This window comes from Pristis pectinata, chromosome 5, assembly GCF_009764475.1.
Source record: "Pristis pectinata isolate sPriPec2 chromosome 5, sPriPec2.1.pri, whole genome shotgun sequence".
NCBI classification, from domain to species: domain Eukaryota; kingdom Metazoa; phylum Chordata; class Chondrichthyes; order Rhinopristiformes; family Pristidae; genus Pristis; species Pristis pectinata.
In genome coordinates this window covers 85,853,220-85,918,436 of record NC_067409.1, presented here as the reverse complement: position 1 = coordinate 85,918,436, position 65,217 = coordinate 85,853,220, and the positions used below count along the sequence as shown (strand labels likewise).

At 39.2% G+C, this 65,217-nt stretch overlaps 1 protein-coding gene across 1 annotated transcript; it reads left to right on the top strand.

Moving 5' to 3' along the window:
- The first annotated feature begins 12,336 nt into the window (after positions 1-12,336).
- Positions 12,337-49,706, top strand: si:dkey-118j18.2 (uncharacterized). The gene is made up of 5 exons (XM_052016449.1): positions 12,337-12,563; positions 35,861-35,930; positions 40,595-40,754; positions 46,670-46,808; positions 47,635-49,706. The coding sequence occupies exons 2-5, from the start codon at positions 35,911-35,913 to the stop codon at positions 47,856-47,858; spliced, it is 543 nt and encodes a 180-aa protein (XP_051872409.1). The 5' UTR covers positions 12,337-12,563; positions 35,861-35,910; the 3' UTR covers positions 47,859-49,706.
- Positions 49,707-65,217: the final 15,511 nt, after the last annotated feature.

Genomic DNA, 65,217 nt, shown 5'->3' with positions numbered 1-65,217 from the left:
ATTGCAGTTTCAATAACACAAAGGAGTTTCGGTCAGCTAAAGGTAGAGATGTGAGTTCACCGGGCAGAGCTACAGTGACAGTAAAGGTGGCATCAGCCAAGTCTTCTCTATTGCGGCCAAGTCATGTTTAGGGCAGTTTCAACAGGAAACCAGCTAACCACAGGAACCTGAGAAGCAGGAAAGCATTAGGTCACATAACTGTAAAAGGCAGGAGGCCTTGTAACCAATTTCTGGGAAGCCATATTGCTTCTACCTACTCATTTAAAACAGCCTGCTCTTATTATTGTAATAAAATTAGTGTTTTGGCATCAGTTTGCAGAAGCTAGCTGAATGTGGCTGATACAGAAAATTAGATTCCACAGTTTTCTCAGAAGGAAAGAAATACGTCTACTAAATGTACCTAGAGAGGTGCTTTGAATACTATTGAAGTTAATGACGTCGTTGACCAGTAGCCAGACCATAGATTGTGACATGACTGGGCAGTATTTGGGTTCAAAAATACCTAAAATACAAAATGAATGTGAGCCTGTATTACTGATGGCCAGAGTGTAATATTTTGCTACAGCTGAACAAAACTCTGGTTACACTGCAACTGGTTGTATGGTTTCAAGTCTCTACACCTTTGAAAGGATATATCACATTTAGAAGGAGTAAACAACACTCCAAGATGTTACTAGGCCTTCTTGCATTAGATTACGAGAAGAGAGTAAAATTAGGTTTGTATTCCCATGAAAAAAGAGGATTAAGAAATGATGTGATGTGGTTTTTAGGATTTTATAGGGAACCAGGAATTGAGGGGTAAATAGTGAGAACCTCCTCATGCAGGAAGGGCAATCTGGTATAAGGAGCTGCAACACTGGATCAGAGCCTGACCAGTCATCATGTAGTTAGGAAACATTTCTTCATGTAAAGAATGGAACTTCCATATAACCCAGCAAATGCTTAATAATAATTAATAATTTTGAATCCACAATTGATAGATTTTTGCTAACTGTGTGCCCTAAGAGTGGGGGTTCATATAATTATCACCTGTTGAAAATTATGTGGAGGAAGTGATCTTGCCTGTATATTGGCAACAGCTTAAACTGTGTCCTCATTCATAAAAACTTGCTTTTGCCATGGAAAGAATGATGATCAAGGCTCCTTTCAAGCAGTTTTGCCTTCCTCAGCCAGGGTAAGGGCACTTAATAGTATCCAATTCAATGCGCAATAGTTACAGTAATCTATCACAAATCAATTTCTGTGTCTCTGTTTCTGTATTTGCCTTCATGGTCATTAATTACTCTTTTTTTTTCATTATAGAATGATGAAAGGAAAAGAATCCCATTGTAATTGGTCTTCTTTAAATCAAGTTTCATTAGAGAGCTTCTACTATTATCAATGCTGTAATAGCCCCATCTGCATAGTTTTCTCCAGATCTCCAGCAAGAGAGGTGCTAAGGATTATAAGCAAACTCCATATAAATGTGGATGACCATAATCTCAGGTGCCAGATTATTATCAAATACAAAAATGTTAATAGGTTTGCTGCTTCTTCACCTCATGGTACTCCTGGAACCATTAGATCACAGGAAGGAAGTGATACCAGAACTATTTGATCATGATCATCTCTGTACCGACTTTAATAATCTGCAAAAAAAAAACAAAAATACTGTGGCAACTTCTTGGTTTGCTTTATTTAATGGTGATTTACCAACAAACTAAAGAATTGTTGTGGCGGGTACAATAACAACATTTAAAAGAATGGATAGGAAAGATTCAGCAGGATATGGGTTAAACATGGGCAAATGGGACCAGCTTAGATGGGCATCTTGGTAAGCATAGACGAGTTGGGCTGAGAGTCTGTGTCCGTGCTGTATGACTATAATTGAAAAGAAAAAGTTGATTATTTGTTCTTTATGAATGTAAAAAAATAAGAAATATATAATTAAATGAGATCAGTTAAAATCAGGTCAAACTGATTAATAGACTGCTCGAGATCTTCAGACCATTCAGCAAAAGTGGAGAGAGCAGAGCAAATGTTGACGTTTCAGGCAGGAATGTTTCATCTGAATTGGTGCATTCATAACCGCCCATATCTCTAATAAAAGTAAATTAATAATATAAAATTGCAAAGCACGTTAATTTAAAGGTTGCTTATTATTGTCACTATTTATAAGAGCTTTCTAGTGGAAAATAAGAAAGACTTTTTTTCTTTTAAATGAATTTACAGTTTTCCATAATTCATTGGTTTTCAAAATGTGGAGTGAGGTCCTTTGGGATGCAATAATATTCGGAGAGTGAAATTAGCAATTTAACTAATGTTTTATCAAATAGCATGGAGAACAGACAAAGGTGGGCTCAGGAAGAACAAATTGCTCTGAGGTGGACAGAGACTGCAAATGAGTGAAGTTCAGAAGGATCCAGGTGTTCTGGTGCATGAATCACAAAAAGTTAGCAGGCAGATCCAACAAGTAGTTTAGGAGGCAAACAGCATTTTGGCTTTCATTGCAAAGAGGTTGAAGTTTAAAAACAGGGAGATTTTGTTGAAGTTTTACATGGTGTTGGTGAGGCCACAACTGGAACAGTGCGCACAGTTTAGGTCCCCTAAACTAAAAAAGGAAATGGTAGCATTGGAGGCAGTCCAAAGGAGATTTACCAGTCTAAGTCCTGGGATGAGAGGGTTGTCCTGTCAAGGGAGGCTAGACAGTTTGTATTTGTATTCCTTGGAGTATAGAAGAATGTGGAGTGAGTTTATTCAAACATGTAAGATTCTAAGGGGACTTGACAGGGTAGATGCTGAGACATCTTCACTAGTGGAAAAGTCAAGAACAAGGGGACATAGGTATAACATAAGGAGTCAGCCATTTAAAACTGAGGTGCGTAGAAATATCTCAGGGGGGAGTGAATCTCTGGAATTCTCTGTGTCAGAGGGTGGTGGAGGCCAGGTCATGAGAAGTACTTGAGGTGGAGATAGATAAATATTTGAAAGATTGAGGAATTGAGGGCTATGGAGAACTGGCACAGAAGAAACGTTGAGGCCAACATATTATCAACCATGATCATGTTGAATGGTGGGGCAGGCTTGAGGGGCCTGGTGGCATACTTTACTTGTATTTTCTTGTGTTCTTGTGGAGCTTAGCAAATAACTTTGAGAACCATTATTCTCAACACCATGTGGCCATGACCTTCTATGATTGTAATGCTTCTTTGCCTTATCTACATTTCTAGTTGGCAAAATGAAATTCACACTTCAGCCTGGAAGGAATTGTATATTAGTGGCAGGCAAATTCACAATGACCCTACACACCACATCATTTGTTTCTGTAGAAGGAAAAATATGACACCCCTACCTGGAGTTTTAATTTAGTTATATTAAATCCTGTTTCAAAAGATGCTCCTTGTTGAAGTTCAATACATTATCAGTTCCCATTAACTCTCTCCTTTCACTGCAAGATTGTTAGAGTAGGACAGTTTTTGATTAATTATGTAAAATATCTTCACTTACCCCACACAAGCTTGAAAATTAAAAGAAAAGTGAGGTAAATAAGGCTGATGTATGGTTCAGTTTTCTATTTTGCTGAATCACCGTATGATTTCAGGCCTTAATATTCCTGACTTTTTTTAAAGCATCATTAGATCTACGTAGTAGTTATATTCAAAAGTTACTACATGGATCGGATAAATCTTTTGAATTTGTATTATTTGAAGGATATGTAGTTTAATTTTATTGACATGTAATTCAACATTTAAGGTTGATTATGAGTTTATAGCCTAAACTTTATCATGTCAGGGTGGTGTTTGCCATCAGTTCAGAGAAAACGGAAAGATACTGTGGGAAGCTATTCTATTTCTAATGCGTATTCTCGCCTTATTAAGGTTCATTATTCACACTGGCGTGTTATCTCAGACTTAAGATCATACTGACGGTTATAGGAAGTGAGATTTTTATCAAGGACAGTTGAACTTTTACATTGTGCATGCGTGGTAATAAATATTTTCTGCCACTTACAACAAAATTGTTAGAATTTTCAATGTAAATTGTACATTCATTTTTATTTAAATAATGCTATTTTTATCTTTTCCAATTAGAGAATTTATTACAAATTTCATTGAAATCTACCAAATTGAATTTTCCTTGAAAATTAAAATATAACAACATATTGAGAGAAGTGAATGGAATGATATTAAACATTAGTTCCATTAGAGGGCAATCAACCCCCAATCTTTATTTGTTTTTTTTAAATTTAGTTTTGTTTTTCTTAATCTTTTCTTTGTTGATAATCGTAAGAATACATTGTCATTATATTTGATAACCTATTGCAGAAAAAAAGTAAAGCGTGCAGCAATTGCAAAGACTAGATCTCTGAAAAAAGAAGAAAAAATGCTGGGAACAGTCAACAGGACAAACTGTACTTGTAGAAAGAGTATATACTCAGTGCTACTTCATGTGTAATCCCTTCTTAGAATTGGAAAAATTAAGTAGAAATGCATAGAATCAGAACAAAAGGAAGAATAGAGAAAATGTCCAGTTTCCAGCTAACAAGTACAGAGGATGATTAAATAACTATTTATTTGTCACATGGATTGGAATAAATCAACAAGATATTCTGAGAAATAACGTCAAGACATTAAAATAGAAGTCTTAACTTAGCTAAATTATGGTATTTTCAGATACTTAATGGAGCTCAGATATGTCAATTTCAAAATAATATTCAGACCATTGTGATGTGATGCATGGGAGAATTTGAATTTCGCTATGCACATGAAATTAAGATTCTTTAATCTTAGATCCGCGCATGAGGTTGGGGTCAATCCTCCTTATTTTGTTCAGATTCAATCCAGCAATGTTCATTTCCCCTGATTTAAGTATAAACCTATTGGTTTAATTCTTGCTCTCAGATGAGATCTTTGAAACGAAGTATTGTTTTATTCCATCTTTTCTTACCCCCCCCCCCCCCACCCCACCCCGGATTCCAAAATAGAGAAGTATCATTAGGTACAGTATCCATCCAGGATGGCTTATGGCCAACAATGTAAGCCCCTGTTTGTTGCCCTCCCAGTCTAGTGTCTATGAAGAACACAAAGGGAAGGGAAAAATAGGAAACAACAATCTGCTGGAAGATCTCAGCATCTGTGGGAGGAAAGGAATTGTCGCTGCCTTGGGTTGAAACCCTGCATCGGGACTGAGAGTGGAGAAGTAAGATGGCCAGTATAGAGAAGAGAAGGGGAGTGGTGAGAAAGATTCCGAGACAATTGGTGGACTGAGGAAGAGTGACAGGCAGATAGTGCCAGGTAGAGGAGGTGAGCAAGGTGGAGTTGGAAGACAGCGGCAGGTGAATGATAGATGGAGGCAGACAGAGACGGAGGAAAAAGGGGAAAAAAACAGATGGAGCAAGATGGGGGGAGGGGAGTGTGAAGATAGGAGACAGGAATCTGGTGATTTTCAGCTGTTGCTCTCCAATTTGAACTTGCTAATTTCCTGGAAGATATAGATTCACAAATTGAGTTTTGAAGTCAGGACTTCAAGATGTTTGGGAAAATTTGGTGAGCAATCTACATTTATACCCAAATATTTGGGCAATATTTGTGGCAAATATTTACATCACAAGGACCTGTCTCTCTTATGGTCCAGGTGGAATACTAAAACAACATGTGTTGCTAGGTTTGGACTGAGGCATCATTACTGGAAATATTTACACATAATGTTCTAATAATCTAACAGCTATATCCATTCCTTTAGAGTCCACCAATGTGATAGCCTCCTGGCTTTTGGCCAACTAAACTTCACTGATGGACGGTTAGCATTATAGCTTAGATCAAAAATTCTCCTTAGCTGGACTTTTTGTCCCCCCCCTTGTGTGATGAGGATAACAAGTTGACTAAATGTGAAAAGCCAACATGCAAAGATGGAATCCCTGTCAAATGTTCTGCATAAACTTTGCACAGAAGGTTGCCAATGGCTAACAGAACTTTACACTGATATTAATTGACTGAAATTATATATGTAGAGGATCATAGGAAGTCATCAAACATTAAATGTGGAGGTAAATCCCTCATTGCTTTTAAAAGGTACCTGGAAAACACCTGAAGAATGTAATCTACAAAGCTATGGGCCAAAAGCTGGGAAGTGAGTATAACCTAAATAGCTCCATTTTTGGCTAACATTGTTATGATGAGCAGAATGGCCTCCTTTTCTGCCCTAGATTTCAGTGAGTGTAAGATTCCGTAACAGCATAAAACAGACACAGAAACTATTAATAATTAAAAGGTGAGCATGAATCAGGGATTTATGCCTGAAATTAAAATGGATACTTGGCAAAGCAGGATCAGATCAGACATCTGAGACGAAATGTCAGCAAGTACCAAGTATGGTATTCCAATGGCCAACAGCTCCCACCACTAAACACTAGCAAATGCATTCTGAGTTACAGATAGTGATGACTTTACATCAATGTTATAAAAGTTAACATCAAGGCAGAAGGTTGCACAGTCTCTAAAAGAAAATCGCAATCATTCCTTTTAAATTATTTAAGGTGCTTTTATACAGTATTTCTGAAGCTGAATCATGAATATAATTTTTAATAATCTGCCAATTCCATATTTGAATATGTTGCTGCTTGTCTTTTGAATTGCTGATAGAGTAACAATTGTAAGCAATCTATTGTTCCTGAACAGAGGGTATGTACCTCCATAATGTTACTATTACATTTATGTCAAAGGCATAGTGTTGTTATGTGGTTGATAATCTAACTAGGATTGCTGGAGTCACATTCTTCAGAATTCTTAACAAGCCATTCATTTATTAAGTGACAACAGTGATCATGTCCTGCTTAGATCCCAATTAGAGCATTACAACTTTTACAGGTAGATCAAAACTCTTGAAGTCAGAGATTATGTATTTATTCTGGATTATGGTCTCATTCCATAATTCCTTCCAAACTGCTGCGCTGTCATACACCACAGGGGTTTGGGATTGTGACCTCAAGTGACCAAATGATGAGCTGGGAGATTTGTTAAAGACTGATTTGTTATTCACATGGATGACTTCTCTATGCAGTTTTATCACATTGGCCAGCACTGGTAATCATTGAATTGGCGTAGATTATGGTGATGGCATATATTGCAGAATTTAACTAGATATCCATGCATTCGGAATGAGTGTTAGCAGCCCACAAAGGTGCACAGTTCTCAGCTGTTGAAAAGATTACCACCATGGTCAAGGTGCAGGACAATAACAATTTAGCACTCATCATCATTATGACAAGTTTTCACACTTTGTTCATCCAATCTTAACAACAATTCTTCAGCGTTGATAACAGAAGGTCCAAGTGCAGTCAAGTGTCACACCTAGGTGAGTAGGGGTTGGATCACATTTACTTTCTCACCACAAAAAGTGAGATGACTTTGTGCTTGTGGTGTTTGAGGTTAAATGATGAGACGACAGACTTCATTGGACTTGGATACAATCTCTAGTTATAGAAATATTCCTGACAGGGCAGGAGTTACTGTGTGGAAAGCTTTGCCCTTGTGGTTACTGCCAGGTCATAGGTATATCCAATTTTCTATGAGGAAGGCAGGCATATTGCTTATGTAAATGATGAAGGTGTTTAGAGTAAGTGCACTTCCCTGAGGGCGATCATTATTTAGGATCTTTAGTTTACCTATTGAGGGTTCCATTCTGACCATAGCCCAATCTGACTGCAGATGCTGGTGGTGTTGTGCATCTGGGGGGTGAAATTTAAGATGCAACCCAGAAATTTCTGCCCGTAGGCCACAACATCCAAAAAAACTAAAGTTACATTGCTGCATAATGAAACAACCATGAGGTTTCACCCATGAGCCATTGCAGAATATGGCATCATTCCTGTACCTATCTCATTCTATGGGGCAGAAGCAATTCGGGTCATGGGTAAAAACATATTTTAAAAAAAAATTTCGTAGTAATTCTCTGTTCCTGTTGTGAAAATATCCCGTCTCATTAAATCAAATTTATGCTGAATTGATGGGAGTTGGAAGCGGAGGGATACTCTCAGATAGATTTGAACCCCATACTCCTGGTAAATACCAAGTGGTTGAGCGGTTAAAATGCCCCATGTAACTTATATGGTGGATTCCTCCATTTTCTTTTGTAACAGGTGGTATCTGACAGATGCTTAAGCAACCCATCCAAACCCAGTGGGATCAGAATCTGCTTATGCCAGTTGGTCTCTGATATTTCCATATTGCAAGGTGAAATACATGTTCAATGTGCATTAATTCTAAAGGCGACAGAGTAACAGACTAACCAAAAGGAAAATATTTCTCAAATTTTTCAGTAAATTTTCATAAAGGGAAATGGATCTTCCACAGACCCGTATATCTGATAGGTTGATTTTCTGATCACTGGAGAATTTGACCTCACTGCAATTGCCTGAGCAACTGTACATCCCCTTCAATGCACCCAGTTAGGTAGAGGTAGATTGGTCCATACTTCCATTCCCATCAACCATACCCCTTCTTATGGCATTTTACCTTGCAACCTCAGGCAATGCAATGCTTGTCCTTTCACCCCTTCCCTTCCCACCATCCAGGAACCCAAGCAGTCTTTCCAGGTCTTTCTTTGACTTTTTCCAATCTAGTGTACTGTATTCAGTGTTCACAATGTGGTCTGCTTTACATTGGAGAAACCAAACAGGGATTGGGTGATCGCTTTGCGGAAAACCTGCGTTAGTCCGCAGGGGCAGCCCTGAGCTTCCTGTTCCCCACCACTTTAATTATGCATCCTACTTCCCATCTGACCTGTCTGTCTGTGGCCTCCTGTACCACTACAATGAGGCCCAATGCAAGCTTGAGGGACAGGATCTCATCTTCTGTCGGGGCACACTGCAGCCTTCTGGACTTAAAATTGAATTCTACAATTTCAGTTAGCTTGATTTCTGTCTGTATCAGTTGTCCATCTGTGATATTGGCTCAGCATATTTGTTTCTCCCCCACCACCACCCACCCCCCACTTTTCTCTTTTCTCTTTCTTCCTCTGGGAGTGGAGGGCATGCTCATTCCAACCTGCTGAATATGGATTTCCTGGTCTACATTTGCAACTCCTACATTCTTTCGTTTATGTCCTTTTGACTATATTTGCACTCTCCAGTTGCTCCCATTCACTCATTGTCCAAATAACCTTGTTTACAGCTTACCTCCATGGTCACCCCAGTTTTACCCTATCAGAGTCTCCACCCCTCCTACAGCTTAAAAAGCTTCTTTTGTCTCCCTCCCAGCTCAGGTGGTTTTCCACCTATAACGGCAGCCCTGTTTCTCTTCCCATAGATGCAGCCTGACCTGCTGTGTATTTCCAGAATTTATTTCAGATTTCCAGCATTTACAGTTTTGCTGATATTCAGAAATAGATTGTGCTTTGATGCCAGCAGGTTAAAAGCAACGCATGTTCCATGACTATCCCTTCCACTTACTCGGCTAGTTCTCCACAGGCCACTCAACTAAAAACAAAGGAAGATAGGAGATGCAGTTAGGAGCAGATCATTCGGCTGCTTATATCTGCACCGCCTTTCAATAAAATCATGACCCACAGATGGTTTGCCTAACTGATTCTTTTGCTTTACCTGCACATTACAATTATTTATGTACAAGGACACACAGGTCCCTTTCAATAGCAACATCTTTCAATCTCTCACGGTTTAAAAAATACATTGCTTTCTAGTTTTTTTCCTACAAAAGTGGATGATCTCACATTTTCCACATTATATTCCACCTGCCATGTCCTTACTTAGCCTGTTTATATTGCTTTCTGCATGCTCTCCATAACACACATTGCCCCTTAGTTTTGTATCATCAGTGAACTTGGATGAGGGTTAAAGTGTAATATATCCAACTCATTGGTATACATTGTGGACATCTGGGGGTCCAGCACTGATCCCTGTGGCACTCTATTAGTCCCAGCCTTCCACCCAAAAAGGACACATTTGTTGCTACTCTGTTTATTTGTATGCTGATCAGTCCTCAATCCAAGTTAGTATAATGCCCCCAGTCCCACGTGTTCCAATTCTACTTAATAACTTCTTGTGTGGCATCTTATAGAAGGCATAATGAAAGTGCAAGTATGCCATATCCCCTTTATCTTTATTACAAACATGGTTTCCCTCTTAAACTCCACGTTGACTCAACTCAGCCCTGTTATTTTCTGTGCCTTGTTACTACCTCCTTAGTAACTAAGTTTCCATAAACTCAGTTTATAGTTCCTTGTTTTTGCTTTTCATCCTTTTGTAAATAGTGGGGTTACTTTTGCAAATAGTGGGGTTACTTTTGCCACCTTTCAATTTGTGGGAATCATTCAAGAATCTATGGAATTTTGAAAGCACATTTGCGACAAGCACATGTGCCATTGCCATTCTGACCTCCCCCAAAATTCTGGAATGCAGGCCACCAGGGTCTGAACTCCTCTTTTCAGGCCAGTTGTTAACAAATATTCAAATGGAATAGTCCTTAATGAGACTTTCTAGCTGCTAATTGCATGTCTGACTGGAAGCAACTTGTGCCTCTCAAAGCAGCTGGGCAAAGAATAAAGTGGGATGATGTAGGTCAGAGAACGATGTTTTAATATTTTCGCTACATTATGTACTTGTGAATTTATTCACATTTGGCACTTGTGGTATGTTTAGTGACCAACCAGTCTACCTGCTTCATGTGCATTTAAGGATTATAAAAGGATTATATCCTTTTTTGAAAGAAAACAATACAATAGGATGAAATAATTACATAGTGTTAGCAGTGAAAGTGCTGCTAAGACAACGTAAATTATTATTTTACTTATTGAAACATAAACTGCAGTAAGGCCAGGAAAATGGAGACTGATTGTTCAAGGGACAGTCAGAGGATATAGTGCTGGGAAGAAAGGAGCATATCTGTATGCAGCATGTGCATTGGTGGTGACAGCATTGTACACTAATAGTATCTGCAAAGCATCTCTGTTCAGAGTGCAAGAGTGACCCTGAGATTGAATTCCCTATCCCACTCTGACCTCTCCGTCTTTGGCCTCCTACATTGTCCCAACAAAGCCGAACTCAATCTTGAGGAACGACACCTCACCTTCCATCTAGGCCTCGGGACCCAATATTGAATTAATTGATTACAGAACACCAGCCTTTCCAGTTTATGCCAAAATTGCCCAGCTCTGATATAAAGTCATCCACATGAAATATTAACTCAGTGTTTCTCTCTCCACAGATGCCATCTAACCTGCTGTATATTTCCAGAATTCTCTTTTATTTGAGATTTCCAGCAATTACAGGCTTCTGTATCTCTCAATTACAGCATTGCTTTTTTTTCTTCCCTCATACATCTCCCTATATTTAAACCTCCTCCAAACAGCATCTGTGTCATCTAGAATTCTCTTGGTCTATACCCTTTCACAGCCATTCCATTTGTTCTCCCCATCCCTCTTCCTTCTCTGTAATTTAAAAGATACTTGTCACTTTTCCCAGTTCTGATGAAAAGTTGTCAGTCTGAAACTTTGATTCCATTTCTTTCTCCATAGATGCTGCCTGACTTGCTGAGTATCTCTAATATTTCATTTTTATTTCTGATTTCCAACTTCTGCAGTTTTTTGCTTTAAAATTCTTAAATTACATTTAGAGAGAATTGTTGTCTTAGCATTTGCTTTCTTTTAGGACTTGCATGAAATAAAATATTTGTTATGTGAAGAAGAATAAACGAGCATGGTTATTTTTAAGCTAACCTGAAAAATGTAACACTTCTCTATTTTTATACACCAAATATATCAGAAATCGTGCTCCTCAATGTATTTTGTCTCTCTGGAAGAAGCTGGGTGAACAAGCCTGCAATTGAAATACAGTAGCATTGAAGGAATTATAACGGCAAGAGGCAGTAGTGAGGTTAAGCAAATGAGGATAAGCAAATCGTGAGGCCCAAAGAAAGTTCTTTCAGAACAAACAGAGGCTATCCTATTGGTAGGTTTGAACTGCTAATATAAGAAAAATAATTTAAGACTTGTCGTGTTGAAGGTCTTGTATCTATTTCTAATGGAGAATGGAGGTGACCTTTAAAAAAACTAAGAAGTTTGGTAGGTTGTAGATGTATGACTTGCTTTGTGTTCATTTTAATAATGTCAATTACATTTTTATAATACATAATTTTAATTATTAATTACTTAATAGATGAATGTGCAGAAGAATCAATGTTTTCAGGCGATGCACAGTGCAACAGATGCAGTCGATGGAGTTGCAGTTCGGCTGCGCCAGTCCAGGTGCGGCAGCACGGATAGGAGGTTTAGGTATTCTCCGCCAGCTCTTCGACGCGTTTTCAATCGCTCCTCCCCTCGCACTGCTCAATTTCGGATTTATGAAGCACTTCGTACATAAGACGTAGCTATGAGGAGAGGTGGCAACGCAGTGTAAGGGGGTCGGGCTAGAAAATGTCGTCAAATTTCTTCTGAACAATACTGCATTAGCTTTTTGATTTTCCATCAGGAGGAGGCAAGACAAAGAAAGCTGGCAAATAAGATTGGTTCGTCAACACTACTAATGTGATCGGGGAGAAAAGTCACATAGGAGAGACGGAATCGACTTTAATGTAAGTGAAAGAGGGGAAAATGGGATCCCCGTGTTTCCTTTGCAACATATGATTCTTTCCTTTGTTATCTCTATGGGGAAAGAGAGGGAGGACCGTAGCCCATTGTCCTCCGGGAGAAGGCTATTCTATTGTAAAACCTAGAGATTGGGCTAGTTTCTAGTTGTGGTGTGCATTCATAATTCCACATAAATGAAAGTATTGCTAGTAAATGTATCTCGATTTCCTCCCTGAAATGGCAGGAAATTTTGGAGGAAAGTCAGTTGACCAGTCTGCCTCTTTATTCTTAAAGCTATGTAAATAGTTGCATTTTCCCTGACTTGAAACTGTATTGCTTACAAAATAGTAACGTTACATTTTTTTCATATTTCATTCGAAGTATTTTAAATTTCTAGCAATGTATTCGTTTCAACAAAACGTCAAACATATTGTGTGATTTAGTTTGAAGAGAATAATAATTGTGATTTGCGTGTTAATGCTTTAGGTAATGAGAAATAAAACACTCTAGAGTCAAACAGACCAAGAATGAACCACGTATATTGCATTACGATAGTTCTGACTTCGAATAACGTCTGAAAAACTAAAGCAAAAGTGTTTTTTGTCCGCATCAGATTGAAATTGCATTGTAAAGTGGGCTGTGCCTGGAATACACAAGAAAGTGTTATTTCCATTTTAAATAATTGCAGCTAAAAGGGAATGTACCTAAAACCCCAATGAAAGCATTGGGCTATTTATGCTTTTCTTGTTCTAGTTTAATTAGATCCACTGACCATGGGCTTTCCTACGCTGGGGTTTCCATCCAACAGTTACTTATTTGGTCATTTCCTGTTTGACATGGGTCACAGTATTTAGGGTCTTTCTGAATGTGCGCGTGGATAAATTAGTAATTAAATCTGCAAGGCTGAAATTTAAATTGGAAAAATAGGAGGTTTAGGATCATAAAGCACAGAAGTTATTTGGTATATTGTTCTTTCTGTGGCAACTCTTTGGAATAGCAATCCTATTACTTGTATCATTATCTGTCTCAAAGCATAGGAGGCTATTTGTACCATCAAGTTGATGTCAGCTCTTGGAGCGTTTCCATTAGTCTTTATTCTCCTTCATTCTTCTACTTATTTCCCTGTAACCGACTAGCTTTCTCTTTCACTCTTATGCCCATTAATTTCCTCCCTGATTTCTTTTTTTACTGCAATCCATCTACACCAGGGGCAAGTTATAGTCACCAATTAACTCCACAACCAACATGTGTTTGGAATGTGGGAGGAAACTAAAGCATCAGGATGAAACCCATACAGTCACGGAGAACATTTTAAACCACAGACAGCATCGGAGGTCAGGTTCACTGGAGCCAACAGTCACTGCTGCACCATTGTCTTTCTTCCACCTCCTCTTTCCTTTGTCCCTCTGGCCCCCCCCCCCCAACTTTCCATATGGTAATTCCCTCTCCTTCCCTGTGTGATGTGGCTTTAAAATTGGAGATGAGAAATTCCAGTTTATCATTGTGATGAAGTAGCCTGCTGAATAGCTATCTGCAGCAGATTCACATTTTAAGCTAATTTTCCAGAGTATGGGGCCATGTGGAGATTGGTAGCTATTCATAGAGTGGGTGGTCATCGCAGTTTGGAGGAGTGAGAGATGATCAGTCTGAGAGAAGTGAGTATTCTAAAGGACAATAGAGTACTTTTTGGTTTTTCCTCTAATGCATATAAGATGTAATAGATGGTCAGGCATGAACCTTCCTACATGATGACTTTTCATCGTCCTACTTGATGACTTTTTGTCGTCATTTTTTGTGTGGTTTCCACATGCCCATTACCTTTGAAAATGTACGAAATATAAATAGAATCATCTTTACCACACATCAAGATGTTAGTCACCAACTAATGTGGTAGGAGAGAGTTAGTGTTTATTTCTAGTTGAGCGTGGAGGTGACCTTTCAAACAAAACCCATAACACTTGATAGCTTGTGGATACGTAATTTTCTATATTTGATTCTGATATAAGGAACTTCTCAAAAAAATCACTAAATTAAATTTCTAGAGTTGTCTGATCATGCAAATAGTGGCTGCCTAAAGCACTTAATACTAAGGAACGTAATACTGAGAATTTTATTTTTGAGCATGTGTATCATTTTCTGCCTCGTATTGTAATGAGATGATGGCATTTTCCGTGAGCTTCCCCATTCGGAGGCATTTGGTCAATAAAGCTGAGAAGTAGGTTAGCCCCTCCAGTTTCCAAAATCTTGTTTAAAATCTTTATTTGACATGTGTTATATAGTAGAGATTTAGTGCCTCAAACCTCATGTTTGATTCTTGATTTAACAGGTTGTTAACTGAGTGATGAAAACCAACACTGGTTCAATTTTAGAACTCTCATCCAGGATTTCAAATCCCACCATAGTTTCACCTCCTCCTCCTTCATAATCTACTGTTGCCCTATAACTCAGACACGCACACAGACTGTTACTTCCAATTCTAGAGCTGAACATCCCTGAACTTATTGCTCCAAGGCCGGCAGTCTTAATTTCAGCTACTTGGGCCAAAAATCTACACTGATACGTTTTTGAATGTTCTTTTTGTTAGGATTTTATTAATGAGATGGAAAGTGCCACAAATCCTTGCACTATGTCCTTTCCAATCATGAGAACTGCGTGACTGGAAAAATACATGCTACGTTCTCTGTCAGGAGTGCTGCAATAACATTCATTTATATTCCACTTTTAAATTATAAAAGCACCTCCAGGTACTTAACAGGCATTATTGAACAAAATACATTGTTTAGCCCTATCAGAACAGATAATGGAAGGTTTGATCAAAGAGTTGGAGAGATTTAGAAGGGAATACCAGAGTTTATGGCCTGAGTAGTTAAAATTAAGACTGCCAGCACTGGAGCAGTAAGATCAGGAATAGGCAAAATAATGGTGGGATTTGAAATCCTGGATAAGAGTTATAAAATTGAAACATCGGTTAACTAGGAGCCAGTGTTTGTCTATAAGCATGAATGGCAGGGGTTGGGACTTGGTTCTGGATATTCAGGCAACTCGTATAAAACTCGTTAGCAGGCCAGAAAGTGATATCTTCCATGCTGGATGTGACTGACAAGCCCTATGTTGTGCACCATGGGTGTAAATAATGCACAGAAGTCTCTGATATTATCATTGAAGCCCATAGTCTTCTGACTGGGATGAGACTGCTACTTATTGAGTTGGGACTGATGCATAAAAGTCTTGCTGCAAGAAGTTTGTAAAATGATGAATAAAACAAAAGTAAAATATACATCTTTTGATTTAAATGTCTTTCTAATTTTATATCAAAGTAACAATGATGTATCAATAGACTTAATTAGCAAAAACTGTGGCAAATGATTTAATAAGTGAGTGTATAATCCTCTGTATAATCTAAACAGTGAAAAGCTAGGAACAGTAAAAGTATGAAATAACATGATTATAAATCATTAGAATTCCATGGATGGGTTGAAGAAGGCTAATGAAATGCTGGACTTGTGACCAGAGGACTAAACTTGGAAAAGGATAGATAGTGGTTCAGTAAGACGTATTTAATCCTTTTAGCTTTAGAATAATACTGAAGCTAAAAGAGTTAAATTGTGCAGGTTGGTTGTTTGGATTGGGCTTCTGGTTTGTTTTGATCAAAATATTTTCTAACTGTCAAAGGAGCTGATGGAAGAAAACTATTTCTGCTGGCCGAGGACTTCAAAACCAGTGATTTAAAACCTAAGTATTAGCACGAGATCTTTCAAAAGTGAAAGTAGGAAACTATTTTGTATGCAAAATTTCAGATTAGTTTATTGGCATATACACCAGGGTGCAATGAAATTCCTTGCTCACATGAAACTCAGAATAAACAGTATTCATGGTAATAATAAATGCAGCAAGCGCAGAACAACAAAATGGTGCAAGGATAGTAGTGGAAAAAGTAAGCTAGAGTGACAATAATGGAATAACCAAGAAAGGAAGATTTAAGAGTCGGAATGTGGCAACATTCCCAGAATGGCTATGTGAGAGAGTTCAGAAGTCTGATAGTAGTAGGGAAGAAGCTATTCTTGAGTCTGGTCATCTGGGCTTTCAAGCTTCTTTCCAGAAGGTAGAAGAGAGGAAAGGGAATGGCCAGAGTGACAGACATTCTTAATGATATGATTAGCCACCTTGAGGCAATGCACCATGAAGATGGAAGGAATTGATGAGCCTGTGATGGATTGGGCAGTGTTTATCACTCTGCAGATAGAAATTTATACTCAGTCAGTTACTAATTTTAACTTTGAGATTTGATCAACAGATCAATCTCAGATTTTATCAAATGGTAGAAAAAAAACTCAAAGGATTAAATGGCCTACTCCCATTCCTGTGTTTGAACAACAGCAGTTCCTTTGCGTGGTATTTAGCCCATTTGATTGGGAAAGCTATTTTACACACTACAAGGTGTGTACTGAAGAGACCAGCAATATGTCTTAAAAGTTCAGTGTTTCTGGTGTACTGTGTGCTTAATTGAGGGGGAGAAAAAGTGTACAAGAATAGAATGTAAGCATGACGGGGTAGATGTCAGTGTTTCCAGTACTGAGTGAATCTTGAATGAGGAGACATGGTTTCAAGATTAGGTGGCAGTTCTTTAAAACTGAGGAGTGTAGGAATTTTTTTTCTCATGGGGTGGAGAAACTCTGGCATTCACTACCTTGGAAAGTTGTGGAGGCTAGATCATGATGGTATCTTAAAAAGTAGATGAGGGAATTGGGGGCAGTGGGAATCTGGCACAGAAGAGGAATTGAAGCCTGGGGCAGATAACCATAATTGTATTGGATAGTGGGGCAGGTCTGAGGGGCTGAGTGGTCTACCCCAGCTCCTATTTCCTTATAATCTTGTAACTAAGTGGCTGATGACTAGATATTAAAATAACATTGCTATTATCCTTAAATAACTCAGTTACTGAAACATTGAGATGTGAGCTAGTCCTTTTTCCTCTGGGAACACAGAGGAAACCATACAAAACCTCTTAAACCTGATAGTTGGGGAGGTAGGGTGGCAACAAAATCCCATATAAAATAGGAGAATGCATTTATATTTGCAGTTTGCAGAAAGAACTTATTGCAAAAAATTTCCACAACATTGCGGAGCAACACAAAATGCTGGAGGATCAGGCAGCATCTATGGAGGGAAATGGATGGTCGATGTTTCAGGTCGAGATCCTTCATTGACAGATAGATCCACAACATTGTAATAGATTGTAAGAGTTGGAAATAACATAAATGGAAAAGTGGATGCACATGTAATATTTTAACTTATTCATTCATTTATTCTTAAGAATAGCATCTGATTGAATGCAATGGAGCTCTTGTGGGTGAAAGAACAAAGCTGGAACTTTGCTTTAGTGAGGGTTATTGGGGATAAATTCACTAGTTATTAAATTATAGACCCATTGTGAGATTTAAAAAAAACTGCACAGCAAAGCGTAAGGTGTCTCCATAAAATGAGCATTTCCTTTCTTTTGAAGTGTCTGTGCCCTAAGATCAAACTGAGAATAGAATTCTTCCTAGAAGCAGAGGGAGATTTCAGCTGATGAAATTGACTTGCTGAAAGTGGTATCCAGTGGGGGGGTGGGGAGGAGGAGAGGAATTCAGTAACAAAACTGTAAAGAAGAGCATTCTCCTTTCTGTTTCAATCTTTCCATTAATTTCAGATTAGTACAAAATAACATATATAACATTAGTAATGATACATGGTGCAAAGAGATCAGGGTAAGAATCATAACAGTTAATATATATAATCACAAGGAGTAGAAGAAAGTAATCTAGACCTCCCGCTTTCTTAAGTGAACATAATATAAAAGGAAAGATTGAAAAGAGATTTAATTATATGAGAAAAGAACCCCCAAATCAAAAAAAAAAATTGATAATGAACCAAAAGAAACCAAAAACTTCGGTGGGGGGGGGAAGTGGAAACTGGACTGATATTTCTTCAATTTAAAAAAAACATTTATGCTGTCAACTCCACTCCTCTGTATTCAAGGGTTATTGAGAGGGATCTAGAAGAGCATTTTCTAAGGGAGCTGTCCAGAATCTTCATGCAAAGCACATGTTAGGACAATATCTGAAAAGAGGAGATTTTTATCTGGTGATTTTGATGAACTTCATTTTCCCATTGGTTACTGCATCCTTATTTTTTTTGATCTGGGTCTTTACAATCTTTTACCAGATCAAAGTTCAAAATATCTGGTCTCCCAAATGCAATTTTCTTTGCATCTGAATGCTGACTTCAATCTTCATCTGTCGTTTCTTGTCGAATCTTTGTTTCCTATCAAACATGCAGTTTTTCTGATGCTCTGGGATTTGTATTGAGCTTAATACCACTTGTTTCAGTTTTACTTATATCATTGTTGCCAGTGTATCCTTTATAATGGCTTCTTATTCCACCCTGGATCCATCTACAGCAACATCACTTTCATCTGCACACTCTTCTTGGAGGAGGTGGTGAATCACCTGGAATTTTCTACTCTGCTGGGTTGAGAAGGCTGGATCACTGGAAGTGTTTACGGATAAGTTATTTTAGATGGATCATGTAAGTGAGAGCGATGGGGAACTGGCACAGAAGAAGGGTTGAGGCCTGGGAAGATAATCCATGATTGTATTGATTGGCAGGGTAGGTTTGATGGACCAGGTGACCTACTTCTGCTCCTTTCTTCATATGTTGTTTCTGATGTTTATTACCTGTGTCATTTGTTATGCTGTGGTCAGGTTCCATACATGTGCTAAAACCCAGCTGCACTGAATGTCAACATTCTTGGTTCCTCCACGGTCTCTTGTGTGCTTGTCTGACATGTTATCTGAGCTGTACTTCTCTCCAAGGACCAACTGGAAAGATCAGACCCACTATTCAAACTCTGTATTCCAGCCATCTAATCTGTCACCCTCCCTTGCTAAACAAGACTTCTCACAACATTACCATCCTCTTCGCCCCCAAACTGAGTTCCTGCCCCCACTGGGCAAACATATCTGCTTCTGCCCCTGTAATCTGGCTTTCTGATCTCTTTCCTTATTCCATCTGCAGTTAAAGCCCCTATTCATACCTTGATTTATCTTGAGATTCAGTTGGTCCAGCACTCTCCATAACAGTCTCGCATCAATCACACTTCACAAAATTAAGCTAATCCAAGGTTTGGTGGTGATATCTCAACCTGTACCAAAACCACTTTTGCCAGCACCTTGTTCATGCTGGCCCTTCCCTTTTCTCCCCCAGGCCCAAAAGTTTTAAATTCCTTTTTGTGGTGCATGATTTAAACCTTTCCTGTCTTTAACAACGTCTTCCATCATTCCTTCCCTTCTATCTTGCCTAATCCTGGCACTGCATTGATATCAAAGCCTTGTTAACTGACCTGAGCCCAATGCTATATGTCATGTTTGGGTCGACTCAGGCTGCATGATGCTGGCTTGGTTTTGTACTTGGTCCAGCCTGGGATGATTTTCCTGCCCTTCGTGAATAGCTTGTTTGAAACTGTATGTTTATGGTAATAATCGGGCATGGAAATTTTAGAAGTGCTCTGGCTCAAGTCGGGTTCTAATTGGTCATGTCAGGTTTTAATATTGTACCAAGTTGGCCTCAAATTGGTGTTTCCCATTTAAATTCTTCCATCCTCCTGTTAAAACCCTCTTTTGATCATGGTTCCTAGTCTCTTTAGGACAGCATTCCATTTCACTTAGTACATCCTTAACATCTTGGGATTATATCTTTGGGTTAAAAGATTATCTAAATACAAAGTGGTTATTGGAAACCTGAAATAGAAGTGCTGTTCAGCAGGTCAGGCAGCATCTGTAAACCTTCCATTTTTCTTTGTTTTCTGTAAATGCACCTTGAATTTCGTGAACTGCTTTTTGAAAGAGCTGCATCATCTTTTCAAGTAGCTGCTCTTAGCCTTATTGATGTCGAATGAAAATTAGTACCCTTGTAAATCTATAGGGACACATCTAAAATGTGTGTTAGCCATATCTCATTCTTGGCTTCCAAGAGTGTCATGGCCCATAGTATTCATTAATGCTCAGTACAAGCATCTTTCAATCCCATTTTTAACTGTGTACTTTTGACTAAAATAATGCATTCCACCAGAGAGCTTAAAATAACATTATTAAGCCTTTAAAATCAGGTAAATTTTGGATTTGATTATTCTTTGCTGTATTGGCTAATCTCATTGCACAGCAGCAGAGGTGCTAGCATCATGTTAGAATGTGTGAGTGGGCCAGGTTTACAGAGATGGTGCTGTGGTAAGTTACCATACAAGTAATCCTTGAGTCTGAACTAACAATCCAGAGATTAGACAGACCCCAGGACAGCGTTACTGGAATTTAAATTCAGATCAACATTCTGGAATTTGGAAGAACATCTGGCCTTAGTCAAGATGCTGACTGTAGTCACTAGATTGTCATTAAAACCTCTCTGGTTCTCGAAACAGGAAATCTGACATCCTTACCTGGTCTGGCCTATATGTGACTACAGACCGACACTGTGTGGTTGAGCTTTTCTTTCTTTTAAAAAAAACTCTCTCTGAAATAATCTAACAAGCTACTCAATTGTACCAAATTGAGAGAGAATAAAACCTGATGTACCATGTGACATTGAATTTGGAAACTAAAATTTATGGAAGGTAGTGAATGAACCAACATGAGGGATTACTCTGCTTGACTTCATCCTCATCAATCTACTTGTGCCAAATGCATCCATCCCTCATAGCACTGGGAGAAGTGACAAAGTCCTTCGTATGAAAATGGGGCATCTTCCAACATGTGTGGCATTTGTGCAAAATGTAGACTCAGAACAAATCTGGTAGCTCTAAACTGAGTGTCCATGTGCTGCTTTTGGCTTGTTGCACCATTATTATTGAGACGGGGTATCAACCCTAGCTTGATGAGAGGTGCAGAAGGATGTGCCAGGCACAACTAAAAACCAGGTGCAGCCTTACAGTAGCAATGCGAGACGAGATGCATGCTAAACACAGCTGAAGATTCTCACTATCAATGAAGGCTTGGGCAGACCTGTCGCATCTGGTTTTGAATGGTACTGGACAATTAAACAGTTACTGGGAGGAAGAGGTTGTTCCAAAAACATGCCCATCCTGAATGATGGGGTGACCCAGCTTGTGAGTACAAAAGCCTGAAATATTTGCAACCATCTTTCAGCTAAGTTGGTGGTCCATCTGGACTTCCTTTTGAGATCTCCACTATTGCAGAAGCCACTCTTCAGCCAGTTTGATTCAATCTGCAAGAAACTGAGGGAACTGGGTACAACGAAGGCTCTGGAACCAGACAACATCCCAGCTTTAGTACTGGAGACCTGAGCACCAAAACTAGCTGGATCTCTAACCAAGTTGTTCCTGTAGTGTTACAATACACATATCTACCCAGTCATGTGGCAGATTGTCCAGGGACGTCCTGTATGTTAATCCAATCTGGATAAATACTGCCCAATCTCAATCAACAGCAAAGTGGTGGAAAGCACTCCAAGTAGTAGCCAGGATGTGGGGTACAAATTACAACAGGAGAATGAAAAGGCATATAAGAAGGGCATTGTTATGGTGGTCATAGGGGATTTTGATATGCAGATAGATTGGGAAAATCATCTTGGTACTGGATCCCAAGAGAAGGAATTTGTAAAATGCCTCCGAGATGGCTTTTCAGAGCAGCTTGTGGCTGAGCCCACTAGGGAAAAGGCAATTCTGGATTTGGTGTTGTGCAATGAACCAGATTTGATTAGGGAACTTAAGGTAAAGAAATCCTTAGGAGGAAGTGATCATAATATGATAGAATTCACCCTGCAGTTTGAGGGGGAGAAGGTAAAATCGGATGTATTAGTTAAGTAAAGGTAACTACAGAGGCATGAGAGAGAAGCTAGCCAAAGTTGATTGGAAGGAGACCCTAGCAGGGATGATGGTAGAGCAGCAATGGCAGGAGTTTCTGGGAATAATTTGGAAGACACAGGATCAGTTCATTCTAAAGAAGAAGCATTCCAAAGGGAAGATGAGGCAACAGTGGCTGACAAGGGAAGTCAAAGACAGTATAAAGTCAAAAGAGAGCATACATTATCCCAAAAAATTAATGGGAAACTAGAGGATTTGGAAGCTCTTTAAAAACCAACAGAAGGCAACTTTAATTTTTTAAAAAAAAAGAAGCAATAAGGGGAGAAAAGATGAAATATGAAGGTAAGCTAGCCAATAATATAAGAGGATACCAAAAGTTTTTTCAGATATATAAAAAGAGAGGCAGGTGGACATTGGACTGCTGGAAAATGATGCTGGAGAGGTAATACTGGGGAACAAAGAAATGGCAGACAAGCTGATTAAGTATTTTGTGTCATTCTTCACTGTGGAAGACACTAGCAACGTGCTCAGAAATTTGAGAGAGCCGGGGGCAGAAGTGTCGCTATTACTAGGGAGAAAGTAATTGGGAAGCTGAAAGGTCTGAAGGTAGGTAGGTCACATGGACTGATGTACTACACCTCAAGGTTCTGAAAGAGGTAGCTGAAGAGATTATGGAGGCATTAATGGTGATCTTGCAAGAATCACTAGATCCGGAATGGTTCCAGAAGACTGGAAAATCACAAATGTTACTCCACTCTTTTTAAGAAGGGAGGGAGGCAAAAGACAGGAAATTATAGGCCAGTTAGCCTGACTTCACTGGTTGGGAAGATGTTAGTCCATTATTAAGGATGAGGTTTTGGGGTACTTGGAAGCACATGATAAAATAAGCCGAAGTCAGCATGGTTTCCTTAAGGGGAGATCTTGCCTGACAAATCTGTTGGAATTCTTTAAGGAAGTAACAGGCAGGATAGACAAAGGAGAGTCAGTGGATGTTGTTTACTTAGATTCTCAGAAGGCCTTTAACAAGGTGCTGCACATGAGGCTGCTAGATAGGATAGGAGCCCATGGTATTACAGGAAAGGTACCAGCATGGATAAAAGATTGGCTGACTGGCAGAAGGCAAAGAGTGGGAATAAAAGGGGCCTTTTCTGGTTGGCTACCGGTGACTAGTGGTGTTCATAGGAGTCTGTGTTGGGTCCACTACTTTTCACGTTGTACATTAATGATCTGGATGACTGAATTGAGGGCTTTGTTGTGAAGTTTGTGGATGATAAAAAGATAGGTGGAGGGGCAGGTAGTGTTGAGGAAGCAGGGAGTCTGCAGAAGGACTTGGACAGGTTGGGAGAATGGACAAAAATGGCAGATGGAATACAACATAGGGAAGTGTATGGTCATGCACTTTGGTAGAAGGAATAAAGGCATAGACTATTTTCTAAACGGGGAGCAAATTCAGAAATTGGAGGTGCAAAAGGACTCAAGAGTCCTAGTGCAGGATTCCCTAAAGGTTAACTTGCAGGTTGAGTCAGTAGTAAGGAAGGCAAATGCAATGTTAGCATTCATTTTGAGAGGACTAGAAAATAAAAGCAAGGATTTAATGCTGAGGCTTTACAAGGCATTGGTCAGCCACATTTGGAGTGTTGTGAGCAGTATTGGGCCCCATATCTAAGGAAGGATGTGCTGGAATTGGCAAGGGTCCAGAGGAGGTTCACAAGAATGATCCTGGGAATGAAAGGGTTAACTGTTGAAGAGCATTTGATGGGTCTGGGCCTGTACTTGCTGGAGTTAAGAAGGATGAAGTGGGCAGGGGGTGGGGGGGCCTAGATAGAGAGGATGTTTCTAGTAGTGGGAGAGTCTAGCACCAGAAGGCAGTCTCAGAATAGAAGTGCATCCCTTTAGGGTTGAGGAGGAATTTCTTTAGCCAGAGGGTGGTGAATCTGTGGAATTCGTTGCCACAGATGGCTATGGAGGCCAAGTCACTGGGTGTATTTAGAGCGGAGGTTGATAAATTCTTAATTAGTAAGGGCATCAAAGGTTATAGGGAGAAGGCGAGAGAGTGGTGTTGAGAGGGAGAAATAAATTAGCCATGATCGAATGGTGGAGCAGACTCAATGCGCTGAATGGCCTAACTCTGCTCCTGTGTCTTATGACATATGGGAATGCTTCTAAGTTACACACCATTCTGATTCATGTATATATCACTGTCACTGGGTCTAAATCCTGTAATTTCCTATCCAATAGCATTGTTTGAGCACTTTACAGACTATAGTGCCTCAAAAAGGCAGCTTGTTACTTGCCTGTTTTTTTTCTTGCCCATTTCCATTTTGGGGGCAGTTAGAGATGGGCAATAAATGCTGGCCTTGCCAGTGACACCCGTATCCCAAAAAATAAATGGATTAAGAAAAAAAAATTGGCTTTGAGGGAGGTGCTGGAGGGCTAGCAGAACTAAGTAAATTTTTCTATGGAATGTGTCAAAATCTTAAAGACAGGAAATGTTATTTTAATCTGTTTATTAATTATGGCCTTTCTGAAATATTTTCCAAATGTGTAATTGCTGGGACTGAATTCATTTTGGGTGGTTTACAGTAATACGATACTGTAATTCCAAACAATTTTTTGTTAAAACAACAGGATTTCATTGCTCCTATTTCCTGTGGTTGGGCATTGAAGTTACTTTAGTTGTGATGCTAATGTATCCGGTTAATAACTTGGCAAAAACTTTCATCTAACCTGTACTTCTTGAAACTATTGCCCTAAGTATTATCCACAGTCTTTGTATGCAGTTATCTTCCAATGCACCAGGCATTTGTGTGATCATTGACCTACTCACTTTACTTTCCATAGCTGTTCTTGAATATTATTAGCAAATTCCAATGTTAAAGTTCTCTAAATTTTGCTTTATTCAAAATAAAAAGCTTGTGAATGGGATCAGAGGCTACAGAGACAAGAATAAAGAACAAATAATCTGTTGAGGACACAGTTTCTGTCGGGAATGGGAAAGAGACTGGATGCTTTTTTTCAGTACACCCAGCAAGATTTCCATATAGGAAATGGGATATCTAAGGGCTGGTTATGCTAAATACTGAAAAATCATGATGCTGTTTCAAGTTGAGATAAGATGATGTGAACGAGCTCCTGTTAAAAATAACATGGACATCTTTTGGGATCACTGCTATCAATTACACTAAAGCCATTGTCAATCTGTAATACTCCATGAATCTGGAGGGACAGAATGAAATGTACTTGGGGAGTGGGTGGGCAATGCATTAGAATGTTTCACAATGGTGTTTACCCATCTCTGCAAGAGGAACATGTATCTTGTGGGTGAAGATTAAAATGGCAAAGATATTTTAATCTGTCATTTACTTCTAGGGAGCAGGTTTATCCCCTTGTAAGTTGTTGAAGGTCAGTAAAACCACAATGGAATAAAATATGCTGATGCATAATTCATTATCTTCTATAAAGCAATGTCGAACATATTTTCTTCACTGGCAGTAAGGAATACAGAAAATGCTCAAATGTTTTCTGCAGTTTGTTTTAATTTCATAATGTTCTGCACAGGCCTATCATTTGAGACCCAATTTGCCAGTGTGTTCTTTAATCCAGTTGAAAGTAGGATTTGCAGCTTCTGACCACACAATTGTCCTCCATTGCTGTTAATGCTAGAGATATATTTTGAAGCCCACTTAAGTGCAGGGCTTGGGCTCGGTTCGTGTGATGAAAGCTAACAAATGAGTTGTGAGTAAAACTTAAACAAAAAGATGAGGTTTTTTTTTAAGCACGTGCTACGCTGAGCTTTTATTTCCTTTTTTTTGTGTGGAAATCTCTTAACACTGGTCAAAAGACAGTAACAAACAATCTGCTGGAGGAACTCAGCGGGTCAAACAGCATCTGTGTGTGGAAAGGACTTGTCGATGTTTCGACCCAAAACTAATTCCTTCACACCCCAATGTGCGCATGCACATGCACACACTTGAGATGCAGTGCATTAATTAGAAAGTTTGGTAGTTAGTAGAAAGTTTGGTAGTTAGTTATGCTGAAGGACCTGTGATCATTGGATCTTTTGATTATGTTGGCACTATCCTGACACCTACCTATACTTGACATCCTACACATGACATTCAACAACAATATCATGCAAGGAGACCAGCTACAAGAGCAAGGCAAAGGCTGTGTGTTGTGTAGTGACTCAACTTGTAATAACCCCCCCCCCCACCCCAAGAAGCATTTCTGAAGTTAGGATTGTGATGGAATAACCACAATTTGCTCTTGGGAAGCTCAATATCATTCACAAACCTGCTTAATTGGCACCCATCAATTACTGTAAATCTTCATTTCCTCCTCCAACAGTGTGCAGAGACTCCAGTACATAGCATCTACAAAATGCACTGCAGTTCCTCTGATAGTGCCTCCCAAACCCATGGCCTCTATCACCAAAAAGGACAAGGGCATTGGATGCATGGGAATACTGCCACTTGAATGTTTCTCCCTCTCCACCCCCACAAACCAGTCTTTGGGTCTAAATCTTAGAACTTCCCATCAGTAAGCACTGGGAGTACCTTCACCAGAGGGCAGCTCACCAACACCTTCTCGGGAGCAATTAAGGACAAGGCAAAATACTGGCCTTGCTAGTGGTGCCCAGATCCCAAAATAAAAAAATCTGTGGTATTTGGATAGGAAATTTTAGTTGATGAAGTTGTGATCCAGCTTTTGACCCCTAACAATATGAACTATCCTATAAGATCTGCACCATAGGATGCAGTACAAGCTAAATCTTTATTCCCCAGCTCAGAGGAGTACACGGTCTCAATACTCTAAGTCAATGGTTCACAGCCACACAGTTTACTTGGTCAGTTGACACTTTAGTGTACTTAAAATATGCAGTAGTTTTGAATTGTTCAGGATTGGGAAAATCAATACTTCACAATTTTTAAATGCCCTTTCAATATCATGAAATAACTAATCTCAACCCTTCATTTGCAGCATGTTGGGTCTCCAGAAATGGTGCTCCTAGCCCTAAATGCTTTCCAAGCAGTCAGATCCATTCCAAACCATCGGATCAGGTTTTTGAGGGTATCTAACTGGCATTTGTTGATTTAATCAACCAACCTATTGTGGGTGGGGGGTGGAATATCCAGGAATGTATTGAGGAAAAATGACTAAGAGCTGTTACTAAAGGTTGCTACATTTGGTATGTTTCACTTCTGTATTCTGTCTGTATCAAGGGAAAGCACAGCAATGATGTGATATACTGTACTGCAACAGAGGTCTCATTTTGTGACCTCTGTGCATCTTGGCATTTTAATTTCCCTGGAGGGAGCACCTGCTTCATTGTAACTATTTGGCCTTGGTATTTAATATTTGCATGATATTAGAACTGTGTGCTTTACAAGACCTTTCTTTTCTCTGAAAGCATTAATGGAACTAACTGGATTCTTCTGTTTGTTCCTTTCTTGTAGACTTTAAGCACCTGACTGGAGCCACTTTTTTTAATGATGTATTTGCTGAAGTTAATGCCCAATTTACAGCTAGACTCCTACAGTAAATTTGTTGAAATATTTGTGGAAATTTTCACTTACCAGTGTCAACAAATTTACTCTGAGTAAGTTTCTTTGTAAAATCAGTGGTGGAAACTATGATTTTTGGAACAAGCATATTGCTGCCAAATACCTAATGGTTTCTGGAGAATGGTATATCCACCCACTAACGTTTATAATCTTCAGGCCTGCCAACATCAAGGAGGCCACAGCTCCCTTCTGCTCAGCCCTCCCCTTAATTAACTTCAGAAAATTTGTTTTGGTATTGCTTTTTTTTTGAAGATTGCGGATTTATTTTTAAATGCCAAATTGAATCCTAAATCCCACATTGGGTGAGAATATTCAAACTATTCATTGAATTCTCTGAAGAATAATACAAGTTCATTATTGCTTAAAGTGAACTATTAATTGTCAGGTTTAACGGTGGAATTAGAGTGGTTGCTTTGGATAGTTTTGGTAAGATTTCAAAGCTGTCATCTGCCTTTAGTAAAATTTATGCTGTAGAACAGATTCTCATCTTATCAATTAGATCTATTAGACATGTTCTTGTGAATCCTAGTGCAAATAAGGTCACCTACAGTTAAATAAATTTTGAGAATTTCTGCATAGTAACTTGCAATAAAATCACCCCAAGTGTGTGTCTGTGCTTAATATAAAAATTAATTCAAAACACATTCAAATAATCTGCTTGGAGGTTTTCTGTCACAAGCTTTAAAAACCAGGCAATACCTGTTGGTGTCCATGCTGGATGTCATGGTGTTTAGACATTTGAGTTATAGTTTCACTCGGATTTTATTCTTTGTTCAATTAAGTACAGTTGTATTTTTCTCCAATGAAAGACTGCCATAGTAAAAAAAAACAGATTCATAACAATGTTTCATTAAAATTGCTGGTTAAAATTGTTTTATATAGTTATAGTCAAATATGCAGCTGGTCAGAACTTCTCAGACATGAGAGATGTGGATTCTTAAAAAGGGGAAATTTTGTTCCAAGATTTTTGGTGTCATAATGTATGACTTAATGTTCTATATTAAGATTGAGCAGAAAGCCTGGTATCAGGTTAAATTGGTTTTAAAGCAGTAAAATTTGAGAGCAAACAATAGATTTGTGCTATATGTTCTGCATCATGTTACTTCATCTTGCTGTCATTGACATTGAGTGATTATAGACAGTGCCCATCGCTGACCTCTGTTTTTAAACAAAAGTTGACTTCTTGGTTTTCCCCCCACACGCTCAGAAGATCCCACCGCCTTCTGCAGTATAAGCGCTGATCACGTTGTAGGGAGCATCTCATCTGGTGGTGTTGGTGGAGGATGGGTTGGATTGCTAAAGCTAACCCTACCCAGAATGAGGACAAATATTTGGGATCTGCTAAGTCACAACTTCAGATTGGGTGGTCAAATTGTAAAATTTTTTTGAAAACATTCTGATTTTCTCAGGACTATTCAGAAACAAAAACTTAATGGTAAATGTAATGGTTCGGTTGTTTTTGACTTTTAAACATTTCAAAGCATTCATTTAGATGTTGGTTGATCTGTATGGTAATTCCATCAATTCCTTTGGTTCATTTATAATCTTGCCTAACATATCCATTCTGAATTTTTCAAGTATCTTTTTAGGGATGGAAGGAGCATCAGGTTTCCATTTTCAAGAAGTGCTTCCTGAATACTCTAGTGCTAAATTTAGTTGTCACTTGTCTTGGATTTTCTATCCAATTAACTTCTTTTCTTAAATCATCTTGAGTACCATCTCCCAGGGTAATTATGAATGGGCAGCTAATGGTACTGGCAATACCCACATCCCATAAACTAACTTGTTAAATAACTCGGTTTGTTTCTGGTTGCATTAATATACATTGGCAAAATTGTGGTGGAGGGAGTTCAACATGTGAAAGGTCATTAACTTTGGAGCCCAAGAAAATAGATCCACTTAACTATTTTTAAATGGTTAGAAGTTATGCAGGAGTAGGGAGATTTAAGGATACAAGTACAGAAATCACTCCCAAACACTGAGCTCCATTTGCCACAGTCTTGCCTATGGCTAATGATGCAGATGGTCAACAGACAGTGAGGAAGTGTGCTGTTTTTCGACTAGAAATAATGAATGTGTCAGTACAGATTTTATCCATCTTAATCACTGGTCTCTTTTGTGTTGAACTGATGGGCCTTATTTTCTAGCTAGCATTATTTTGCTCTAACCAGTAGGAGAACCTATGATTCAAGCAGCTTATAGCTGTGAGATTGATTATTTCTTAGGGCATGTACTGTACTTTAACAGGTTTTGTGTATTGTAATGATGCTTCAAAAATTATTCTTGTTTGATATGTTGTGTTTGTGAAAAATGCCTCCTTGGGTGTCAACTTTTTGTATAAAGATGTGAATATTGTCCAGATATCGATTAAAATGTTTCATGTTTGTTGCAAGTTCTTGTCATTTGAAATCTTTGTTCATTTTGTTTGCTGACCTCCTTCTGTTGCTTCTGTATTATGTCATTGAAGTTCAGCAATATGAAGTTAAGAAATATGTAGATAGACGTACTAGAGACAGGGCAGTACTCTACTTTGGGAAATGAAACTGGGCTGGTGGTGGAAGTGTCAGTGGGAGAACTTTTTGGGAACAGTGATCATAATCCTGTAAATTTCAAGGTAGTTATGGGAAGAGAAAAAGTTGGTTGTCAAGTTAAGGCCCTAAATTGGGGGAAGGCTGATTTTAATAGTGCAAGAGAGGACCTGGTGAAAGTAGAGTGGGAACAGGTCCTTGAGTGTAAAACAGCATCGGACAAGTGTGTCTTTTAAAAGAGTTCAGGGTCAGCATTTTCCTGTAAGGGTGAAAGGCAAAGATGGCAAGATTAGGGAAGCTTGGATGACAAAGGATGTTGAAGGTTTGTTCAGTTATTGGAAGCATATGACAGGTATAGGCAATTGGAATCGAGGGAGTTTTGAAGAATATAGAGTGTACAGAAAAGAACTTAAAGAAATTAGGAGGGCATAAAGGGGCCATGGAATATCCTCAATAAAATTAAGGAGAATCCCAAGATAATCTATAAGGAGCAATAGTGTAGCCAGGGGAAGAGAGTCTCCTTGGGGACCAAAGGGGTAATCTGTGTGGAGTCAAGGGATGTGGGTAAGGTCCTAAATGAATATTTCTCATCTTTATTTGCAAACGGGAGGGGTATGTGGATAATCTGGAGCACGTTGATATTGAGGAGGTGGTGTTAGATCTCATGGAATGCATGAGGGTTGGTAAGTTGCCAGAGTCAGATGAGAATCCTAAGGAATATCTATCTACATTTGGAAAGGCAGGGACTGATCAGGGATAGCCTCGTGTGTTGAGGGGGTGGGGGGTTGGAATCCTAACTCACTAATTTGATTGAGATTTTGAGGAGGTAACTGAGAAGATTGATGAAGGTACGGTGGTGGAAGTTGTCTATATGAACATTAATAAGGTATTTGACAAGGTCCCACATGGTGGGTTGGTCCAGAATGTTAAAAAATGAGTGGGTGTAGGTTTAAGTTGACCTGACTGAGTTTTCGAGGGGATTTGAGGGGAAAGGTTTTGCAAAGTGGTTGATATCTTGCAATGTTTGAGAGACCTTTAGGCAAGCACTTGAATATACAATGCATAGAAGGACACTGACCTAATGTGGGCAATGGGACTGGTGTTAATAGGGGAAAGGGTCAAAGGGCATGTTTCTGTGTTGTACAACTCTGACACTAAAGCTGAGCATTAAAAGATGCACAGTTCTGCATCAGTGTGGTCTCTGCTTCATTAAATTGAGAAACGTGGTTTAAAGAGAACTCAGTAAATATGCATGCAAAATAAATCTGAAAATGTTTTGAGGGAATATTCCATTACAGAAGAAAGCTGTAGTCCTGTGGCCATAACTTGATGCTGGCAGTTCATCTTGTGAATGTGTACAACAAGGTCATTAAATGCTGGAAATACTCAGCAAATCAGGGGTATCTGAAAAGATAAAGTGAGTGAACATTTCAGATTAATGGCCTTTCTGATTATATCCATTTCTTTGTTTATATTTTAAATTCCCTGCACCTGCAGTATTTTGGTTTTAAATATATTACAAGGTAGTGCTGCAAGGAACTTGGCCTGTTAATGTGAAATCTGCTATTAAAGGATTTCTGTAAAATCTTCAGTAAATACAGCAAATTCTTGGGGAATTGTGGCATATCTTTAGAAATTAAGGTCTTGTGCCTCATGTGACTGAGTCCATTGAGGAAGAGACCAAATCACTATAGTAGGCAATGACAGTCCATCAGATATTAAATTCTTGATCTGCTTGGTGTACAGTTTCTTCTCTGAGATGCAATGTCACCTTGATTTGGATTAAATCTGAAGAGCTTCCTGCCAAACATGATGGGAGTACTAAAATTCCTTGCTGCACAAGAGGAGGCTGTGCAGACTCTTTTTCAGCCCCAGTTCCCCTGCTCTTTCCCTGCAGCCTTGCAAATTTTGAGTGGCTCTTTTAAGTGCCTATCCAGTTCCCTTTCTAGAAAGCCCTAATTGAATGTGTTCCCACAACTCTTGCAAACAGTGAGTTTCAGATTATAAACTCACAGGGCTTTTTTTTAAAGGAATCTTTGCATCCACTCTCTTGCTCATCATATTGGATTAGTGAACTTTTAAATCACCCACTATCTAATATCTATCCAATCCAAACCAGTTATGCTCTCACACACCTCTTTCAAATCTCCTTTCTTTTTGTGTGTTGGCTCATGGTGAGCAGCCCCAGCTTCTCCAGTCTAACCTTGTAATGGAATTCAGAATCAGATTTATTATCACTGACATATGACTTTTGATGTTTTGTGGCAGCAGTACGGTGCAAAGACATGATCTATAAATTACAAAAATAAAATGCAAAAAAAGGAATGAGGTAGTGTTCCTGGATTGTTCAGAAATCTGATGACTGAGGGGAAGAAGCTGTTCCTGAATCGTCGAGTTTGGGTCTTCAGGCTTCTGTATCTCCATAAAGAAGTAGAGCTGCTGGCATGCTGCCTTCATGATTGCATCAGTATGTTGGGCCCAGGATAGATCCTCTGAGATGATGACACCCAGGAACTTGAAGCTGCTCACCACTGACCCCCTCAATGAGGACTAGTGTGTGTTCTCCTGACTTCCCCTTCCTGAAGTCCACAATCAGTTCCTTGGTCTTGCTGACATTGACATTGAGTGCAAGGTTGTTGTTGCCACATCACTCAACCAGCTGATATATCTGTAAGCTGCTGTAAGCCTCCTCACTGCCATTTGAGATTCTACCAACAACTGTGTGTCCTCGGTGAATTTATACATGGAGTTTGAGCTGTGCATTAGCACACAATCATGAGTGTAGAGAGTAGAGCAGTGGGCTAAGCATGCATCCTTGAGGTGCACCTGTGTTGATAGTCATTTGAGCTAAATTATCACAAGGAGTTGATTCATGTAATTAAATGCTGCATCATCTTCCTCTAGCTGCAGAGCACTACACTGACACATAATCGACAACATACTAATTTCTTATTGCTGTCTGGTCAGCTAAGATTGAGACCTGCTTTTGTCTTTTTTTTTCAGAGCAGCTTATGCTGTTTTCCCTGTAGTCAAGCATTTGAAGCCTTGCATTTTAGTTCCTGAAGCTTGAGCCCTCCTGTCATTTCAAGTGCAGAATTCCAGTGATTTAGCAAATTTTGGAGGGCTTTTTCTTTTCTGTCAACACTGTCCTTGCCTCTCACTCCAACCCCTCTTCTAAAGATGTTCATTCTTTGAGGTAAGGTGGCAACAATGCCATTTCTTCTCTTGTTGAATGTTGATTGTGAATACTGGCAGACCGTTATGAGGGAGCAGTGTATGGGAGGCTAGAGTATGTGTACTCGAAGTTCATTAGACTAGCACCCAATTCATTTACTCTGCACTAAGTACAGTGTGTGTCACCTCTTTTAAAATACAGGAACTTGACAAGGCTTCAAAAATGATGCCTCCCAAACCTGTTTCCTTTAGACTAATGTATATACCACCACCTTGTAAGCATCTCGCTGTCTGATGTGGAAAATCTATTATTGTTCTTTCGACATTGGTGGGCCTAAGTATACTGGAACTCCCTACCCAGCAGCACTACGCAAGTAACTTCACCAGAGAAACTGCAACTATGCAAGAAAGACCCACAGAAAATGACCAGGATGTTAGTAACTCTGCCTTAGCAGGTAATTTGCTTGTACACCAACTCTGTTCTTCACACTTCAATTTTGGTGAGAAAGGGGGTTGGATTTTCACTTTGTGATCCCATGCATTGTGAGCCTGTTGTAGAGATGGACGTCACTGGTGTTGAGCAGTGTGGTATTTGAACTCCGCTGAGCTAGACCTACACTTGGAAACCACTGGAGAATGGGGAAACTTGGGAGCCAGGGTCGGCCACTTAGCTCCTCCAGTCTGCTTGTATCTATGTACCTATGCCTTAAAGATATTCAAAAACTCTGCTTCCACTACCCTTTGGGGAGGAGAATGCCAGTGACTCTTCACCCTCAGAAAAATGTTGGGCCTTGTCTGTTATAAGTGGTTGAAATCTTAATTCTTAAACAGTGACCTGGTTCTAGGTTCTCGCAGTAGAGGAAACATTTCCTTCCATATCCACCTATCTGGAACTTGTGAAACAGCAAGAAAGGATTTGTGGTGTGTTGGCAGTTTCCTAGCCATACTACACACTGGCAGAGAGATTGGAGGAGTAGTCTAGAGCATATGTACATGATGCTTTTATCCATGGAGGCATGGTCATCTGTGTAGATCTCAAAATGTGCCAGTCAAACAAATGCCTGCTGGCAGAATGCACTATGTGGCTTAGCCATTCAAGATCAGCTATCTGATTTGCAACCTAACAGTTCATTTGCAACATAGAGGAATGGGAGGGATCATGACGCTCCATTGCAAGTACTGTCACTTATTTTTGTTAACCTTTTGTACTGCTCCACACTGATCCACCCATGTTGCCTTGAGAGCTCCAAACCCAGATGATTCTAGCCACAAGCATCAGAGCATCCACAGCAGAGATCAAAGGAGCTGCAGCAGTAAAGTTGCATCATGCAGTAGATCAAAGAGGAGAAAGAGTAAAGATTTGTTATTGCATCATGGTATAAATTATTTTCTTTGATCTTTCTAAATTAGGTGGAATGGTGAGGTGTGAATTGATGCCAAGTTGTATGGAAATTGTTGCAGGATAATCGGTATCTGTGCAAGAGCTGTGTATGTGCATGATTGGCTTGAATGAGTTTGGCATCTGCCAAATGGGTGAGGGGAGAGGAAGGTGATGGCAAACAAGTCATGTTAGTTCCAAGACTGATCATAGAAAAGAGGCTCAAGTTGTTTGTGGTTTGAATTTGAGATTCAACTTGCTAGTTGTGCTTTTCTTATCATTATCTCCCCAACTCCACAAACTGTTCCGAAGACTTTTTCAGTGAGTGAGCTACAAAGACCTGCCACTGTCTGTGGAACCATGTTAAAGCATGGGTGCCATTCTTAAAAGCTGAGGATCAAGGTTGGGGATTCTATTTCACAATTACGATTGCCATGCTAATCTTATCATTTATGGTCCCACAATCAAATTTACTTTCTTTACTTAACTTGAACCAGTCTCCTCATTCTAGTTGAACTGAATCTGCTTGTGATATGCCCACTGGGGTAATTTGTGCCCAAATGACCACAGTTCATTTGCAACCCAGGGAATGACTTTGATTGACATTCATTTCTCTGCAGTCAATTGCACTTCCCACACTCCTAGTCTAAGGATGCTGAGTGAATCCCTTGAAGTAAAATGGTGACCATATGAGGTACCATGATTGCCTTTATGATAGTGTATGATATAAAGAGGAACATTTTTCACCACAATGTTCAAGGATTGTTTTCTGAACTATCTCTGTTCTCTGATTTTTTTTTTGCAGTATCTGGACTCTGCATGCGGTAATGAATTGACATCTAATGTAAAGATACAATGGAACTCTATTGGTACATGTAAGTACTTATTGAAGTGTGGCCATGCCAAATTAGCAGATAGCACCATGTTATCCACATCACACTTTCTCTGCAGTGGATGCAAATTTGGACTGGGTTTGCATTTTGAATAAAATTCTTTATGTAGATGAACACATGATTAAAATTTTACTTAAAATTTCCTTGCTAGCTCTAAAATTATTTAATGGTAAAGTGGCTTGGCAAAAGGAAATCATGATTTCAATTTCCTCACTCCTCTGATTTAATGACTTGTTCTCTGATGCTGTTTTTATTTTGTTAACATTTCTGTTCTTAACATTGATAACAACATCATTATTTCCCAATTAATGATCTAGTCCACTCCACTCTTTGCACTCTTGGATTCCAGTCCTTAAGTACATCTAATACTGTGTGACTGGTGACTGAAGATGTAACTGAATCTCATGAGTCAATTGTAACTTTGGTATCCCTTGATTTATCAGCTGTCTTCACCTTGTGAATATTCTAACTATCCTATGGGATCTTCTGATTTTTTTTTTCTGTTATTAAACTGGTTTTAAGTTTTTTTTTTTGATGCTACATTTCTTCTTATTTTTAATAGGCCTGAATCTAAATATCTCAAATACAAATCCATTATTTCATACCTGAAGAAGTGTGTTTTCTTTTCCCCTCTTTTACAGGCTTGAAACCTATTGTAAATCCTTTCTTGATCCTTTTCATTTATATGCTTCTATTCACTGTTCACATGAAGAATATCTCCTACTTCAAGCCTCTCTCTTTCTGACCTGGGGAATAAAATCTTTTACTTAGTAATGAAAGGTGATTATGCTTCTGTTGGGCACCTGAGGGCATCTCATTTGCATCTTCCAACAAAATTAGCTGAAATATTTGGTCACGTACCTTAATGTTCTGTAAGATCACCTTGGTTTGTCCTCTGGGAAGCTATTAGTAAGATAGAATTAATTACTTGTTATTTGTCCAACTTGCCCACAGTCAACCAGTAATTAATTATTAAAAACTGTGCATCTCAATTTATCCTACCATTGCATTAGATGTTTTAAAGTACTTTATAGCCAACAGAGTATTACATAGAAAAGTGGTAGTCTGTGTACAGTAGGGTCTGAGAAAATGGCAAACAGAGGACCAGAAATTTTATCTTCATGATAGGGTGATAAGTATTGGCCTGCGCACAGAGAATTCCCTGAGCTTTGAAATGGTGATGTGAAATTTTGACTCCTGGTGGATTTGAGAGAAAGAACCTCTGTTTGATGCAGCACTCACTCTTGACAGACAGGCCAGCCTAGTTATTATGCTCAAGCCCTGGAGTGGGACATGAACCCACAAATCTGACTTGGCTGAGAATTCAACCACTGAACCACACTTGGCACATTAGATTGCAAACGTATCGGCTATGACTAGTGTTGTAATGTATTTCTGGACTTTATGGAGCCAGTCATTTGTATATTGCATTTTCTGTTTTAATAAATCCTGTAATTTATAGGGTTAAACATAAAGCATAGAACAGTACAGCATAGGAACAGGCCCTTTGGCCCACATTGTTGTGCTGAATTAATTAAACTAGTGATGCCTAATTAAACTAATCCCTTCTGCCTGCACATGGTCCATATTCCCTCCATTCTCTGCATATTCATGTGCCTGTCTAAGAGCCTCTTAAATGCCCCTATCTTATCTGCCTCCACCACCACTTTTGGCAGTACATTCCAGATACCAACCACTGTCTTTAATAATATTTAAAAAAAAACTTGCCCCACACATCATCATCTTTAAACTTTCCCCCTTTCACCTTAAATGCATGCCCTCTAGTATTAGATATTTCAACCCTGGGGAAATGGATACCTGCTATCTACACCTCATAATTCTATAAACTTCTATCAGGTCTCCCATCTGCCTTCGCTGCTCTGGAGAAAACAACCTGAGTTTGTTCAATCTCTTGTTATAGTACATGTCCTCTAATCCAAGCAGCATCCTAGTAAGCCTCTTTTGCTCCCTCTTCAAAGCCTCCATATCCTTCCTATAATGGGGCAACAAGAATTGAATGCGATACTCTAGGCGTGGCCTCAGCAGAGTTTTATAAAGCTGCAACATAACTTCCTGACTCTGGAAGTTGATGCCCCTACTAGTAAAGGCAAGCATGCCATATGCTGCCTTTACCACCCTATCAGCTTGTGTGGCCACTTTCAGGGACCTATGGATCCCTCTGTACATAAGTGCTGATAAGGTTCCTGCCATTTAACTGTGTACTTTCCCTTTTAGATTTGATCTCCCAAGGTGCAACACCTCACACTTGCCTGGATTAAGCTCCATCTGCCATTTCTCCAACCATATCTGCAACTGATCTGTATCCTGCTATATCCTTTGGCAATCTTCTACCAATCTTTGTGCCATCTGTAAACTTACTAACCCACCCATCCATGGTTTCATCCAAGTCATTTATATATGTCATAAATGGCAGATGTCCCAGTACAGAATCCTGTGGAACACCACTTGTCACAGACCCTCAGCCAGAATAAGTTCCATCGACCACCCTCTCTTCTAAAGGCAAACAATTTCTGAATCCAAATGGTCAAGTCACCGTGAATTCCACGCATCTTGATCTTCTGGATGAGCCTCCCAGGAGGGACCTTATTAAAATGCTGTACTAAAATCTCTGTAGACAATATCCACTGCTCTATCCTCTGCAATCACCTTTGTCACCTCCTCAAAACTCCAATCAAGTTAGTAAAACATGACCTGCTCCATACAAAGCCAGGCTGACTGCCCCCAATTAGTCCAAGCTTTTCCAAATGCTCAAATCCTATCCCTAAGAGTCCTCTCCAATAGTTTCCTTATCACTGATGTGAGTCTTGCTGGTCTGTAATTTCCAGGATTATCCCTGTTCCCCTCTTGAGAAAAGGAACAACATAAGCTACTCGCCAGTCCTCCAGGGCCTCGCCTGTGGTTAGAGAGGACATGAAAGATTTTAGTCAAGGTCCCAGTAATCTAATCTCTTGCCTCCTCTCAATAACCTGAAGTATACCTCATTGGGCTTTGTGGACTTATCCACCTTTAATGTTCTTTAAGAGACCCAACACTCCCACCACCTTCACCTCAAAATGCCCTGGCACATTAGTATGCTCCACACTGATCTCCATATCTTCCACGTTCTTCTTCTTGGTAAATATGCAAAGTACTCATTTAGGACCTTGCTCACATCCTCCACCTCTAAGTACATGTTTTTCTGCACCTCCGCCCCCCCCATCCTTGAGTAGTCCAACCCACTCCCTGGTTATCCTCTTGCTCTTGATGTATGCAAAGAATGCCTTGGGATTGTCTTTAATCCTACTTGCCAAGGATTTTTCATGGTCCCTCCTGGATCTCAATTCCCTTCTGGAGTTCTTTTTCTGGCTTCACTATATTCTTCAAAGGCCCTATTTGATTTTCAGCCTCCTAAACCATGCATATGTTTCCTTTCACTTCTTGACTGACTTCCCAACCCCTCTCGTCATCCAAGGTTCCCTTGCCTTGCCATTCCTGTCCTTCCTTTTTACTGGAACATACCCATCTTGCAGTCTGTGCGGTTGGTCTTTCAACACCTTCCATGTGTCCGATGTGGACATGTCCAAAAACAGCTGTTCCCAATTAAGTCTCCCTAGTTCCTGCTTAATACACTCATAATTTGCCCTGCCCCAATCTAATACTATCCTGCAAGGTCCATACCTATTGTACATTGCTACCTTAAAATATAAGGAGTTGTGATCACTGTTTCCTAAATGCTCCCCCACTGTAAGGTCAGTCACTTGGCCAGGCTCATTTCCCAATACAAGGTCCAATATGGCCCCACCTGTAGTTAGACTATTCACATACTGTTTTAATGAACTCTCTTGGATGTACCTAACAAATTCTACCCCATCTAACCCTCTTGCACTAAGGAGATCCTAGTCTATACAGGGGAAGTTGAAGTTGCTCACTATGTCAATCCTATTGTTTTGGCACCTTTCCCTAATCTGCCTACATATCTATTCCTCAGTCCTGGTAGCTACTGGGGAATCTATAGTATAATCTCATCAGAGTGACTGCACTCTTATTTTTTTTTGAGTTCTACCCAGATAGACTAGTGGATGAGCACCCAATTACGTCCCTTCTGAGTGCAACTTTTTTTTTCTTACCACCTCCCTCTTTTTTTTTTATCTCACTCACTTCCTAAAACATTGAAACCCTGGAACATTAAGCAGCCAGTCCTGTCCCTCTCTCAACCAAGACTCTGTAATTGCCACAATACTGTAGTTCCATGTATTGATCCATGCTGTGTTCATCTCCCTTGCGCTTGCTACTCTTGCATTAAAATAAACTCACTTCAACCCTTGCTCCTGGCTGTCCTTCCTTACAGACTTGCTGATCAAGACATCTACCTTCCCCCTCAATCCCTCTACTTTCTGACCTGGTGCACTAGTTCCCATTTAATTCTATATCAGCTTCCAGCCTCCCATCTGCCTCACTACTGCTTTGGATCACATCCCCTGCCAATCTAGTTTAAACCCTCCCTACTGGCACTAGCAAATCTTCTTGCCAGGATATTGGTCCCCCACCAGTTCAGGATCATTGGGATCTCTTCTGGGACACAGATTGGATGTTTTCTGTTGAAAGGTGTATATGATTTGTAATTTGTATTCTTTTGTTCCCAACAGAATAGTGATTATATTTATTATTGTCAAAATCTTCTTCTACATCTGCTGGTATCGCTCACGGCAGAGACAGCTGGATGCTTATTTGAGCAATCCACGGAACGCCCAGATTGTGATTGTTGGGGGTAGAGCTTATCTGCATCAACTCTGTGAGCAGCAAAATGTAAGTGGCCATTGACCTTTGCTTCCTTGTGAAACTGAAAGTTGCACATAAGTGAAAGGCAAATTTATATCAGTTTAACATTGTGGCTTTTGTTAAGATTTTTGCAATAACATTCTTAGCTCAATGTTCAAGGTGGTAATGTTGTGGACAGGCAGGTAGAAGGGAGAGAAAGGAAAGTTTGGATCTGTTTACTTCTGTCTTCCTCTCAAAGCTCATTGGGTTTCCTAGCTTTGACATTTAATGCTGGCATTCCAAAAGGTTAATTTTTTTTTATATGTCATGCCACGTTGCTCCACACTCTCTGTCATCTTAGGTCGGTGATGACATGTCTGTGTTCACTTTTGAAAGGGAGATGTGTAAGTGTAGTATTTTATGGCCCTCTTGCAAATTTTGGTATTTAATCCAAATTCTCTGTGACTGTCAGGAGGTTTGGAATCACCACATGAATTAGAGAATTCCAAACCTACCTGAGAGGTGATTTGCCATTTGCACTCGGACATTGGGCTATCTTTGGGAGAGTTTTTGGCTGGTGTAGTTCATTAGCTTTTTGCACTGGAAAATATGATTATTTCCAAGTTTTAACATTTCAACAAGTAATCTTTGAATGATTATGAATGTCTTTGATATTTGATTGTAAATACTCAAGCTGTTTAGATTGGACATGTGCTTTAATCGTCTGTCAAAGCATTTCTCTATGGCTTTGGGGTCAGCTGCCCTAGCTTGTGCAGCGTCTTGTTGATCAGGTCAGGGATCAAGTATTCACAACAGGATACAGTTCATGATTGAGAAAGAACTTTCATTTCTTGATTTACTAGAAATCTATTCAATTATAAATGTAGTGTGACCCAGCTACATGCTGAGATGATACCAGGTTTGATGATCAAATTGACTCCCTGTGCTGTGATTATTGAATAAGTATTTGACTTCAGTTGTCTAAATGAATACTCAATTGAAATGAAAAGCCCCTCTCAAACTTCCCTTTGGCAGCAAAATTTGGCTCCAAACATACTTTTTTTTGTTTTGGCACAACATAGTTCTGATTTTTGTTTTTAAGAGAACCATGAGTGCATGTGTTTACTGCAACCTTTCTTTTTTTTTGAGAATACATTTTCATGATCATGCAACACTGATTTGATTAGCATTACCCATTTGGTCTATAACAATCCAGCTAACACCCTTTGTTAAACATGAAAATCCTGGAATCTAATTGCAGAAGTAATCCCACAGTTTTCTGTGCTCTTTTATTTGTTGATTAATTGGAAGGAGTACTGGGTTTGTCTTGGAGCACTGTGGTGGCTGACGTGTAGATCTGCCCTTGGTTATTAGCCTTAGCCAAACATGGGCCACAGTAAGGAATCCACAGAGCTGGAAAACCTGCCAGAAGACAGGAGGAGGGAGATCCTCAGAGGAGGCCTGTTCACAAAGGGTGTTGGCTTCAGCAAGGAGGCACTAGCCAGGATTTGCCACAAGCATAACTACAGCAGCAGGGCAGGGTCAGAACTGTGTTGCTGCTATGATGATTTTGGCCATGATTTTTCTTTTGCCACTTAGTCTTTCCAAACTGGTGCAAGAGATGTGAGCAGTTTTTCTCAATTGGCAATAAGCTGTTGTAGTGCAGAAACTATGGAGGCTGTCTGTTGGAGGAGAGCCCCATTGATTATCTCAGTTGATGGAGAATGGTAAGAGCCAGCGGTGGGAGGAGCAGGGTTGGGGTTTGCCAGCATTGTGAACTTCCCCAATGATATAGGGAGCTAATGACTGTAACCCTGATGCTATGTAAAACTCCAGAGATGTACCTTGACCAGAAAAGCTTTCACTTCCTTGCTCAAATCTTGCTAGTCAATGCCACGTTCCTGGAGTGTGATCGTGACTTCCACTCAGTGGTGATCTGTTATGCCCTCTATTGTTAAACCATTTGTACTAGCCCACCATGTGAAGGTTTTGCCCTAGGCATATCCTATATTGGCCTTCATTACAGAGTTGGTGCACAAGGGGAGCAATACTGCCACCTGTCACAATAATTGAGCAGACAGTTGGTATCCTGCAACAATGCTTCTGGTATCTGAATCACTCTAGTGAGACCTTGCAGTACTTTACAGTAATGTGCAATTAAGACGGGTTCCTGTTTATGGCTTGTGTGAAATGTGGGCCTCGTGGCTTATTGTTGATTGCTACATCTCCTTCTGGTCTTGGGAATGCTGCAAGCTCTGCTGTGAAACACAGCTGATCAGGAAAATCTGACTGGCCTGGGGTTGCATCTTTTGGAACAAGGGAGCTAGAGGAGGAATATAATTCTTTGTACGTCCAATTTTATTTCCATCTTCCCTCAACCTATCTGCTAATGTCTCAATAGTGGCATCTGACAATTGGGTGCTTGCTTGCTGTTATAATCTTCTATTTTCCACAACTGTTTTCTTTTTGTCAGCTGTGGAATGAGTTCCAGCCCTTCCTTTAAGCAGTGCTGGCCTGACTTTAATGTATTGCTAGTTGGCTTGAACTGCTGCCAGCCACTCCTGAAACTGAGCCCTGTGGACAGGGGTTAAGGCCAACCTTTACTGCTGGCTGGTTGCTGTTATCATGCAACTGAGGTAAATTTGTATGTAGCCTGCTGTGGTTTTCCACCCACAGAGGATGGGTGTGGTCTGGGTTGCAGGAAACTATCAAAGCAGATAGTGAAGAGGCAGTGGAAGGAAGCAATAGCCAAGAGAATCCTTTTCTTTTTTTTAAAAAAGCAACAAAAATCTCCACAGTACAGAGGAAGCCATTTGGTTCACTGTGTCCTCTGTACTCACTTTCACTGAATGGAGTCTTGGCTGTAGTTATGCTTTGTGTTATGAACCAGAATTCTGAAAACATTGTCAGGCAGGGAAAATCCCCACGGGCTTCCTGAATGTGCGTCATAAGATGGGAATTTAGTAGTCTTGAAAAATCTGGTACAGTGTTCCAACTTACCCTATTTGTTTTAACAGGGAAGGGGAGAAGTCAGATGGTCAACTCAAATTGTCATGCCCTCCTGATACAATTGATAGTGGTGTAAGCCCACATTAGAGCAAGGAATCTGGAACAAACTGCTGTAGTTTTAAATCTAAATGTCTGAAAGAAAATGGCAAATCTGTTGCTTTCAAAATCTGACATGGAACTTTACAAAACTGCTGAAGGGAATGAGCAGAACATGGGATGAATCTTTTTTCTGGTGTTGTACCTCCCAGCAGTGAGGTTTCCAGCAGAACCTTTTCAAACAAAAATCTAAAAGAAGCCCCCATGGGAGATCTTTAATGTATAGAGGAAAAGAAAAACAGAGGGAGAATTTTCAGTGTGCAATTGAAAACATGAAACCTAGTTAAAATGCTCCAGGTGCCTTGAGACAGTCTAACATACTGATCCCAGTATAGTTATTTCAGTGTTCTTGGCATGAGCTGGAGGAAGGCTGGAAGTGGAAAATTTAATTGAATAATTGCAGGAAATGTGGGGAACAGAACTGCAGAGCCAGTATATCTTCAGTATCCAGCAATCAGGTTGGGGTTGTAGTTTAAAAATAATACTTTAATTGTGAGCAACAACTAGTACAGTTGTACTGATGTGCAGATCTTTTAAGGCTAATTTTCCTCTGAATTTGTGTGATCTCTTCATACAAGTAACTTTTACAATGGTTCCTGTTGAAACACTCTCCAGAATGGAATGTACGATGTTTTTATCAGATTCTTCCTCCTGTATCTCTCCTCCCCCACTGAAAGGGTGCAATAAAACACTCCATACCCTTGATTTTTAGCCCAGCTTCAAAATAACTGTGGGGCTTATTTAGAGAACACATGGAGTAGAAGCAGACCCTTTCAAGCCTGGTCTTGACATTCACTATCATAACCGATCCACACTAATTCCAGTTTCACATATTGTTCACAGGTCTTTAGTCTCTTGACGCCCAAAAATATATTGTTTGTTCTCTTGATTATACTCAACACCTGAACACTCACTGCACTTTGGAATAGAGAATTCCAAAGATTCACCACCCTTTTGCCTAAAGAAAGTTTCCTCAACTTAATACTGATTGACTCTAACTTGTACGTCTGTTCTTTTGTTCAGTTGGGGGGGGGGGTGGTGGGGTGGTAGTTATTACAAAATCAAAAAACAACTGCAGATGTTAGAAATCTGAAATAAAAACAAAATACTCAGATCTTTCAACTGAAATGTTAAATATTTCTCTCTCAATGGATGGTATGTGACCTACTGAGTGTTTCTGACATTTTTTTTTATGTCAACATTTATACATTATCCTCCCAGCAACTACCCTGTCACACCCCTTGAGGATTTTACATTTCAATGAGATCCTCCTCTGCACCCTTCCAGTGCATTTATGTGTCCTAGACTAGAAGTGCACACGGTACTCTGGCCTAGCCAATGGTTAATGACATTGTACCATAACCTCTCTGCCCTTGCGTTAATAGTTGGGACATAGAATGCAACCAATGTAGGATCAGTAGACTCTGCCAGACATGGGACATCAGATACTTGATGGGGTGGGTAGGTATGTAGTTTGAAAGGTGGTGTGTTCTTTCAACAGGGCTTCAGTGCTCCTGACAAATTGACGTGAGATTCAGTACCATCCTCAATACCATCCCTGCTTTTCATTTTGAAAATCCCTGGAGAAGGGATCCCCAGGAGTAGGTGGGGAAGTTGTGCTTTTTCAAGGAGGTGGTGAGAACATCCTTGAATCTTTACCTCGATCCACCTAGTAATTTCCTCATGTCAGAGCTGAGAATAGACAGTCTGTTTTGGAAGTTTGGTGTCAGACATGCAAGCCTGCCATTCAAAGCTGAGTAATTTTAACTGGGGCTCTTTGCTGGGAATGTTGGCATGGATGGAGGGCAATGACATTGGTCTGCTTATCCTAATAACAGATCTGGAGGATTTTGGGGAAGCAGAGTTGGTGGTATCTCTTCAGTGTTTTGAAGTGGCTGCTATGGGTAATCCATGTCTCTGAAGTGTACAGGAGGGCAGGGGTCACCGTGTGCTGGGTTTGAGATCTTGATCTTCAAACTTTTCCTCACATGGCCAAAAGCTGTACTGAAGGTGATGGTGAATTTTGTCACAAATAACAGCCTTTGAGAAGTGACTCCTGAAGTAAGAAGGGAATATACTGTATGTTTGTTGAGAACCAAGAAATGTCTTTTTTAAATGTGACAGTGGACAAGCAAGACATGTTATTTCATCATATTTACCAGTCTATCTCAAACATCTAACAGGACATCCCTGTGTGGTTTTGTTGAAATTTTGGCTTTAGACCAGTATACACAAATTCAGTATAATTCAAACATATCACAACCCTCTTTCCTCCCTTCCTTGAGGAAAGATTAATTAATTACCTTTTCATTGCTATATCTAAAATAGCATGTTTTCTCATGGTGTCCTTTTGTAGTATGCAACCTAAAATTGGATGCATTGAGGCAAAATTATTTCTCTGTTTGGCTAAATCATGTTATGATGGTCGTACAATGGTAGGCTTTGGCATATTGTAATTTGATTGTGCCACTAGCAAAATGACAAGCAGTAGCATTTAATTGTGTCGTGTCATTCTCCTTCAAGGTGCATATACAAGTAAATGTTGAAATTGGGAGCACCATAAGATGGATTAGTCTGCTTTAATAGCATTCCAAGATTTGATTTGAACCCATTGCAACATACTTTGATATTTGGCTCTTATAGTTGAAAGGTTATAAAAGCAAAAGCCAATATTTGCCCTTGAAGGTGCAAAATCCAGTTGTTACAGATGGAAGTAATAGGTTATTAGAACTTTCAATCTATAAAAATAAGTTTAAGTTTTGTACTTTTCCAACCATTTATATAAAAAAAACATATACTTGCATTTTATTTCTTCCCCATAAGATTGATTTAGTCTTCCTTCCTGTTAATTTTGTTAGAGTCCCATGTGGTATAGTTGGTATGGTGGCCAGGATGATGGCTCAATTGGAGAACCTTCTGGATCCCTGCCTCCTGCTCCTTCTTACAGCCAATTAGAAGTGCCACCTCCATATGAAGCAGTGCCAAGGGGTCAGACAGGTATGTGTTAATTCTTAATTCAGGAACTTCAATAGTTCTGCAGATGCTACATTTTGTTCAGAAGGCATCTTGCTTTTTGTAATCAACAATGGATATCCTATGGTGGGTTACAGCTACTGCAAGGTTTGGAATTTTTGTGTGCCCTCTTCCTAACACAGTGTGTAGAGGGGAGATGGCCAGTGTGTAGAAGTGAGCGAGTGGTAAGATAGGGGCTGGTTGATGATAGATGGAACCAGGTGAGGTGGGGGAATGATGGGTAGATGGCAAGATATCCTTATTAGTCACGTGTACATTGAAACACACAGTGAAATGCATCTTTTGCATAGTGTGTTCTGGGGGCAGCCCGTAGGTGTTGCCATGCTTCTGATGCCAACTTGGCATGCCCACAACTTCCTAACCTGTATGTCTTTGGAACGCGGGAGGAAACTGGAGCACCCGGAGGGAACCCACGCAGACACGGGAGAACGTACAAACTCATTACAGTGGCCGGAATTGAACCCGGGTTACTGGTGCTGTAATAGCATTACGCTAACCGCTACACTACCATGCCCGCCCTACTGGGTGGGGGTGGAGTATAGAGACAAAGGCTTGGTAGTTGATGGGTGGTAACAGATATGGGGTGGGGGGGAAGCACTGGGCAGATGGAACTGGATGGGGTAGGAAAGGTAGAGTCAAAGCCTATTAGGTGATAAGTGGAAACAGATAAGGGAGGGATGAAGGCAGATAGAACCAGGAGATTGTACCATCATGCTTTACAAAGAATGTGCTGTAATACTGCTTACTGAGAGCATTTTAAAACATGTTTGTTTAAAACTTGGCCCTACAGATGACTTAAAACCACCACCATACACAGAACACGCTACCGGCAGTATTGAAGAGGCTCGTGCTTTGTCCATACCAGAGGGTTATGATGCTTGCAGTTTGAGTGATGCTCCTCCCCCATATACTCCTAGCCCAACAGTTGAGATTACACAGCAGAACACGGTGATGCCATCAGGTGCCCAGGAGTTGGACAGTCCCTCTACAGCAGGCTCACCGTGTCAGGTCTGAAGAAAATAAATGCACATCCTGGGACTTCAGAGGAAAGTTACTTTTATTTTCTTCAGAATGAGGGGGGGGAATCCAAAGCGCCTGAATTTTGTTTATAGATTTTTTTTCTGTACAGTTTAAAAGACGTTTACAGAGATGCACTACACAGAACACAATGTTTGCTGCTAGCAGCACTACTTTCTTTTTGTAAGCATTTATTGCACTTTCCAAGGAGGAGCCCATGGTAACAGGATGATGCCACTTTTTGAAAGATTGTAAGCTTGCCAGTTAATGCAATGTGCATGCCCCTGTGCTAGGTGAGCTAGAAGGTTTGGGGAGAGAAGTACGCAAATACATGATCTGACATTGCAACCAGGGGAACTGACAGATTGCAAATTCCGATATCAGTTTGACGTCTTGAGAGTTTGCAGTTGCAAATAGACAGGAAATATCTGGCGAGCACTAGGATTGTCTTGCATTCAAATGTTATCAGAGTATGCGCAAGGTCATTCTTTGAATTCAATACTTTGCCTAGTTTTTGCCAAGACTGCATTATTTGCCCCAAAGGGGGGAAAATACACCTTTCATGATATGAGAGACATTAATTTTGTGTGCACAGAAAGCATAGATTTTAAAGATACTTTTGTCTAGCATTTATTTGCTAATTTCCTGCACAAGTGAAGTATTTTTAATAAGGGGAAATTTTTTAAGCGTTTTATTTGATTTTAAATTCTTGTAAGAAACTCCCCATTTACCTCTCATTATGGTTTTTGATATATTAACACGAACCCATTCTCCTAATGGTTATGTTGAAAGAAATAAAGACTTCTTGTCACCACCATTTAATTCAAGAAAATGTTTACTTTAAAGTTTGTGCACATTTTGGAAAAAAAACTGACCTGTTTAGTTCTTTGTGTATTATGAAAGTGGGATTTATTGCTAAACCTAATTTTGTTGATCTCTTGCTAATAACATTGTTAATGTTTTAACAGTTTTCCACATTTTACTATGAGGCTTAATGTTGATAGGGCTCTAAAATGCTATTCAGATTCATGAGGTGCATGGAATGTACATCGATTTGAGCAAGGATACATATCCAAAGGTTTTGATCAGGTTTTTTGATCTGTTTGTTTTGTGACTGCTGCTTCAATTCGTACCTGCTTTCTTTTTCCTTTTGCCTTGACCCCAACCTCTTTTTCCCCCTCCCCCCATGCTTTGAACAAGCTACTAAGATGTAGCAAACATTTCACTTTTTTAAGGAGGTCATTTAACAAAGTGGATATGCAGTTTTGTTCATATTTGATTTAAATGATTTCTAAATCCCTCAAATGAACTTCTCAATCACTTTTGTAGAATTATATAATTTGGTGGGTAGTGCTTTTCATTAGTTTTGTATTTTCTAGTTGGTTCAAATTAAAATAGAATTTAACAATATCTTCAACCTGTGTAAATGTTTGTCCAACATCCTGGATTTATTGAATTATGTAGCTCTTTAAACAACAAATACAGTTTGCTGATTCTAGCTAAAAAGCTGTGTTCCTCTGTTTTGCTTTCATGATAAATTGGTTTGTCATAAATGCTCAAGAACAGTTAATGTCCATAAGTTGGAAACATTTTGCAGTTTTGCTGTGCAATAGCTTTCAAGTGTATTTGTTTCAAGCAGAATCAATGGAAATTGACATTTTTTCCTCTCTTGTTTGCTTCCTGTTTTGAAGGGATTCTCTTTGAGTGATCTTCCAAGATTTCAACTATTCACCAATGTGTCTAGCAATTGGCCTTTTTCATGCCTGATTGTCAACAGAATGTACAAGATTTTCTTAAATCTAGTTCAGATTGTTCATGTATTCAAAACTAGGATAAAATGGTTCAAAAAAACAAAAGCCACTTGTTCTCATATTCCAATACAATTGTTGGTTTGTTTTGTTGATAATTGGAAGATTGGACACATTCTCTGGTAGGTTCCCTTTGTGATTTGTAATGGGTCTTGGCTTTCCCCCATAATTGTATATTAACAAATATTTTTTTTTGCATTCCTCATACTTTGCTGGAAATGTTGTTTATTTTTCCATGTTGCCTAACAGACTGGGGAAAAAAAATGCTAGAAATATTCATAGATGCTGAAAATCTGGTTTTATGAAGTGATGTGTTTTGGGGGGGTCAAATGTAAGAGGAAAGTACCCAGTAAATTGGGGGAGCATTGATGTACAGGTGAATTTGGGGTGCAAGTCCATAGCTTTCTGAAGGTGTACAGCATACTTGTTTTCATCAATCGGGGTATTGAGTATAAAAGTTGAGAAGTCATATTGCAGCTGTATAAAACTTAGGCCACATTTGTAGTATTGTGTGTGGTTCTGGTCACGACACTGTAGGAAGGATGTGGAAGCTTTGGAGAGACTGCAGAAGAGGTTCACCAGGATGTTGCCTGGATTGGAGTGTATTACCTGTAAGGAGAGAGAGGACAAACTTTTATTGATTTCTCTTGAGTGTTCAGAGTTTGAGGGGAGACATAATAAAATTATGAAAGGCATAGATAGGGTAGATGGTCTTTTTTTTTTCCCCCAGGGTGAAGATGTTAAATACTAGAGAGCATAACTTTAAGGTGAGAGGGGGAAGGTTTAAAGCAGATTTAGGAGCCAGGAATGTGCTGCCAAGGGAAGTACTTGGAAGCAGATACAATAGCAATGTTTAAGAGGCATTTGGACTCTTGAACAGGCAGGGAATAGAGGGATATGGACCATGTGCAGGTAGATGGGATTGGTTTAATTTGACATTACGGTCAGCACAGACATTGTGGGCCTGTTCCTGTGCTGTACTTTTTTATGTTCTGTGAATGCAACCAACATCAGAAGTGGCTAGCACTGATTAAAGGCCAACTATTTCTCTCTTAAAGAAGTTCATTGTGCATAATTCTTTCCTGATTAATTCACCAGTGGTTTGTATGAAATTTATAGAAAAGAGATCTGATCTGCACAAAAGGACGGGAAGGTCTCTGGACTAGGGTTGCTAGTGATTCTGAAAGGAAATTTGTGTACCCTGTCCCATGAAACCAATAGAAACTGGTTCGTGTGGGCCAGGTCCTTGGTTAAAAAGCTGACATCCAACCAATGTCTAGCGTGGAGCCTTGGAAATCCAAAATAAGAAATAGAAGCAGGAGTAGGCCATTCAGCCCCTGACCATTTGCTGTACCATTTCAATAAGATCATGGCTGATCTAAGCCCATATCCTTTTAATATCTAAAACATCACCTTCAGACCTGGCTCCTTGTGTCCTAATCAATGTTGGACTTGGACCCACACAATGATGGGCCTGGGTAGATCTGTCAACAGTGCTGACTAATTACAAAGAGCTCTTTTAAAGAGCTGTTCCTTGTATGATGATCAACAAGATTCTTTGAATTCCCAGCCCTGCTACAGCCTTCCAGATTTTATTCCTCTAAGACAAATTACAGGATCCTCAGAAAATGGTGCCTACGAAAGATAATAATTCTCGAGAGTTGAGCAGGAGGAAATAATCCAGTTTCCAGATTTGGGGCAGTGGGAAATGTTGTCTCTTCAGGATGAAAGTTCGAACAGTTGGCTTTCGTTTTAAAAGATACGTGGAACTTTTGTACATTTTATTAATAGCCTAGAGTGTTATCTTTAATAATAAGATGTTTTGTCGCATTTTGTCCAAAATCCATGCTATTGCTCCACCTACAACAATCCCTAAACTTGTTTGTTGAAATATAATATTGGTAACCCTATTGTAGACTTGTGATGCTACAAGAAAGTATTGCAGTGCAGGAAGAAATGTTATGATCTGGTGTGTGTCATGGTGGGTGGGGGTGGGGAAATGATTTACTACTTGAAAATAATAGCAACTTCATAATTATAACTTATTTTATCCACTGTTCATTTCAGAACACTTGCAACATCCATAACCCATAAAGCACAACCAATACCCAGTCATTAAACATTTTAGACATGTTGTAAGTATTGCAGGACAGCCCAGTATGAAACTAGGTCTTTGGGTTCAGGTCCACATTCAAGACCTCCTCAATTCAAAGTTAACATCTCCCAGCTATGGTGTGGCCACTAGAGAAGCACCTTACCTGAGCACAATGATGGGCAAAGATGTGTGGCAGAGAGGTGCCAAGTTAACAAAATCATGACTCTCTCACACTTGTATGATTTTATGCATACAACAAATTCACCAAAATTGTAATGTGTTGATGGCCAAACAATCTGTTTTTGTTATGTTGGTTGAAAAATAACTCTTGGCCAAGGGACCAATGAATAACTCCCCTGCACTTATTTGAAATAATGCCGTGGAATCTTCTTGTGCCCACTTGAGAGGGCAAACAGTCATGGTTTAACGTCTCATCCAAAAGATGGCAGCTCCAACCGTACAGAACTTCCACAGCCTTGTACTAATATTATCAATCTGTCAACTCTCTCTAAAGGAGACATAAATCTGCAAGCATCTGCCTTAGCGGGGAGAGTTACTAATTGGACTATAACTGATGATAAGAGGGCATGTGATAGAGGAAAATAATGTGGGATTGTGGTGACTCGTTAACTGTATCCAAGGTTGCAGATGTCGCTCATCAATTAATCATTGAGGGGCTTGGCAGAAAGTGGCTGCATGTCTCTAAACCACCTGACACTTCCCTTGCTTCAAGCCTTTCTGTTACTGAAATTCTCATTACCTCTTTTCCTCTGAACTTTTCCAATTCACATTTGACTGACCTCCCTCATTCCAAGTTGGGAAAAACCTGAGGTCATCCAAAGCTATGCTGTCAACGTCCTAAATCACACCAAGTTATCTATAGAACAGTACAGCACTGGACAGGCCATTTGGCCCATGTTATGCCAATCTTGATGCCAGTTTATACTAAATGTCTTCTTCCTGTGTATCACCCAAATCTGTCTGTTCCCTTCATATTTCATGTGTCTATCTAAAAGCCTCTTAACTCCCTGCTTCCACAGTCTTTCCACAGTCTCTGCATCCTTCCTATAATGGGGTGATCAGAACTACACACAATACTCCTAAGGGTGGTCTGACTAAAGTTTTATATAGCTACAGCATGACTTCCTTACTCTTGTACTCCACACTCCTACTAATGAAGGTAAACATGCCATACACCTTCCTTACCAACTTTATCCACTTGCATAGCCACTTTCAATGAACTATGGAGCTATACTTCAATGCTATTGAGGGGCCTACCATTAACTGTATACTGTCTCCTTTCATTTGACCTTCCAAAGTGCAACACCTCACACTTGCCCAGATTAAACTCCACCTGCCACCTCTCTGCCCATATCTGTAACTGATCTATATTCTGCTGTATTCTTTGATAGTCCTTTACACTGTCGATAATGGTCATGGACCTCCAGCCAGAATAACAGCCTTCCATCCCTACTCTGTTTTCTATGGGCAAGCCAGTTCTGAATCCAAACTTGCAATTCACCCTGGATCCCATGCATCTTTATCTTCTGAACCAACCTACTATGATTAACCTTATCAAAGTTCTCTTCACATATTATTTCTGTACTTCCTGGCTTACACTTGTTCCTCATTAAGCAATTTGCTTACATACCTCTCACTCCTGCAATCCTTCAACCCTCCAAATAACTGCTTCTCCAATTCTGACCTGTTGATCATGTCCATGTTTAATCACCACCAATAATTGCTATGCTTTGAAATGCTGAGGCTTGAAACTTGGAGATTCTCTCGTGCTCTCTCTCGCACTAACAAACTTCTTAAAGCATATTCCTGACCAACCTTTTGGCTGCTCTTGTATGGCTTAGTGTAAAATGTATTTGATAATTCTTCCGCACAGTGCCTTTTACATTTTGCCTCATTAAAGATGATATTATCAATAACTAAAGTTGTTCTTTCTATAAGAACGTACTGATGACCTGGGGAAAAACTGCCATGATCATCTGTATGCTGCAAGTGGATTGCTTTTTAGGGAGAAAATTGTAAACTCCCTTGTCGCTACCAATAGTTAATGTTGTTCAAGGAGAAATCATTTATATAAGCAAGTTCTTTGAACTCCTTTGACTGCAATGGATTAGAGCGACTTGGCTAATCCTTCCATCTGACAAAATAATTTTAATCATATTCTCATATGACAAAATATGCAACATTTTACTCGTGTAAATCAGGATTATCAGTAAAAAAGTGCTGCTACTGTACCATTGCTGACAAATCAAACATGATTTGTCAGCAGTGGTACAATAGTAGCACTTGCACCTTTTAAGTCAAGGTTGTGGATTCAACTTAGTGGATCTAAGCATAAAATCTATGCTGGCACTCCAGTACATTAGAGATAATGTTTCATTTTTGATTAGCTTCGCATGAGAAGGTCAGTTAAATGTAAAAGATTCTATGGGACAATTTTTTGGCAGGGGGAAGAAAGAGGGAGAGAGAGTGCAAGGATCTTGCATTGTGTCCCTAAGATTCAGAGTCCCACACACAAGCCTCTTGTGCCAGTTTCTCATTGATCTTTATTCGACCTTCTGAGTGTTAATTGGCCATTTGCTGTTTCCTATATTACAGTAATGGCACATCAGAACAAAAGTAGGAATAAATGGGCAGGAAAAATATAAAAGTATGTTATCTAACTTGTGAGAGTTTGCAGAGGGTTTTTGGTATCCCATAGCTTTCATAATTGCACATTGTACCCACATATTAGCCTTTTGCTAACAATGTTATTTCTTATTGCTTGGGGATTTTAATACAAAAATGGGGATATCTTGCTTCAGTTATATAGGACATGTGAGACCACATCTGAGTACTGTGTACAGTTTTGCTCTCCATATTTAGGTAAGGGTGTTAATGCATTGGAAGCAGTTCAGAGTTTGCAAAACTAATACTTGGAATGGGTGGGTTGTCCTATGAAGAATGTTTGGACAAGCTAAGCTTGCATCCATGGGTTTAGAAGACAGAGAGGACTGATTGAAATGTGTAAAATCCTGAGCTGCTTTGACAGGGAGGATGTGAAGATGTTCCCTCTTGGAGAATCCACAACTAGAGATAATTGTTTTAAAATGGGGAGTTGTCTACTTAAGGCAGATGTGAATCAAAGTATTTCCCCTTGGATGGTCTTTAATCTCAAATTGCTTTGATTAGTAAACAAAAAATTTCAAAAGAAATGGGGAAAAAAGGCTTATTGTAATACACCTGATTTTTCTGCTTTGTTGCTCAAAGCAGTGGGCAGGTGATTCTTGCACTAAGTGGCAGTGAACTACTTTTGAGTGCACTTTGGGATGGGGAAATATTACAATGAGGTTGTTTTAAAAAGGACTGCCAATCAAAATGTATTTATGCCAGGTCAGTTCTTGCAGAGTTGAACTTCCAGCCATTGCCACACGAGGGTGATGATGTGCTACATGGACTAGTTGATAATGAGAGGAGGAACATTGGTCCGCTATGAACCATCTGCATTTACCTTTAATCTATAAAAACACCCTTGGCATCTATTTGTGCTCCTAAGACTGTCTGGTCCTCTGTGTAGATTTGGCAATAATAATTTGATGATAATAATGACTGCTTGGCGGCAGACCTTTGTATGTGCAAGTCATTCAAACAAGCCTATCATCAAGTGCCAAAAAAAAGACAGCTACTACAATCAAACACTGGTTTAGCCAGTTGTCAAAGTTATCGATCCATATGAATGTTTTGGCATTTGGGATGATTCAAGAACATTCCAAAACTCTTAACTGTTAAAATATTTTAGTTATTAAAAATAATACAGATAATAGATATTTTCAGTTATGGAGCAACCACAATGGAAGTGGCCAGAGAGCTTTAAGACCACACTCCAGACTGGCAATGAAGCAGCAGCAATGGTTCCAGCAGGGTGGTGGAAAGGAAATTTAGAATGAACCAGTAAGGCAGGGGTGGGGCTCAATTTGTTCCATTTGTCAGCATAACTTTGATCCTCTTCCATGGCAGGTAATATGGAAGAGAAAAACTCATTCTTGAGTGAAAAAGAAAAGTAACAGCTGCTAGGTATTCATAGGTAAAATTGGTGCTCTCAATTTTTTCCATTGAAAGTCAAATATTATTTTTATTTCATGGATGTGACAAATGCAACTGTGTGGAAATTCTCATTCATCCTTAATGTGAAATTGCAAATAAGAGAAATGTACTTCAACAGACGTGTTTGTACCAGCAAAAATTCTCTTACTTCAACTAACAAAGTTTGTTCTTTTACTAATTCTTACACATAAGTGAAAAGTGTAGTTTCCTATACTGGAACCACTGCTTCACATGTTTTGAAGAGCACTTGAAAATGTTTTCCACAATATAGAGCAGAGCATCCTGAACAGGAAGTCTAAGGAGTTGGTCTGCTGAAAGTGAAACTGCCAAAAGACACAATTTTTCCTGAAAGGCAAAATACAACATGTTTCTCATGCATGCATGGGAGTAAGTTTTTTTTTAAATCTCTATACATTCAAGCAATTATAATTCAGACACTTTAAATTTGTGGATTCTTTTTTTTAATCAAATATATTTTCATATATAAATTTATAATGGATTGTAGTTGGGATGTTATTTAAAAAAAGATTTGGAAGAAGTGCTTGGTGGTGCTAGAGTGCATTATTTATGGGGTGGAGAGGATCAGAGGTGGTAGAGTATATCTGGCCAGAGTTGGAGGCTGCAGTCACAAAGAAATGATTGTGCCATGGTTGGAGGTCAGATTTATTGGGATATGCCGTTATACAGCAGAGTCACCTAGACAATTGATCAGAAATTAGGAAATGAGATTAGATGATAGTTGATTAAGGTTCAGGGTCATTTATAATAGATAATCAACAATTGAGTATCTGGTGGACAAGTGATTGGGGGTCATAAATGTGAGTTCTAGCAGAGACATGATCAGAGATACAGAGATGGGATGGAAATGAACAGTGGGATGGATGAGAGTGAATTTTTTTTTTAAAAAGTCTACCCAGAAAACAATCAATGGTTTGGACTCCCTGCCGTTGAACCAGGTAAAGCAGGTCTCAAGCTTCCATTTAAGGCTTGCTCCAATGTTGAAGTTTATGCCATTCACACTGCAATTGTATCTACTTGATGTCAATGAGTGTGCCTGGTAGTTTCTTCATATACATAGAATACATTTCTGGAATTGCACTGCTGTTGCACTAGTTAAATACAATCAAGACTCTGATAAAATTTAATTGTGTGACTTGCAAAATGTTGCATCATGTGATAGAATTTCTAATACTTAAGTAATTTCCATTCAGAATTAGGTCACAGAAACTAATAATAGGGCTGACAGAAACAACGTGCAAGTGTAAGAATTCTTGAAACATTGGAGGAAGGATTAAACTGGATAGCATTGAAAAATAGATACTGGGATCATTGTGTGATTATCCTATGACTAATTAACATGATTTTAGTAGACATTAAAAATTAATGCTGGTCATTCATGATGTCAATGATAGCCAGTGTTTATTGTTGCAGCATATTACCATGGGATTGAGTTTTCATGAATAGTTAGTACCAATTCAAGTTAGCTACTGATTAAGGCAACCTGTGCCTTTAAAGGAGGAGGGGCCTTGTGGCTAGAACACTCACGAAAATCCTTCCAGAAATCTTGGTAAAATATCTGATTCAATACTGAAGGCTTGGAAGACGAGTGGGAAGAAAGCAGGGAGGTCTTCTGCCTGCTGGAGGCTAAGAAGCCCTCCAGGCTGATGTCAAAGCAATTACAGAAGACAGATGTTGAGATCAGTGACAGGAATGCAACACCATGAATGCAGTCCCAGAAGAAATTTAACTTCAAGTGGGTGTTCAAGATCAATGAATGTATTTTCAAATTCACCTAACACTCATAACACTAACCTCATACACTGCTCAATGCACTACACTTTGCCTCTGACCCCACTACCACCTACCAACAATCTGTCAATCAGAGCTCAAACCTAATATTCATTTATATTCTCTATGACGTGCTCAGTATATGCCATTTAAACCTTACACCCAAACTACATAACTTGTACATGGTTCCATCGTTTCAAGCATACTGACAAGACTTGTAAACTTGCTCCTTTCTTACAGGCAGGGTACACATTTGCCACCAGCAACAACAAACAAACAGGGAACATGCACAATTGCAATATCTCAAACACCAGAGGGAACAATATTGGCTTTAATTGTATTAACCTTCCAGAGTTGATGGCACTAAGACTCTTGAAGATGTTACATGTTATGGTCAAACCTAATCTTCTCATATTCCATTACCTTTTATCTCATAATCTCTTTTGAATACAAACTGCAGATGATACAAAATGCAACTCTCATTTTCCCTCTATTCCTTTCACCATAACACACTTGTGTCTTTCCCCTTCTGTTAATCAGTTGCAACATAACGAAGATAACAATGTCTGTCACAATCTGCCACAATATCCTCGAGCTCAGATAATAGCATTTCAGTTTATAGATCTAAGAACCTCTCAAGCGCCAACAATAGATAATCTTGGTGTCAATTCCCAGGAGGGTAGAATTGCACACAGCTTCTGTTCCAGAGGACAGCCATGAGGATGAGCAAATCATTGAAGTAGATGTAATGAAATGGGATCCTTGTTGAACTGAGAGGTGATAGGCAGAAAAGGCAAAGGGCTGAAAAAGGAATCCAGTAGGAGAGGGCAGTGAACCATGGAATAAAGGATGGGGGAAGGGAGGAGAGGAGATGGGCCGATCATCGAGGTAGCTGAGAGATGCAATGAATTGCTTGTAACATTGCTTGGACTACCAGAAAGCATCTATGAACTGTCAAAGAACATACTGGAATACAGCTCTGACCTTACACATGGGATTTCATGGAGTCTTAAGCCTGGTGGCCAACAGATTTAACCATCATGCAGTGCTTGATGGTCCATATCTCAGCTTCCATTGAAGCAGAAGAGGAAGTCAGTGCTGTAGCTGAAGCTCAGACTACTGCCTAGCAGGCTCAGGAATGGTCAGCTTGCCATTGTGCAAACATAGCAGTTATTCTTTTCATTTCAGGCAGAATACATACATAAATTCACACTCTTCCTGTTTGGTTTTAAAGAACTAACTTACTCTTTTTTTTTAAACTGGTTCTTCAGAATAGCTTCTAAACTAAGCAAAAGTTGAAAACAACTACTTCACTAGTTTACCTGAGGTCCTGGAAAATAAGGCTCTGGAAAAAATATGAAACCTAGCACAGGCTTTTTGAAAAAGCTGAGGTATTCAGATTAAAAAGCATTTATTTCATTATATCAGATGTCCCGCACCACTTTGCAACCACTGAAGCATTTTTTTGAGTTTAACCAGGGTTGTTAAATAGGAAAAAGAACAGTTGATTTGTGCACACCAATCTTCCATTGATATCATTGTGATAATGATCTTGTGATGTTGATTAATAAATAAATATTAACTATTCACCAGAATACATTCTTTCTTTCAAAATGCTATCATATGATCTTTGTCATCCGTTTGAGATGGTGGGCAGATCCCGGTTTTAAAATTAATTTGAAAGGCAACAACTGCAATTATGCAGTATTCACGCAATACAGCGCCAGAATAAAATCATAGACCTCTATGCTTTGGCCTCTGGTGCATGTCTTGAACCCATAATATTCTGATTTCAAAGGAAAGATTGCTATTAAAGGAGTCACGGTTGACGCAGAATGTGAACATTATAATGAAATGCAAAACTCGACATAATTTAACGTTCAAGTGCAATTACTTTGAATTATTTAACTTTTAAATTTAAAACAGTTAAAACTGAAGATGACTGTATCGTGCAGCACAGATGCAGTACACCATACAGTTTTGATAAAGAAACTGTATGCCTTTGTGCTTCAGTTTATGGTTTAGTACTTACCTCAGCAGAAGGTATAGAACTTGTGGTAAAATGGTGAAAATATGCAAGTTTCTGTAGCAGGGAATTGGTTTCCTCTTGTGCACCAATTTCCCAACATTCATTCTTTAGCAAAGTGAACCTGCATAGACATAGATGATATTCTTGGCACATACCTCATATTTTAACTTTTACTACAAGAAAACTTCACTGAATTTAAAGCTAAAATGCCTTTGTAAAACACTTAATCTGATAATGCATGAAGTATTCATAAGCTTTAAGTTCATTTATTACGAGAACATAAGCAATGCTCAAGTGTGGAACACTATCTTAAATGCTGTGTTGTAACAAGGTTGCCCACATGGGGAAATCCCTCTGATGTACACCTCCATTATGCTGAAATCGAACTCTGCTTGAATACCCCATATATCTTAAATTGGTGCACCAACCCAACGTTTTACTAATGGAACCAAAGTTCTCATTTAATATCCGAGGTACGGGACTTCCAAAAAAATGCCACTCCTGCAAATATTTCCACTGTTAGTTAAAAGAATGCTGCAAGTTCAGTTAGTGGAACATAAGGGAGGTTCAAAGGAAGACGTTGTGATTAAGGGTAGAAAAGCAGAAACTGTGCTTGAGTACAAAAAGGTAATGACAAAAGGAGGACTATAATCTGGGAATGTGCGGGATCAATGCATTATATTAATCCTCACAAGATGCAATAGAGATTCTGTTTTGTATGAAGCAAGAAGGGAATGTTCTCATGGCTTCCAACCCCCAGAAGAAGATATACTCGCATTTGGAAGGGAGATGATCATTATGGTCCATGTCATTCTCCATGATCCCATATACAGGTAGTTCAATTCCAGAAATATTTCAAAAACCTCTCCATGCCAGGCAAGAAAAATGAAGTATGATGAGTCTATGTAGATGCTGAAAGTATAATTGATATCTACAATATACAGGACCATAACAGTACAAAACAAATAGGTGCACAAAATCCCATCATCTGCCACATGGGTATATATTCTCCCCTATTGTCCCATTGTCTCATATCACATTACCTGCGATAACGGAACAATAAGTGAGGGTCACGTTATCGCTAACCCTTGACAAAATATTCAAAAGAATATAAGTGCACAAGCAATAGGTACACACTGCCCTTTGAGCCTGGTCCACTATTCGTTATGGCTGATCTGATGTTGAGCCTCGTCGACCTTCCTGCCTAATCCCAAAATCCTTGATTTCCCTATAGCCCATATAATCTCAATTTGAATTTACTTAATGACTCGGCATCCATTGCCCTCTGGGAAGAGAATCCCAAATATTCACGACATTCTACAAAAGGAAATTCATCTTCACAAAAGTGACATTAAATGGTGATTCCTTGTCCTGAGACTATGACTCCGATTCTGACTACGACTCTGATCCCCACCAGGGGTTTAATTCTCACAGACAGAGAAATGACCTATTGTAGGTCCTTCAGTCAGCAGGAGTTTTTGTAACTTCAAGAAGGTCTTCCCATACAGGTTGTTGGAAACAGAAAAAATGAAGGATAGCTTTTAGTTTCATTTTGGAGCACAGAGAACTGTGAGTTTTATTTGTTTGCTGTTATCCTAACAGCCTCTGACTGTTATCCTAAAGACTTCTGACTATTGTTCAATCATCTTCTGATGCATGAATAAAAGAATGTACATCAAATTTCTTTTGCCTCCCTTGTAGATGCCTAAGTTTGCAATAACATTTGACAATCAGAAGACTTTTGTTTTTTAATTGATGCAATTTGATATTACCTGATCCATTTAATTAGTCCGCTGAGCCCATGCCTAATGCTAGTGAGACTTAAGGAGTGGAAACTGACTGTACTGCTTCTCTTGTCAGTGAGAACATGTCAGCATCAATGTAGTCATTTGTCTATCAATAACAAGACAGAGAAATTCCTACCAGCATCTTTTCTGAAATGAACTCATCAAGTATCAAAGCATTCTTTGTTGAACAGCCACGTCATATGGATGTCAAATTCCTTTTCTACTAAATTAGTCAGTACACCCCCTCAAATAAAGGGAAAAAGAAGTGTTTCACACACATCCTCAAGCCAAACATGAAGTACAAACTCAGAAACCAACTCCAGAGTGATTATTACACAAGACATCGGAAGACAGTTTGAAAGTCTGTTCCAAAGATTGACACTTTGAAATCATAAAATGGCAACATCAGAGAGAAAAGCAAGGATGCAAAAACAGCATGAAAAAATCAACAGCCCAGGCTCACCAAGCCCACTTGAAAATATATGTCCAAGTTGTTGCAGAGTTTGCAAATCCCAAAATGTTCTCATCGTTTATCTTTAACCAGCAAACAAAAAATTCCTTCTGAGCAATCATTCTCAACTAAGAGGGATTGAAAAATAATTAATATAGAAAAGTGTGAAGTGATACATTTTGGAAAAAAAGAACGGGTGAGACAATGTAAACTAAAAGGCCAGTACTACATCATCACTGTGTCTAAATCCTGGAGTCCCCCACCAATCTGCACAGTGCAGTACCTCCGCCAAAAGGACTGCAGTGATTCAAGGCAAAAGTTCATCACCACCTTCTTGAGGGCAATTAGGAATGGGAAACAAATGCTGGCCTTGCAGACAACAGAGACTACAGATGCTGGAGTGTGGAGCAAAAAATAAAATGCTGGAGGAACTCAGCAGGACAAGCAGCATCTGTGGAGGTAAAGGGATGTCTTCTCAAACTATATCATGTTTAAACTTGGAAAAAATTAGGAGTGGTACTGTCGATCCTTCACTTAAATTTGAAGATACTTGGAGTCCATTTATTCAATATTTTCACATGATGTAGATCCCCTTTCAATAACTTTCCAACTTGGAGGAACGGAGTTGACGACATAATATTGCTCTGTTTCTACTGAGAAATTTTAGCCCAGTTTTTTTTCTTTTTTTTGTTGTTTTTTTTCTGAAATTTTATTTTTTTTGTTTAGTTTAGTTTATATTGTTTACAATTTTTCTTATTGATTTGTTTTTTTTAAATTTATATAATAAATATTTTCCTTTCTTTTATATTATGTTCATTTACTAAGGGATCGTTGGATCTACAGATTTTTTTTATATTTTATTGTTCTTTATGATTATCTATGCTATGATTGTTATCCTGATCTCTTTGTAATACATGTATAAATATTGATGCTATATATCAATCTGTATTAATTTGAAAACTAATAAAAAAAGATTGAAAAAAAAGGGATGTCAATGTTTCAGGTCAAGACACTGCATCAAGCCTGGGAGTGAAGAGGGAAGATAGCCAGTATAAAGAGGTGAGAGGAAGGGCTGGGACAGGGACTGGTGGGTGACAGGTGAAACCAGATGAAGTAGGGGATAAATAAATATATTTCTGTATTTTAATAAGATTTTTGTGGGCCAATAGGTGCATTAACAGTGTGAATAGGGGAATAAGGTCATGAATGCAACCATATGATTTGATTCAGCTGTAAAAATTTAAAGTTGGATTTAGTTATAAGCATTTCTGTCAATTCAGACTTATTTTGGCAAGGTTTGTAAATATTTTCCCTCAATGAGAATGTTGAAGATATTACAAATATTGTAAATACAACAAAAATCGTGATAAGGTTTTATTGATAAAGGGTCTTACAGATGAAGGCAGCTTCCACATTGGGAAAAGTTGGCAGTATCCTGCCTAGTATCACCTTCTGCAATAGCAGGATATTTGGATTTATTGTCTCTCACCTGAATTTCTGATCTCCACTATCTATTTTCCAATTACCTTTAGCAACTGCAAGCCTAATACCTTTGTAACGGGTAAGTATATGCAATATAGTGGTCCAGTGGAAACAGTTGTTGGGTTACATTGCAGGAAGTTCTCCTGACTTGTCCAGGCAATGGAAATATACTCTTAAATGCTGATAGTCTGGTAATTCCCAAAACTTTATCAAACTTGATTTTTTGTTGTCTTTATTGTTCCAAAAAAAATGTCATTAGGTAAGATGAAACCGACGCTGCAGTGTCTTATTAGCCATTCTTTCTCATTGCACTGGAGGAGCAGTGCAGGCAGGTTGAAACCTTAGGTCATCTGCTCTTGCAAGAAAACAAAGTGATTAACATCCTTCACTACAGTTAATTAAATTCTTCCTCGTTCCTGAAGTTGTCAACTGTTTTGGAAAAGCCTTTCTAACAAAAGTAGTAGAATGGATTTACAAGAATCCAACAGTGTTCTCTCTTTCCCTCTCCTTCCTTTTCTGAATTCATCCATCAGTTTCGTTGAAGTGCAATGATTAGATACTGATAGATACAACGGATGCAACTAATGTCATCTGGATACCTGAAAGCATTCTTCTATTACCTTCAATGCCACAAACAAGACAATGTCCTGATAATAGTCAGTTCAAATAACTGAGGGTACCAGGGATTTTTTTCAGGCACTGTCCACTGGAACAATCAATATGCATCCTCTGTGATCATGTAAACCTATGTTATATGATACCCATGTATAATGGATTCCCCATGTGCAGTGAGCAATTTTCATGTGGCTTCCATCATTTTATCTTCCTGCATGCTCTTCAACGTGCAGAAACAATGAAATCTGCAGAGTGAAATCTACAGTTTCATTATGTAAACTACATGTAAGTGCTCCACATGGAGTGGCACCCGACTAAGTAATGATGTAAAATAAACTTAATTGTGACCTTTATTTCTGTCTGTGGGGATTCATATAGGCTCTGAGCTGTCATCTTTTCAATGGCATTGATCTGTAGGGCTAATAAATAGGTAGAAGCTCTGAGAAACTTTTGCTGCTTCATTGCATCCACCAGTGGGAGGATCAGCACCACAAGGATCATGTGACAGAAATTGACTTGTTCATTTTTGGTACTTGGTTTGAGAGAATTGTGTCCCATTTCAACTCCAAACAATCTGAAAGCTACCCAAAATATGTCGTTTAAAAGAGTTACAATCAATCACATAATGTATTTTTCTAAGTTAAAATATTTTAAAAGCATAATTGTATTTATTAAAAATTCCTGTAACTTTCTAGACCTTTTACAGAGACACTACTAAGCTTTCTAACCTACACTTAATCATCATAAGAAGAGAGCTTACCAATGGGGTGGATGTTTCGGTGGTTCTAAAACCTTAGTGTCATGATCTATTGATTTAATCATTGTTTCAAAGTCTGCTTCAGGACTAATATCAAGGAGCTGTAGTATGGCACTCATTCTGAGTGTACGATTTCTGTTTAAAATGATAGAAATGTATGTCAATCCAGAGTTCTTCAATTAAGGTGATTATAAAACATTTACCCCAAATGAAACCATAAAAATCTAGCAAAGCTATATTATAAACAGATTTTCCCTAAACTCTGGAATAATTGGCAGAGGCTGCTGAAGGCCATGTAGCTACATAGCAAGAAAACTAGGAACATAAAAGTTTCCTATAAAACTGTCAAAACTTTCTTCACCCTTCTGGGACGTGCACATTGGGAAAGCCATAACACTGACCCTCAATAGCAGCCCTATTTTAAACATTCATGCACTGACTTT

Coding starts and splice junctions, on each gene's coding strand:
- si:dkey-118j18.2 (XM_052016449.1), top strand. CDS start 35,911: ATGGAACTCTATTGGTACAT. Junction 35,931..40,594: donor ATGGAACTCTATTGGTACAT/GTAAGTACTTAT, acceptor TGTTCCCAACAG/AATAGTGATTATATTTATTA. Junction 46,809..47,634: donor AGTGCCAAGGGGTCAGACAG/GTATGTGTTAAT, acceptor TTGGCCCTACAG/ATGACTTAAAACCACCACCA.